The sequence below is a fragment of the Phodopus roborovskii genome, unplaced genomic scaffold (genome assembly GCF_943737965.1).
Source record: "Phodopus roborovskii unplaced genomic scaffold, PHOROB, whole genome shotgun sequence".
NCBI classification, from domain to species: Eukaryota; Metazoa; Chordata; class Mammalia; order Rodentia; family Cricetidae; genus Phodopus; species Phodopus roborovskii.
In genome coordinates, this window is record NW_026126547.1 from 15,487,644 (window position 1) to 15,548,591 (window position 60,948).

At 41.1% G+C, this 60,948-nt stretch overlaps 1 protein-coding gene across 2 annotated transcripts; it reads left to right on the plus strand.

Moving 5' to 3' along the window:
• Positions 1-18,990: 18,990 nt before the first annotated feature.
• Xpo1 (exportin 1) lies at positions 18,991-60,748 on the plus strand. Of its 2 annotated transcripts, XM_051200634.1 has the most exons (25): positions 18,991-19,767; positions 24,645-24,776; positions 30,524-30,625; positions 34,003-34,075; positions 39,621-39,682; positions 40,206-40,250; positions 41,804-41,985; positions 42,210-42,258; positions 42,339-42,458; positions 45,549-45,677; positions 46,451-46,609; positions 47,848-48,045; positions 48,731-48,869; positions 48,967-49,148; positions 49,254-49,410; positions 49,494-49,657; positions 50,226-50,360; positions 51,158-51,341; positions 51,733-51,839; positions 52,631-52,825; positions 54,070-54,238; positions 57,089-57,223; positions 57,308-57,467; positions 57,936-58,032; positions 59,692-60,748. In XM_051200634.1, exons 2-25 carry the CDS (start codon positions 24,651-24,653, stop codon positions 59,836-59,838), a joined length of 3,216 nt encoding a protein of 1,071 aa, XP_051056591.1. In that variant the 5' UTR covers positions 18,991-19,767; positions 24,645-24,650; the 3' UTR covers positions 59,839-60,748. The 2 variants fall into 2 exon arrangements, with proteins under 2 accessions (XP_051056591.1, XP_051056592.1); XM_051200635.1 differs by lacking the exons at positions 18,991-19,767; positions 24,645-24,776 and adding an exon at positions 31,727-31,789.
• The last annotated feature ends 200 nt before the right edge of the window (positions 60,749-60,948 follow it).

The following is a 60,948-nucleotide window of genomic DNA, read 5'->3' on the forward strand; positions in this document are numbered from 1 at the left end:
GGAAGAAGCAGAGGACCAGCCAGGCCTTCAGAGCAAGACTGTTTCAAAAAGCAAAACCCAAGCTGGGTGTAGAAGTACATATCTGTAATCCCAGCGATAGGGAGACAGAGATGAGAGGATCAGCAATTCCTCCTCTGCATCCTGAGTTCAAGGTCATTGAAAGATAAGAGACTGCCTCAAAAAATCAAAATGGAGACCAGGCATGGGAGACACCTTTCTGTAATACCAACAATCCTGAGGCAGATAGATGCCTTATCTACAGGATATTTCTGTGCTGAGTTTCAGGGCAGCCTCGGGCTACATTGAGGCTTTGTCTCAAAACAACAAAAGGCCAACAAGACAACTTGGTGGGTAAAGTCTCTTGAAACAGCCTGAAGATTGGTGGGTCTGATCCTCAGAGCGGATATAAGGTGCAGCTTCCAAAACTGGCCTCTGATCCTGCCATACGTGGGGACAAATTCACCCCAAATGACTAAAAATAAAATAAAACACTAGCAAGCCCAAGAGAGTCAGGAATCAGGGAGAGAGAGGATGGTTACACTGAAAAGCCTAATAGAAAGAGGTTTGCGTGCATGATACTCAGCACAGGTAGGAAAATGGCTCTGGCAGTGGGAGGGTGTTATTCAGAAGCAGGAAGCTAGGGAAGTTTCTTTTAAAGACTTCTGTTTCTCTGATGTTGGAGTGAGGTCATTCCTGGAAGCAGAAGCAGGGGAGTGAGAGGTTCGTGGAGCTCTGAAAGACCTAGCATGGGTCATGGGGAACAAGTGTCCTCACCGCCCCGGGCCTGGAGCAGGTGGCATTACAGCAGGGCAGAGGGCAAAGGCACCAGCAGTCGTCACACTGAGGAGCCAAGAGCACAGGGTACACCAGGAAGAAATGAAGGCAGAAGGACAGTGGTCCTGAGGGAGAAAGAGCAAGAGTAACCAATGAACTCTGTGTCCCGTTCAGAGTTCTGTTGTAAACATGTAACATTTATATTCTCTTCACTGTGTGTACATAACACATATTTATAAAATACATATGTCTCTCAGTCCATATATACTTATGTTTGCATAAAAAATCAAGATAATGCTTAAGTAAAGATGTCTTACTGGGTGTGCTGGCACATGCCTACAACAGAAACTCTCGGGATTTGGAGGCAGGGGGTCGGTCAGGAGTTCAAGGTCATTCTTGGCCAGGCTGGCCAGAGCTCTGGGAGACCTAGTCTCTAAACACAAAGCAAGCGATGACAGTAACAAAAACTCAGGGAACTTTTCAGAAGAGGAATGGAAAGAATGTAAAACCAGCAGGCAGAGAGAAGGGCATCTTCTCAGCAAGACACAGACGTGCAGTTATGAACTAACAGCCAGGTGCCTGCCCTGGTCTGCACACAAATGGACTGGTCAACAGTCAGGAAGGGTGGAGGAGGGCTGGGGGCCCTGCACTCTGTGCTGAACCACATGCATCACACAGATTCTGGGAAAGAAGTCATTATATGCAGCTGTGCGTCCATGGTGACGGCACCAGGCTCCAGTGACCGAATATATGGCCCTGGCCAAACTAAATGGGTCACAAAATCAAAGCCGAAGTCCATGATTCTGGAACAGTACTGGGGGTGTGATTGGTGTGGGGGAAGGGGAGAGAAGAGCAAGGGGGAAGAGAGAAGTCAAAATGTGCTGTGGACATGTATGAAATTGTCAGAGAAATACATGTGTCTCCAGGTGGGATGGCATACACCTATAATTCCACAATGTGTAAGGTTGAAAAGGATTGGAAGTAGGAGGCTGGCCTGGGCTTCTCCAGATAAGAGGGACTGAGGGGGAGGCTGGAAAGAGAGTTCATCTGGGTCACAAGCATGGAAGTATGTACACACGTGCAAACACATGCATAAACACACACACAAATAAATGTTTTAATTCCACTTGCATTGGCGTTTTGCCTGCACATTTGTCTGTATAAGGATTCAGATCCTCTGGAACTAGAGTTATAAACAGTTGTGAGCTGCCATGTGGGTGCTGGGAATTGAACCTGGTTCCTTTGGAAGAGTAGGTAGTGCTCTTAACCACTGAGCCATCTCTTCAGCCCGCCCCGCCCCACAAACAAATGTATAAAACAAAAAAGGTAACAGAAGGTTGAGATATAGGTCAGTGGTAGAGCTTTTGCCTTTCGAAGACCCAGCTTGGGGTGGAGTGTATTCCTTTAATCCTACCACTCAGAGACAAAGGCAGGTGGATCTCTGAGTTCAAGGCCAGCCAGATGGCTAGTGAGAACCTGTTTTGGGGAAAAAAACAAACAAACAAAAAAACACATGCAAAGCCCTGAGATCAATCTCAGAAACACACACATAAGACTTTTGTTTTGTTTTCAGAGACAAGGTTTCTTTGTGTAACAGCTCTGGCTGTCCTGGAACTCACTTTGTAGAGTTAGTTCATTTTAAAGGCCAACAATATTGTTGAGAGAGGGTAAAGGTGGTAGACCACCTAGGACCCACATAGTAGAAGGAGAGACCTCACAGGAGCCTAGCGAGGCCAAAATTCTACCTCAGCCTCTTGACTCGCTGGAATTACAGGCCTACAGCAGCAGCCTCTTAATTTGTATTTTATTTGAAACACGCTGTAATTTTTTGTAGCAAGGACAAAACCCAGAGCCTTTCTCGTGCTAAGCAGGAGTCTGCCACCTTGTGCTAGAGACACAGTGTCAGTAGGGTGGTACTTCAGTCTGGGTTTGTTTTTCTTTTTTAACGTCTTCAATGAACCATGCGTTTATTATTTTTGTTGTTTGTTTTTTGGCTTATTTATTTATTTTAGACAGGGTTTCTCTGTAGCTTTGGAGGCTGTCCTAAAACTCACTCTGTAGACCAGGTTGGCCTCGAATTTACAAGAGGTTTACCTGCCTCTGCTTCCCAAACGCTGGGATTAAAGGGGTGCACCTCTACAGCCTGGCTTTGAGTTTTATACAGTTAACAAATGGTTAAGGCAGATGGCTCAAATTAGGTGTGATGGTACATGTTTGTAATACCAGAAGGAAGAGGCAGGCAAATCCTGTGAGTTCCAGGTAAGCCTTGTCTACATACAAAGTTCTACGACAGCCAAGGCATTGTAATGAGACCTGCCTCAAAACAACAAACACCTGTTGGGCTGCCCAGGCTGCTCAGTTGATCCCAGCAGAGGCAGGCAAATCCTGTGAGTTCCAGGCCAGCCAAGGCAACAACTACCCACTGGTGGTACAATCTAAAATAATAACTATAAAGTCCCATGTGAAATTCTCTTTGTTCATCCCTTCCCCAAACATTATTGAGCACAATTTCTCAAAAGAACATTGGCTGTGACCTTTAATTAGAACTATAAAAGACACTGCTGTAGAGTGGAAAGAGCAAAAAAGAAAACAAGGAATAAGACACTCTGGTGAAACGTGCTCCCTTAGCTCTGCGTAGCCACTGCACTTCCTGATCAGGGCTCAGCTTTCTGCCTCCCTGGGGGGCCCTTCTTGTCTCCCTCTACCCTCTCTCACTGTAGGTCCACAAACTATTTGTATAATACTAGAGCTGCTTTAGAAAGCAAGTATATTTATATTATATCAAAGTAGGGCTTGGTAAGGAACTTTTCATATTCTTGTTTCTTTATCATTTTAAGGATTTTTATCAATTGAGGGCTTGGGACACACCTGTAATCCCACTACTGGGGAGGCTGAGGCAAGAGGATCCTAAGCCTAAAACCCTGCCTAAATAAAATAAATAAAGGGAAGAATATATCAAGTAGAATTTTCAAAAAAAAAAAAAAAAAAAGACACTCTAGTGAGCCCAGGGTGATGGTGCACGCCTTTAATCCCAGCACTTGGGAGGCAAAGGCAGGCAGATCTCTGTGAGTCTGAGGCCAGCCTGGTTAAACAGGACAGTTAAAGCTACACAGAGAAACCCTGTCTTGAAAAAGCAAAAATTAAAAAAAAAAAAAAAAAAAAAAAAAAAAAAAGACACTGGAGAATATAACATAAGTCAGGCGTAGGATGAATGAATGAATGAATGGTAAGGCAAAGCTAAGCCAGTCTGATAGTCAGGAAAGGCTAATGGCAGATGAAGCAGGGATAGCAAGTACCTCAATGTCACAGTGCATGCCCACGTGAAACCCTTGACTTAATCCTCAGTACCCCGCCCCTCGGGGATAAGCCAGCCCCTGCAGGGATAAGCAGGAATAAGGCTTCTGGAATGGCATTCTACTGGGAATAGCCAGAATTGTACAAGCCTGGTCAGTGTTCTAGGATCTAGAACTATAACAGTAAACAAGACAGAAAAGTCCAAGTCCTCCTTGGGGGAGAAGTATTGCATAAGAAGGTCATGAGACGCACGAGAGAGGGTCTAGGGCAGGATTGCTCAGAGACGGCCTCCCTACAGCTGTGGCGTTTGAGTGGAGATTTGACGAAGAACAGGAGGAACCTCCTCGGAATGAGGGACAAGTGCAAGACCTGAGGTTGGCTGTGGGTGGAGAAATGCGTAGATAGACGGAGAACATTCAGCCAGAGATCATACCTGGGAGCTATTTGGGGAGATATCATGGTGAATCTAGCATTTGTCTCAAAGGACTCCGGGGTTATCAAGAAAATGACTCTGAAGTTAGAAAAAAAGATTTAGAACTGAGACATACAGGCTTCATGTGGTCTAGACATGCACTCTTCCAAATGAGCTTCTTCGTTATAGACAATTAACACCACAGGTTCTACAACAAGGTTACCCAGGTTTAAGACAGTCACTTCAGCTGCCTTTAATCCCAGCACCAGGGAGGCAGAGGTAGGCAGATCTCTGTTCGTTCAAGATCAGCCTGGTCTACAAGAGCTAGTTCCAGGATAGTGTCCAAAAGCCACAGGGAACCCTGTCTGGGGGAAAAAAAAATCCTACATGGTGGTGCTCGCCTTTAGTCCCAGCACTCAGAAGGTGGAGGCAGGCAATCTCTGGGAGTTCCAGGCCAACCTGGTCTACATAGCAAGTTCCAAGCCAGCCACTGCAATACTTGTCTCCAAAAGCTGGAAGAGTTGGCAGTATGTGTGTATATTTATAGGAAAGTATATAAATACAAATATATAAAATGTATTTATCTATGTACATAGATAAATACATTTACACACACATATATATGTATATAAATACATTTACACACACACACACACACACACACACATATGACAAATACTGGGAGAAGAGACAGCCAGCTTCCCAGAGCTTGTTAACGATCCAGCTTAGTCAAAAAGTTAAGTTTCAGGACCTCATCTGAGAACCATAAAGACAGATAGGCAGACATACATACCTACAGACAGACAGACAGACACACACACACACACACACACACACACACACACACACAGTGGAGAGCAATAAAGGAACACAATGATTTCTGTAAACACACACTAGACTGGAAACAGAAGGTCAAGGTCACCTTGACTTCATAACAAGTTCAAGTCCTGCCTGTGTTACACAAGTCAGGCATGGTGACCAGTAATCTCACGTCTTTGGAGGCAGAAGCAGGACAGTCACCACAAGTCCAAAATCATCTGGCTTCCTATCAAGTTCTCTTGTAGAGGACAAGTTTGGTCCCAAGCACCAACCCTGAGAGCTTCATAACTCTGTGACCCAAGCTCTAAGAACATTCGAAGCCTCTAGCCTCCTGGGCTTGTGTTCAAGTGTACATACCTATACAAAAACCCACACATACACAGACTTTGAAAAAACACACAAGCCAGGTGGTGGTGGTACACACCTTTAATCGCAGCACTCAGGAAGCAGAGGCAAGTCAATTTCTGGGAGTTCGAGGCCAGCCTGGTCTACAAGAGCTAGACCCAGGTCAGGCTCCAAAGCTACTCAGAGAAACCCTGTCTCGGAAAAAAATAAAAAATAAAAAGAAAGAAAAAAAAAAAAAACAAACTAACAACAACAAAAGCGGAGCTTTCAGGAGGGAGAGGCAGTAGATCTCTGTGAGTTCAAGGCCAACCTGGTCTACTGAGACAGCCAGTGCTACATGGTGAGACCTTGTCTTAATAGTACTACTACTTCAAAAATTAATAATGATGATGATGATGAAAGAAAACCAGGCTGAGGCGTGAGTTCAGAAAGGAGGAAATAAAACCTCAAACTGAAGGCAAAATGCTCCCTTCTAGTGGGAAAAATGTGGTGGTGTTTTTTGTGATTCAGATTGGCAAGTTACTAGCTGCTGAGACACCATAGGGAACAGGTGTTCTCACTTAATGCTGATGGGAATGGAGGTTGACTTACTCCCTGGTAAAATAATTAATGCATATACCCTTCGACCTGACAGTACCATCCTAGAAATTTATTCCTCAGATGTATTTGCACATGTACTAACTGATCTCTGAACAAGGTTAGTCATCATAGCAGTGTTTGAAAAAGCAAAAACCTGGAGCCAATCCAAAGGTTTCAGTAGGAGCTAACAGAACAAATGCTAGTATATCCAATAGATGGACTATTATATCACCAAGAAAAATCAATGCACTATAACAGAGGGAAACAGGGTATCTAAGAGCCTAGCATGATGCAACTCTCTTGTAATCCTGTCACTTGGAAGTCTGTGGCAAGAGGACAACACTGTCCAGGACGCCTGGGCAACCTAGTTCAAAGCCAGCCTGTGACATAGAGCAAGATCTTTCAAAAATCAAACCAATGGGCTGGTGTGATGGCTCAGTGGGGAAACACCCCTGCTTCGCCAAAGCAAACTAACAACCTAAATTCAATCCCTGGGACCCACGTGGTGGAAGGACAAAAACCAATTCCCCGCAGTCATTCTCTGACTTTCACAGGAAAACACACACCACACCACACCCATACAGACAACACACGCACGCACACGCGCGCACGCACACACACATAAATTAGAAATAATAAATAAATGTAGCCAGACTTTCTTTGGACAGCCAGCTCCCAAATAATAACACAGTTCCAATGCTTGAAAATACAGAACCAATCCTATTTCATCCATGAGAAAAATGGGAAGAAATGATCCTGGTCCCAACCTCAGTTTTGATCCCCTAAAGGCAGAGATCAACAGATGAGGCCTAGGAGCTCCCCTGTAGGCAGACAGTTCTTTGGCTTCATAGGAAAGAGCTCATTTGAAGTGTGGGAAGGCTGTGGTGGGCTGAGCAGGTGAGCCTATTGTCTCTTGGCCACAGCTTATACACAAGTGCTCCCAGATGACCCTGGGGAGCTTCTCTGTAACAGAGATGGCAGGAACTGGAAGCCCAACAGCCACAATCCACATTCTCTACCCAGAATCAGGAGCAGGTGAACTTCCATGATAGATGTGGAACTGTTTAAATGCTCAATTGTATATTGCTAAGAAGACTACTGGAGACTTACTTCTGGTAAGGGTTAGATTTGGTATCTTTCGGTAACGTTAGAGTCCCTGCTACTGTGAAGAAAACTGGGTAAATTCTGACACAGCTGAACAGAGATTCCATTGACTGGTTTCTGGGAAACTCAGGCCATTGGGGACAACATAGATTTTGCAAATGCTGGGATAGACGAGGGGCTGGAGAGATAGCTCAGCAGTTAACAGCACTTACTGCTTTTCCAGAGAGCCTGAGTTTGTCACCTAACACCCACATCAGACAACTCACAACAGCCTGTAACTCCAGTTGCAGGGGGTCGGACACCCTTCTTCTGAGAACAGAGAAAGAGAGAGAGAAGAAAGGGAAAGAGAGAGAGAGGGAAAGAGAGAGAGAGGCATTATGTAGGCCCTTGAAGCTTTCTGAGCCCCTGGTCTCATCGGTATAGCATGAGTTCTTGGCCTGTAGACTCCCTCTTTCTTCCCAGGCAGAAGTGAGACCTTTGTATACGGTAGGGAGCTTTACAGTTTGTATCCTGGTGCAATAAGAAAAAGTTTACATTGGTGACAGTGATAACATGGCACTTTAAAAGTTTCTATTGTTTTTATTTAAATATAAAGTTTTATTAATTCTTTGAGAGTTCCTTGTGTACAATTTTTTTGATCATATTCACATTCCACTCCCCCCACCACACACACACACACACACACTAACCACCACTTGTTATTGCTGGGCATGCCTGTCTAAGATGCCAGCTGTTATGAGGCTAATGAAAAAGGGCCATGAGTTCCCAGCCTAGGCCCCTGCTGGAGGCCAGAACTGCTTTCTCACTTTTGTTTTGTTTCTTTTAGTATGGTGGTCTGCAGGCTTGTTTTGTCCCAGCCTAGGTAGCATAGGTCTTGCTCAGCTGTCATGTTATTTATTTAGTTATTAAGAAAAGGTCTCACATATCTCAGGCAGGCCTGCAACTTTCTATGTATCTGAGAAAGACCCTGAATTCTTGATCCCCCTGTCTCTACCTTCCAAATGCTGGGATTACAGGCATGTGCCACTCACCATATCTAGTTTTAATTTTTTTCATAAAATGGACTTTAAAAAGTATCTGTTGTTTCTTTATTAAAGAAAATATAAAATTTAACCTTTATTTTTACTTTATGTGTTTTGGTTGTTGTCATTATGCAGGTGTTGTTGGCAGTCATATTGAGATGTCATGGGTGTAGGGTCCATGTCATGTTGAGAAGATACTATCTAGCAGCAGGTGCCCTTGCCTTCTGGCTTCTACAATCTTTCTGCCTCCTCTTCTGCAATGTTCCAAGAGCTTTAAGTGCAGGGACTGCATTGTAGCTGTATTAAGTGGGCCCAGGCCCCTGTTCTCTGCATTCTGGCCAGCTGTGGGTCTCTGCAGTAGCAGTAGCCCCCTCTGCCTAGAAAGCTTCTTTGAAGATGGGTGGGTACTGCACTGACCTGTGGGTGTAAGGATAGCCATTTAGGACTATATTTATTTAGGAAAATGACAGCAGTATTTTCTGTTCTGGAGTGTATGAGTTCTCTAGCCAGATTGGCTATAGCAGGCATGAATTCCCTCTTATAACAGACCTGACAGCTGTTGGTTAGTCCCAAGGGAAAAGTGCCATGTCACCACTGGGGATGTCTTGTAATGTTGCTCATTGTTGTAGTTCTTAGGCTTAACAACCAGGCAACAGTATTGATTATGTGCACAGCACCTTCTAATACTATGAGAGCCAGTCCTCAGGAAAGAGGTTTCTGGCTGGATTCCTCCAAGTCCTGTGGCAGAAGTGTGTGGTGTCTTCAGGATTAGGGTCTTACCTTTAAGTCCTGGGAGATAACCAAGGGCCATGACAATAACCTATACTGTTTTGAGAATTTGGATTTCCCACCCCCACAAGCAATTTTCTTAGAAACAATAACCACTGTGATGTGATTTCTAGCAAATTATTATTATCATCATCATCATCATCATCATCATTATATGAGACAGGATCTCACACTGTACCTTCAAACTGGAAATTCGCTTAAGTAGCCAAGGATGACCTTGAACCCTCTGATTCTTCTGCCTCTACTTCCAGAGGCTGGGATTTTGGAAGACCTACAGTGCCCATCTTAGTTCAGATTCTACTTTGTTTTGTTCTAGTTTTGAGACAGTGTCTCACTATGTAGACCAGACTGACCTCAAACCCACAGAGATCCAGGGCCTCTGACTTTCCAGTGCTGGGTTTAAAGGTTTGCACCACCAGACTCAATTCAGTTCAAATTCCACCCCAAAAGACACCTCGTTGGCATAATCTGGTCTCTTTACCTCTCTTTTTCTTTTCTTTTTTCTTGTTTTCTAGACAGGGTTTCTCTGTGGGATGGTCCTGGCTATCCTGAAACTAGCTCTGTAGACCAGGCTGGCCTGGAACTCACTGAGATCCGCCCGCCTCTGCCTCTCAAGTTGGGGGTTAAGGCTGTGAACCACCACCACCTGGCTTAATCTAGGTTTCTGCATTGAGAGTATAGAGTCCATGGACTGTCATCAAACACCTGAAAGTTTACTAGAGTACAATTTCAGGCCTGTGCCAGATCTAGATGCATTTCTACAGGCATGCAGGGTGATCCCTGTTTATGGAACGGTTTGAAAAGAATTACTCCAGTGAGCTTCGGCTTCTGCTTTCTCTCCCCTCCCTCTTTCTTCCAGTGGACTGGAAACATTTTAAACATTCTGTGTTTCAATACAGTGCTGCTGTTAACATTTTGGGTTCAATAACATGGATGTGAGTAGTTGTTGAGGTAAGAGTTGATGCTTGTGTTGTTTTGCAGCATCCCTGCCTGGCCTCCAACTATTAGATGCCAGTAGCACCTCCTCTTGGACCAGCTGCAACTCTAAAATGTCTCCAAGTTAGCCATTATTACACTTTTTAAATTTGCTTTTGAAAAAATATTTATTCAATTTATTTTATATGTGCTTTTTCAGCATGTGTATCTATGCATGCATGTGTACTTGTGGAGGTCAGAAGAAGCCACTGGACTCCCCTGGCTCAGGGGTTACCCATCACTGTGAAGCACTGTGAGGGCTCTGGGAAACAGCACCAGGCCCTCTCCAGAGGAGCAAGTACTCTTAACCACTGAGCGTCTTTCTAGCCCCTCATTATTATACTTTTTTTCATTTGGTCTTTTTGAAACAGGGTCTCTCTCCACAGCATTGGCAGTACTGCAACTATTATACTTTTTATTGCTTATCTTCACTTTGACCCAGCTACAATGTGCTCTGACTTTGACACTGGAAGACAATGCTGTGGGCTTTTTTTCTGCTTGGTTTTTGGTTTTAGGGATTGACCTAGGGCACTGTGCATGCTGGGCAGGTGCTCTCCTGCTGAACATAGTCCTTTTTAAAATTAATGAATTAATTAATTAATTCATTCTCTCTCTCTCTCTCTCTCTCTCTCTCTCTCTCTCTCTCTCTCTCTCTCTCTGTGTGTGTGTGTGTGTGTGTGTGTGTGTGTGTGTATTTGGATTTTAGAAATAGGGTTTCATGTAACTCAGGGTAGCCTCTCTTTTGTTTTCTCTTTTTCCAGCTCAAGGCCAATTTTAATGAAATTTAAAAGAAAAGCCCCCAGTGCAGGGAAACTAGTCTCATCAGCTATCCAGGTCCCATCACCAGAGGAGAATGGGGAAGGGAAAGATCCATGAATTAAGCTGGCACAAAGGTCAAGACAGACAGAGGACAAGTGGCCACGTGATGGGGAGCAAGCTCTAGACAGAACAGGGAACCCAAGGGATCAGAGCGAGTATCTCAAGCTCTGGCCAGCATCTCCCAAGAGCTGTGCCTCTCTGAGGCAGGCCTCCAAACAGCCCAGGAAGCCTTATGGGGGCTTAGAGGGACTGCCTCTTTTTATTTTTAATTTTTCTTTTTTGAGGAAGGGTCTTACTATTTTTTCCTGACTGGTCTGAAACTCATTGGGTATATCAGGTTAGTTTTGAACTCACAGAGATTGACCTGCCTCTGCCTCCCTATTAAAGAGTTGCATGACTCTTTCCACAGAGCTGGTTTTGAACTCCTGACCTTCTTGCCTTGATCTCCCATGTACTAGGATTACACTGTCAACACAATGCTGTTTTTTTTTTTTAAATTAAAGATTCGTATTTTGTATCTATCAATCTATCAATACACACCTTGTATATAGCGGTTACAGGACAATTTTTAAAGCTGCTCCTTACTCCAAGCTATACTACAGAGCTATAGTAATGAAAATAACTTGATATTGGCATAAAAAACAGACAGGAGGATCAATGGAATTGAATTGAAGACCTCAATATCAATCCACACACCTATGAACACCTAATTTTTGACAAAGAAGTTAAAAATATAAAATGGAAAAAAGAAAAAATATTCAACAAATGATGCTAGTATAACTGGCTTTCAACATGTAGAATAATGCAAATAGATCCATATCTATCGCCATGCACAAATCTCAAGTCCAAAGAGATCAAAGACCTCAATATAAATTCATCCACATTGAACCTCATAGAAGAAAAAGTGGGAAATACATTTGAACACATAGGCACAGGAGACCACTCCCTAAATAGAATACCAATAACACAGGCTCTGAGAGCAACAATTAATAAATGGGACCTCATGAAACTGAGAAGCTTCTGTAAAGCAAAGAACATGGTCAACAATACAAAACAGCTCCCTATAGAATGTGAAAAGATCTTCACCAACCCCACATCTGACAGAGGACTGATCTCTAAAATATACAAAGAACTCAAGAAATTAGACATTAAACTACGAAATGATCCAATTAAAAAATGGGATACAGATCTAAACAGAGAATTCTAAATAGAACAATCTCAAATGGCAGAAAGACACTTAAGGAAATGCCCAACATCCTTAGTCATCAGGGAAATGCAAATCAAAACTACTCTGAGATACCATCTTACACTTGTTAGAATGGCTAAGATCAAAAACACCAATGACAGCTTATGCTGGAGAGGCTATGGAGAAAGGGGAACACGCCTCCATTGCTGGTGGGAGTGCAAACTTGTACAGCCATTGTGGAAATCAGTATGGCGATTTCTCACAAAATTAGGGATCGACCTACCTCAAGCCCTTGCAATACCACTGTTAGGCATATACCCAAAGGAGGCACATTCACACCACAAGGACATTTGCTCAACTGTGTTCATAGCAACATTATTCATAATAGCCAGATCTTGAAAACAACCTAGATGCTCCTCATTCACGAGTTAAGTTTTTCCTCCCACCACTGGTCTTGTCCCACTGCCGCGCCAGCCCCAATTAACACACTGAGATAATTTGATATAATGCTGTTGGCCAGGTACTAGTTTCTTATGGGCTAGCTCTGCTTTAGTATATATTAACCCATTTCTGTTAATCTAAGTATTTCCACGTGGTTTCATCTTACCAGGGAATGGGGCCAGTGTCTGGTCTCCCCTGTCTCTCCATGCTGAGTCCTCCCTACTACTTCCTGGAATCCTCCTTGTCTCCTAGCCCCGCCTATCTTGCTTTCCTATTGGCCAACAGTGCTTTATTCATTAACCAGTATGAGAAACATATTTACAGAATGACATCTCCCATCACCCCTCAACTGAAGAACAGATAAAGAAAATGCGGTATATTTACACAATGGAGTACTACTCAGTGGTAAGAAACAATGACATCCTAAAATTTGAAGGTAAATGGACAGAACTAGAAAAAAAAAAACTATCCTGAATGAGGTAACCCAGACCCATAAAGACAAATATAAGTGGACACCAGATATAAAGCAAGATACCCAGCCTACAATCCACAATCCCAGAGAAGCTAGATTCCTCTTCCAGAAACAAATGGAAGCAGATGCAGAAATCCACAAATATCCACTGGACCAAGCTCCTGGAGTACAATCAAAGTGAGGGAGGAGCGATAATATGAACAAAGGAGTCAAGACCATGATGGGGAAACCCACAGAATCAGCTGACCTGAGCTAGTGAGAGATCACTGACTCAGGTCTGACAAATGGGGAATCTGCTTAAGACGGAACTAGACTCCCTTAATATAGGTGACAATGGTGTGACTGGGACAATATATGAGACAGTGGGTCCAAGATCTAACACTAATACACAAACTAACTTAGTGGAGCCCATTCTTTATGGAGAGATATCTTGCCCAGCCTAGACACAGGGAGGTGCCTTGCTCCAGCCTCAATGAGATGATGAGACAGACTCCCAGGGGAGGACTTACCCTCTTCAAGGAGCAAATGGGAGGGGGGAGTGGGAGGAGCAGGAAGAGAGAAGGGAGAGGGAAACTGGGATTGGGATGTTAAAAAAAAAATAATGTTTTAAAAAGAGTTGATCCCTTCCATCATGTGGGTCCTATGAATCTAACTCAAGTTGTCAAATATTGTAACAAGCACCTTTACCCACAGAGCCATCTTTCCAATGTAATTTTTGTTTATTTTTGGTTTTTCAAGACAGTGTCTCTGTGTAATCCTGAAAGTCACTCTATAGACCAGGCTGGCCTCAAGCTCAAGCGATCTACCTGCCTCTTCGTCCTGAGTCCTGGGATTAAAGGCACTACCACTCACTGCCCATCTGCCAACATAATTTTTATTTTATTTACTTATTTATTTTTTCTAGACAGGGTTTCTCTGTGGCTTTGGAGGCTGTCCGGGAACTACCTCTTGTAGACCAGCTTGGTCTTGCACTCACAGAGATCTGCCTGCCTCTGCCTCCAGAGTGCTGGGATTAAAGACATGTGCCACCAACACCCCGCTCAATATGATTTTTAGATAGCATTTTAAATTAAGTGTGTGTGTATGGATCTTTCTTTAAACATGTTAGTTCAGGGGTCAAGCTCTGGTCCTCAGGCTTGGTGAAAGGTGCTTTTACTGGCCGAGTCAGCTTGCCAGTCCTTAGTTTTTCATTTTTGAAGTGTGGTAGTCTCCATACTTTGCCCAGTTGGTCTTAAACCTGTGATAACTTCTGCCTCAGCTTCCCATCTACTAAGCTGTATCAATGTAAAAACCTCAGCTCCCATCTTAAAGGGAATGAGAGATGGTTTATTCTGGAGGTGTTTTTTAGATTACCCCAAATTCTATGTTCCAGTGTGGAAGCAGTTTCAGAGTTTTATAGAACAAAGGAAGTCATAAGTCAAGGCAAGTTTAAAATACATTAGCAGGTACAACAGAGAGATGGTTACAGCAAGATGGGGGAAGCTTTTCTAAAGGTCCATGATGCTATCTAAAGACATTCTCAGCATTTTGGATTGATCTAAGTCAGTAGTCTGCTAATAGGTTTTTTGTTTTGTTTTGTTTTTATGAGACAAGGTTTCTCTGTGTAACTGTCCTGTCTGTCCTGGAACTCAGATTGTAGACCAGGCTGGCCTTGAACTCACTGACAATGAGTCCCCTGAAGCTACCCTCAGATCCTCTGGAACTATAATTACAGGCAGGTGATCTGCCTTGACTTGTGTGCTAGGAATCAAACTGACCCTCTAAAAGAGTAACATACCCTCTTGACCATTGAACCATCTCTCCAATCTTTGAACCAGAATCTTGAACATGCTAGGTAAATGCCCTAGCACTGAGCTATGTCCCAAACCCTACACTTTGGTTTTGTTGTTGCTTTGTAACAGGTCTTGCTATGTAGTCCAGGTTGGCCTAGAGCTCACTATAGATTAAACTGACCTCAAACTTATAAGCCTTTTTCATCAGCCTCCCCAGTACTGAGTCCAGGTATATGCCACCATGACTGGCAAGTAAGCTTTTTAGCTCGGGGAACAAATGATTAGGAATTTGAACAAAGGGATGATGACTTGCCCTGACTTGCAGAAGCTTGGGGTAGTGCTACACACCTTTAATCCCAGCACATGGGAGGCAGAAGCAGGTGGATCTCTGTGAGTTCGAAGCCAGCTTGGTCTACAAGAGCTAGTTCCAGGACAGGTTCCATAATCACAGAGAAAAAAAGTCCTGGTTCCACCCCCAACAATACATAATCTGGTACAATAGTGAACACCTGTAATACCAGCATTTGGGAGGCAGAAGATCAGAAATTCAAGGTCATCCTTGGATACATGTAGAATTGGAGGTCAGTTGGGGATAGTGAGACCTTCTTGCAACAAATCAAAACTAAACAAAATGGAGCTGAAGTGTTGGCTTCCCTTTACAAGCACCCACAAGGCAGCTAAGAAATCCCAGGCCAGGTGTCCTCTGTGGGACTGGGCATGAACAAGCTACACAGAACATGCAGGTACATCCATACACATAAAATAACATTTAAGGAAATTTAAAGGTAAGACACAAATGCACATGTACCTACTCCCAAACACCCACATGAACACCCACAAAATGAAATTACCAGGGGCTTCAAATCCCTGTGATCTCACCATTTTGGAAGATGAAATAAGCGATCCTGGCCTACATCATAAATACATAGTGAATTGCAGACCAGCTTGGTCTGTGGAGCAAGACTCTGTTTTAAAAGGGGGTATGTATATGCATGAAAAGGTTAATTCTGCAGTTAAAATGAAAGTATTCTATAACTTTAATCCTATAATTTGTGTATTCCTCAAAAAGCTCAGAGCCAGAAGTTCAAATCAGAATGCTGAGGCATGAATAAAGATAGTGTTTGCCCTTACTTTTATTTCTAACAATACATACATAAATAGCTTGATGTAGTGGCTGCCTGTAATTCCAGTACTGGGAGGATAAGGTAGGAAGATTATAAATTTAAGATTATCCAGAGTTACTGTCTCAAAAATAAATAAATAAAGCTCATTCTATCCCAATTCAGGCAAACACCTTTTAATTGAATCACTCCAGAGGCAGAGGTAGGTAAATCTCTGAGAGCTTGAGACCCTGTCTCTGCTTCTAAAAAAACAAAACAAACAAACAAAAATGCATATGTCATTTCCAGGCATTGGAAGACATTGTGTCAAAACTGATACAATCTTTTAGGGGACACTTTGGCAGTATCTATCAAAACAAATATTCATGGCCTTTGACACCATAATGCCACATTTGGGACTTTAACCTAGAGATAGTCCATATTTGTGCCAGAAGATAAGTATATGGGAGTATTAGCTACAGCCTTGTCTGTCACAGGAAAAACAGGAAATACCTTACTTATCCACTGTGGAGAAATTGTTGAATCATTTATGGCATTGAAAAGATGGGGGAGAGCTGGGATAGAATCCAGCACTAAGGGTGGGGGTAGGAAGATCTACAAGTTCAAGGCCAGCCTCAGTGCCATAGTGTGTTTAAGGCATATCTGGGCTACATGAGATCATCTTACAGGGGTATGTGTGTGCTACAGAGTTCTGTTAACAAGGCTGAAGTGGACTAGACACACAATTGCTTCGGGTAAGAAATGGATGGGAGAAAGGAAGATGTAGGGGAGTTTTACTTTGACTACTTTTCTGCATTGTTAAAATTGTTAGCCATGATCAAATACAGTTTTATTTAATTTTTAAATTTCAGACTAGCTTCAAATTTGTATGACAACCTTCCTGCCTTAGCTTCTTGAGCCTTGGGGTTAAAGGCATGTACCACCTTATTTGGAAAATACTATTTTGTTGTTGTTGTTTTGGTTTTGAGACAGGGTCTCACTGTGTAGCTCTGGCTGGTCTGGGACTGTATGTAGATGAAGCTGGCCTTGAGCTCACAGAGATCTGTCTGCCTCTGCCTCCCCAGGGCTGGCATTAAAGGTTTGTGCCACTACCTCCCCACCCCCCCAGCCACAAAAAAAGGACTATTTTCCCCAAGGGGATATACTTGTAATTACAGAGCCAGCACTAATGACATAAACAGGAAAATCTTGAGTTCAAGGTCAGGCTGTGCAAGGTCAGACCCTGTATGTAACAGAAAGACACTGTTAACTATTTAGCAGTGTATGGTGAACTAGGGAGGCAGAAGCCGAAGAACTACTGCCAGTTCTAGGCCAGCCAGCACTATACATTAATATCCTGTCTCAAAAAAAAAAAAAAAAAAAAAAAATCAACTCAATGAAGTCCTCCAATTCTTTACTTGTACTGTGGCAACTGTCCCCTGATGCAAACAAACAAAAAATCTGGAGTAGGATGAGACTGGGGTGGGGTGGGGATGGGAGTTCCCGCAATAGTTACTCATGGGGTTAGAAAGAATTCAAACACTGCACAAAAGGTCTTCCTTACCTATTGGATAGCAGGTACTCAGTTTATTTCCAAATCCATATCCTTGGGGTAGGAGTGAGTCTAACTGTTGAAGGTAATGAAAACTTAAGAGACAGTGTCAGCTGTGTTCTTAACATTTTTTTTTATATATCGAGATAGCATTTTCTGTCTCCAGTTGACATTGAATTTACCCTGTACCTGAGGATGGCCTTGCATTCCTAATATTCTTGCTGCCTCCTCTCAAGTGCTGGGATTTCAGGCCTGTGTCATCCTGGCAGGATATGTTGTTGAGTTAATATATCATTTATCCTCCTTTGGTGGGCTGCTGGCTCTGTTGTTGTTGTTTTTCTGGAGACAGTTTCTGTGTAGCCCTGGCTGTCCTGGAACTCTTCTGTAGGCCAGGCCGGTCTCCATCTCAGAGATCTGCCTATCTCTGCCTCCCGAGTGCTGGAATTAAAGATGTACACCACCACTGCCAGGCATCTGGCTGTTTTAACTAGGGCTAATCAGTAAAGCTGACCCGGCACTTGGGAGCCATGTGCTGACTTTCATAGACTGTACTGAAGATGAAGTTGCAAGGCGAAACAACCAGAGAAACTATGCGTGGCAGAGTAGAGGCGCCCAACTGAAAGAAACTGGCACGAATTACAGTCTAAATGTGTGGTTAAACTAGTAACAGGAACTTCAGTGTTCCAATTTTTAAAATGGATTTCTTGTTGAAGCTGTCTGGAGAGTTAAATTTTTAAGGCAGCTGACCCAATAACTAGCTAGCCACCGTTTTCAGGGCCCTGAGATCACAACGCGCCAAAACAACACGCCCTACACATACTTCATGGCAAGCTATGGCCCGGTTATCCTTGTCCCCAGCTGCAGTGCCCAAACCCAGGCCTCTATAATGGACCCCAGGCCCAAGTCCTAAGATCAGGCACCTACGCGCTCTTTTCGGTCCGGTCCCTCGCCTCCGCCTATCGTGACCCGAGGGGCCCCAAACTGAGGCCCCTGAAGTTGGCGGGAGCCCGAGGGGGCGGGCCGCCAGAGAACAGGGAAAGACGAGCAAAGAGCGGCACACTTGGCGCTCAAACTCGCGCCGCCTTTAGCTCACGAGCGAGCCCCACCCTCTCCGTCAGCAAAGACGCCCAGCCAATGGGAGAGCCGGACAGGCCGGGCTTGCAAGCGAGGGACCGGGAGGGGGAGCCACGCGAGGGGGAAGGGAAGTCGAAGGCGGGCTGCACTTGACTGACAGCTCAGTCCAGCCAACCCCCGTGCGGTTTCTCCGCTCTCTTCTTTGCTGGGCTCTGTTCTACGTCCCACCTTCTCTTCCTCCACCCCCCACCCCTCCGACTCACTCCTTTGCGTCCCGCCCCGCCTCCCCTCCCCCACTCTGCGGGCAAATCACTGCTGGAAAGAGGCGGGGGCCGCAGCGGCAGGCTCGTGTGGATCCTTGAGGTGGGATTGACGGGCTCTCGGACCAATAAGAGGTAGGCTTGTGGCGCGGCTGTGGCCGGGGCCGACCAATGGGCGCGCGGCCTGGGGGCGGAGGCCCAGGTTCCAAACGCTCCGCGGCGCCATGGGCTGAAAACTCAACCGAGATGGAATCTCCCAGTCTGAACCGGTTTCAACCGGTTCCGAGTTTGAGGCACTAGGAGGAGGGGGAGAAGCGGCTGCAGCGGCCGCGGCAGGAGCAGCGGGAGCTTCAGCATCAGCAAGAGCAACAGTAGCTACAGCCCCGGCGGCCGTGCCTGTTCCAGCCTTTGCTGCAGCAGTCGTGCAACCATCCCGAGGGGGAGGGGGGAGCCACCAGTCGCTGAGGAGCACGCGAAGGGGGGAAAGTTTAGGCGAGCCCGGGTGGGGGGGCCCGGCGCCGGAGCGGCGTGAGCGAGGAAGCCTTGTGTGGTAGGGGGAGCCGGACTGCAACTGGCGGCAGAGCGGCCCCGGCCCTACGGACTCGCGCTGCTGCTCTCGCCGCCGCCGCCTGTAGCTGGAGGGTCCTGGGCTCTGTCTCCGGACTGGCCCGCTCCCCTCCCCCTTTCTTCCCTCCCCAGCCGGGCGGGAACATTTATTCCTCGGATTAATTCCCCTTTTTGGTGGGGCGCGCGTGTGTGTGTGCGTGAGTGTGTGTTGGGTGGAGTTGTCCCTGGAATAGTAAATATTGAGCCTTTTTTTTTTCCTTTTTGGCCCTTCTCCGTTTTTTAATTTCTTTTTTTTTTTTAAGGTGGGAAAACTGTGAAACCCACCTTGATTTCCTCCCCTCTCCCTCCTCCCCACCTTCCCTCGCCCCAAGCCCGGACAAGGAAGCAAGAAGCAGTTGGTTGAATTTCTGGGTAAGTCTGCCGTGTGCTCGGGGCCGAGGGTCGGGCGGCGGCGCGGCCGGCATGAGGCGAGGCGAGCGGGCGGCGGGCGCGGGGCCCTGGTCGGAGCCTGCGATTGAATGGAAGCGCTTCTGTCGCTCGGCGATGGAGGCGGGGAGGTGGCCGCGGGAGGGGAGCGCTTGCTGGGTCATCGGCGTGTGCGGGTGGCGGTGGAGGACGGCGAGGAGCGTGGTGGTGAGGTAGAGCCCCTGCGCGTGGGTTGAAAGTCTTTCCCGGTCCAGAGGGCTGGGGAGAGTTGGGGTGATTTCAGAAACGTCTCTGTAAATTATTAGGAGTGGAAGTTTCCAGAAATATTTAGTGCAGCAGCATTGAAACGTCCGCCTGCATCACGTGGCCCCCTTGGTGGAGAGCTTGGGATGGGGGAGGGAGGGGCTACCGAGTCCCTTCTGGTGGGGAAACTCGAAAGCCTTGTGGGTGGTTTTTTGTTGTTGTTTTGTAGTGGAGCAAGAAGTAGGAAAGGTTAGTTAATTTTTTTCCGAGGATCTGTAATTGGGGCTCCGCGTTGTAGGTTTTTTTTTTTTTTCCGCCCAGGGCTTATGTGTCTTGTTGGTGGAAGCATTTGCTGCTGGTCATGGACAGTGAATGATTCCCTCCCAGATACTCCTTCTAATCTCTTGAGTTTGGGGTGGAGGAGAGGAAGTGGTGGTAGTAGAGGATGCACTAAAACGTCGAGGCGGGACCTCGGATCACTCAGAGGACATGCTGCATGGAGAATGGGCGGTGAACTTAAGGCGCCGGGTCTAAATGCCTCCTCCGAGTATGGGCGGGGTGAGTGCGTGCTCCTGTGAGCTATAGTTAGAAGTGCTGAGAGCGGTTCGGGTGGGAAGCCAGGGAGGGCGGGCCCTTCCGAGTGAGGCGTGTTTCTTACTGAATGAAGCGAAGCCGGCGATTGCCCACACGCCAAAGTAGCAGTCTTTTGTGGCGTCTTGTTTCAGCTAATGTGAAGTTAACTTCAAACAGTGGTTAGGATTTTCTGGGTTTTGGGTGGAAACTGATAGGTAGTGTGTGTCTCTGCTTGGAGTTGCATTGAAGACATATCGGTAATCACTTGTAGAGTCACACCATTGCTGGATGGTTCCCTGCTGTTCGAAATCCAGTGAGTGGAATTTAGGATTAGGGAACACAAACAAAGGGTATTTCTAGTGAACACTCTTCCTCCAAAGCTGTTTACGTAGTGCGTGTTCTTAGGCTGGTAGTGGAAAGAATGTTTTGGAGACTATTTGATTTGAACTAGTAAATGTGCTTAGCATTGACCACAAAACAGCCATTTCTGGGTTACCTATAGTTGAAGGATAGGTAGGTAGGTCGTTTGTAAGGTAGTTCTGACGATGGCCAGCTAAGATTGGACCCCTCCCTCCATGAGACTATCTAGTATACAAACTTATAGATGACCAACTTGAAAATGAAGCTTGAGGGGCAGTTGACTAATCATTATTACATGTAAGTTGTGGTATTGTCCAGAAAAGGTTGATTTCAATTTTAACCATAAAGTTGAAAATTGTGTTTTAAGCTGTAAACGTTATGGCCCTTGGAGGTAGTGGAAATAGCCATTTGTTTATGGAATTTATTTTGTTTCATAAATTAGTACTGAGATCTGTTTTGAGCCTCACTGGGTGCCCCAGGCTGGCCCTGTGCTTTCACCTTTTTGAAGGGATTGCTAGCCCTTTCAACTCTTGCAAGGGTTTGTTTCCTTTGAGCCTCGTGTCAATGAGGCTGCTGGCCTGAGTGTTAATCTCTGCCTTTCACCTTCCAAGAGCTTGAATTGTGATCACGGTGTGATGGCCATTGCTAGGTAGGTCTTTATTTTTACATTAGGGTAGTTTGTTTCTTTACCAACTGGCCAAGCCTAATTAATCCTTTGACTATTGTGACTAATATGTATTTTAATGAAACCTGTGTATTGAAATTGAAGTTGTATCATAAGTACCACAAATAAATGTGCAATTAAATAATACAAATAAACAAAATGCAGAAAATGCCAGCCTTATCTGTGTTTTGAGACACTCTCACTTGTGGCCTTGACAGGGATGAAAGCTGTGGGTGACCACACCTGGCCTTGTTTTTTAGTCAGAACTTCTGCAGTCCAAAATGTTCTGGAATTTACATCTCCACCTTCACCTCCTAGGAGCTGGGGTATAGGACTAAACCACCACAGGTTCCAAACTGCTGTTTAAAAAAAGGGTAGGACTGAGTGGCTCAGCAGTTAAGAATTCCTACTGCTCTTGGTGAGTGCCCAACCCCTACTCAGGGTGGCTTATAATCAATGGCTCCAGCTCAGGTGGTATCAGACATCTCTGGTCTCCTTGGGCACCTGCACTCAGCCATACATTCTCACACAAACACAGAATTAAGAAATATGACCTTAAAATCATAACTTTTTCTTAACCAGTTGTTCAAAAACTGTAATCAGATATGCTATTCATTTTCAGATCCTGGAAGGTTTCTAAACACTGCTCTAAAAAGTGTCATGGAAATACTTATGTTTTCCTCCTTAAATGATGTGCAGAATTTGCTTAAATTTGAGCTAGAAGCTCACACCTGTAGTCAGTGTCTGGAAGTTGAGGCAGGAGAATTGCCTCATAAGTGATGTTCACAGGCTGCTCTATACGTGTAAGAGGATTCTACTGCTGAGGCACTTGTACAAACCAAGCCTGTAATCCTAGGCTGTGCTGGGTTTGTGACAGAAGGATGACAAGTTCAAGGATTTCCTGTGCTAAAGAGTGAGTTCAATGCCAGCTACCAACTTTTACTTATGAAACCCTGTCTGAAAATAAAACCAAGAGGTGGAGAAATAGCTCAGTGATAGTGTGTAGTGTCTGAAAAGGTGGCAGAATAAATATTTGTTCAAGGTAAGAGCTCAGTTTGGTGGGGGTCAGGTCTCCATCATGGAAGGATGATCCTTTGGATTAAACTCTGGTTACTTGGCTGCAAATGCATTAGCCACTGAGTCATTTTGTTAACTCCTGTTGTCCAGGATTATACTTTTTCTGTTGCCTTATTTTTATTTGGGTGCAGCATTTATTATGTGACTCTGGCTGTCCTGGAATTGGCTCTGTAGACCAGGGTTCACAGAGCTTCAACCTGCCTCTGACTCCCTATATCTTTCATTTCACCACCAAGCCCAGCCTTATGGTTTGTTTGTTTGGCTGTTTTTTCAAGACAGGGTTTCTCTGTAGCTCTCTGGCTGTTCTGGAACCAGCTCTTGTAAAGGATGCTGGCCTTGAACTCAGAGATCCACCTGCCTTTGCATCCGGAGTGCATGCACTACACCTGGCTTGACCTAAACCTGATGCTGGGATTAGAGGCATGAGCCACAATGAATGCTCTTTGACACCAGGATAGTTTTTCAAAGCTAATGTTACTCAGGACTGATGGGTTGAATTAATAGTGCTACACATATCTCTCTCTCTCTCCCCCTCTCTCTCTCTTCTCTCTTCTCTCTCTCTCTCTCTCTCTCTCTCTCTCTCTCTCTCTCTCTCTCTCTCTCGGTCAGAGTGCCTTATAATCATCCTCTCTTTTGAGGCAGTGTTACTGTGTAGTCCAGGCTAATTTGGATCCATGGTAGTTATGCTTGGTTCTTACAGTATAATTTTTCCTCTTGGTCGTATATTCAAGGGATGTGTTTGCTTGAAGATTCTGATTACTCTTAGATAAGGCCCAGTGTCCCAGTGTGGCATGGCATTTGTCAGATGTATAGCCCAGGTTGGTTTCAAATTAGAGATCTTGTCTCAACCTTCCAAGTGCTTGGATTATATGCATATGATCCTATACTCTTGGTGTGGATGGTATTTTAGTGCTCAAACATAGTTGAGGATGGAAAGTAATGTTGTGTGGTTTGATTGTAGAGTATATGTAGAAAATAAATTCTGTAGGGGTTAAGGGTATTGGGTTCTAAAATGTTAGATGGTTCTACAATTACAGTACAAAGTAAATGTTTTCACACTGTCCTGTCTGTGACATGTTTATACTATGCTAGTCAAAAGATTTGCTTAGGATCATTTTTTTTTTTAAATCCCTGAAGTCACATGTAAAAATTTGAAATAAGAACTTGTAAAGAGGGCTGGGCATAAAGGTGGTGAGTGTTTGCCTAGCATGCCATCCCCAGCACTTTGAAAACTGGACATGATACACAGAACTGGAGAAGACAGAACAGGAGGGTCAGAAGTTCAAGGTTGGTTGGGAGGTGGTGGTACACACCTTTTGTCTCAGCACTTGGGAGGCAGAGGCAGGCAGATCTGTGAGTTCCCGACCAGCATGGTCTAGAAAGCAAGTTCTAGGACAGAAACCCTGTCTCTCCCCCCCCCCCCCCCCCCCCCCCCCCACACACAGTTAAGTTCAAGGTCATTCTTAGCAATAAGGAGTTTCGGGTAAGCCAGGGCTAGGGACCAAGACACACAAACTGAAAGTCAGACAAGCAAGAGCCTATAGGAAGCTTGGTCACAGTCACACACTCCTGTAGTTCCCACCCTTGGGAAGCTGGTGGCTTACATAGTGAAACCCTCTCCCTGTCACCACACTCACACCCTTATAACTCAAAAGAAACAACCTTTAGGGCTATGGAATTATAATGGATTCACTTGAAAATTAAATTGGTGTATTTTATAAATGTAAGTGGGGTAGTTTACTAGGAAAGTTGAGTGAGCCTATTAGCTAATGCAGTTATAGCTTATTAATAATTTTTGTTGCTCTTAATGGTTTCATAATAATTAGGTAAAAATTTCTGTATTCTAAGTGTTTGTATGAATAATGCTAAAGTAGAATTACTCAGAAAGTGTTAGTTGTTGTTCAAACTTCAGTAATGTGACCTTTTTTTTTCTTTCTTTTTTCAGTAATCTATGCCAGCAATTATGACAATGTTAGCAGACCATGCAGCTCGTCAGCTGCTTGATTTCAGCCAAAAACTGGATATCAACCTCTTAGACAATGTTGTGAATTGCTTATACCATGGAGAAGGAGCCCAGGTAAAGTAGATGACTAAAACTTTTATGAAGTTTTTAAAATTAACAAAGCAGTTGAGACTTTTTCTCCTTTTTATAAAATATGTTCTATAGTTTATATGAATTTGGAGTTGTTTACAATTTGAATTTTCTGGGAAAAGGATCAGTGTTGAATGTGGTCAAGGGGGAAACTTAGATATACACTTGGTCTGGGCCCCTCCCCCCCTTTGAGACAGTCTCAATTGTAGACCATGCTGGCCCCCAACTCATGAAGATCTGCTCATATCTGGGTGTGAGGGTTAAAGGCATTTGCCACTGATACTGGCCTTTTCAATGTGTATTTTGGTGTGCATGGTGGGGCTAGGAGGCTGCTATTAGAGGCCAGATGTCCCGAAACTGAAGTTATGGGCAATTGTGAACCACCCAATTGTAGATGCTAGAAACTGGACTCTGACCTGCTGAAACATCTCAGCCACTTGTCAATTCTTAACTCCAAACAATAAAGAACCCACCATGGTGGCACACTCCTTTAGTGCCAACACTTGGGAGTCAGGCAGGACTATCTGAGTTCAGGACAGCCAGGGATACACAGAAAAGCCCTGTCTTGAAAAACAAAAAATGAGTAAAGAGAATTAGAACCCATTGTAAATTCTTTGCTAGTTATTAGTTTATTTGTGCTTGGTAGTGATGCATACTTGTAAGCCAATACAAAAATGCTTATTTGTACCTTTATATGTCTTTTACTTTAATTGATATGGGTGTTTTACCTGTGTGTCTGAACCATTTTGTGCCTCATACTCATGGTGGCCAGAAGATTGTGTCAGATTCCCCTGGACCAGAGTTACAGAAATTGAGCCACCATATGGTGCTGGTAATCATACAAGAACCTCTTGGAAGGCAGCCAGTGATTAACACCTGAGTCGTCTCTGCCATCGCCCAGTGTTCTTTTTTGGGGGGGTTGAGATAGTGGGGTTTCTTAGTGGCTTTAGAAGCTGTCCTGGGACTAACTAGCTCTTGTAGACCAGGCTGGCCTCGAATTCACAGAGAGAGAGAGATACCTGCCTCTGCCTCCCAAGTGCTGGGACTAAAGGTGTGCACCAACACGGCCCAGCCCTTATTTGGAATTTTTGTTTGTTTTCTGAGACAGGGTTTCTCTGTATTGCTTTGGAGCCTGTCCTGGAACTTGTTCTGTAGACCAGGCTGGCTTCAGACACAGATATCCACCCCCTTCCAACCCCCCCCCCCCAAGCCTCTGCCTCCTGAGTACTGGGACTAAAGTCTTGCACCACCAATGTATGGCTTCTACTTCCAATTTTTAAACATTGAAATTGCAGAAATCTTTCAGATGTTTATCTAAAAATTCAGTATGAGCTAGACGTGGTGTACTCTTTAATTCCTGCACTCTGAGAGGCAGAGGCAAGAATATCTATTGAGTTTGAGATGGGCCTAGTCTACAGAGTGAGTTCCAGGCTAGGCCGGTGCTATCATAAAGTTTATAAACCTGAACCATGGGTATGGTGGTATTGTTTATACATTATTAAAAGTGAGGGATAAACTATGTAGATATTTTTCATTTATTTATGAAATTATTCATTTAATAAGTTTCTAAAAATATTTATAAAAAGCAATATGAATTTTTGATCATTACTTGAATTTTGTGCTCTTGTAAAAGAAGTCATGTTAGTGACTTACCTTACAATAAGCTATGTTTTGGTGATATAACACCTAATACATTATAATTTTGTATTTGTGGTCCTAGCACTTGTGTAGCAGAGGCAGGAAGATCCTGGGTTTGAGATGAGCTTGGGGTGCATAGCAGGTTTCAGGCCAGCCTTAGCTATAAAGAAAAACTGACAATGGAAAAGGTATGAGGCGGTGTGTGTAGATGATTAAACCATGTAAAAACTGTAACATTTGTGGGACAGAATAGTTTTGAGTAAAGTTCTGTGCAATTGGCCTGGTGATGTGTAAACAACCCTAATTTGAGTTAGCCCCTGGAACCTGCCTGGTAGAAGGAGAGAATTCACTTTGGAAACTTCTGAGTTGAGATTTAAACATTGGCCATGGTGGAACATGCTTTTCTTTTCTTCTTTGAATCTCAGCACTAGGGAGAGACAGCACGATGAGCAATTAAAAGATTAGCATCTTCTGCTTGCCATGGTCAGAGTCAGTCTTAAGTGCTCTCTTTTGACTGCTAAGTCTTGTAACAGGACAACATTTAACAGTGCAGGTATTATTGCTAACATTAGATTCCTTGGACAACTGTCTGCTGAAAGTTAATTTTGTTTGAGGTATTTTCTTAATGGAGTGGTAAGGCTGAGACTGGGTCTCACTGTGTAGCCCTAGTTGTCCTGGAACTCACTGTATAGACCAGGCTGTCCTGAAACTCAGATATGCTTGCCTTTGCCTCCCAAGGTATTCTGCAAGTCTGGCTTGTTAAAGTATTTTTGTTTGACTTTGGGTGCTATCATAAAGTTTATAAACCTGAACCATGGGTATGGTGGTATTGTTTATACATTATTAAAAGTGAGGGATAAACTATGTAGATATTTTTCATTTATTTATGAAATTATTTAATAAGTTTCTAAAAAATATTTATAATGTATACAGTGTTCTGCCCCCATGTATGCCTGCATTTCAGAAGAGGGCACCAGGTCTCATATGGTTGTGAGCTGCTATGTGGTTGCTGGGAATTGAACTCAGGGCCTCTGGGAGAACAGTGGGTACTCTTAACCTCTGAGCCATTTCTCTAGCTCCCAGTTTATGGAATTCTTTGATGCTGGTTTCACTATGTAAAGAGAGCTTAAGGGCTGGAGAGTTGGCTCAGCAGTTAAGGGTGCTTGTTACTTTTGCAGAGGACCTGAGTTTGGTACCCATTGCTGACATGTGACTCATAACAACCATAAACCCTAGTTCTAGGGTGTCTGAGGCCTTCTTTTGGAGGGCACAACACATAAACATGTCAAAATAGTCATGCACATAAAATTTAAAACTAAAACATCTTAAGAGTTAAAAACAAATGAGAAGAGAGGGGAAAAGTACTATAGACTGACTTACTATTTTTAAGATTTATCTGTATGTTTTTGCCTGTGTACATGTATGTGTACCATGTGTGCCACTAGAACTGACTGAGGTTACAATGGTTATAAACACCATGTGGTTGCTAGAAGTAGAACCCAGGTCTTCTACAACAGCAAAAAGTACTAAGCTGGCCTGGACTTCTGTGTAACCGAGACTGGCTTCATCTTTCCAAGTACCGAGATTTTAAAAAGTACAGTAAAGGTAGAAGCAGCCAAGTCATGGTGCACACCTCTAATTCCAGAATGGGGTTAGATCTCTGACTTTGATGCTAACCTGGTCTACAGAATGAGTTTCAGGGTGGCCAGGGCAACAGAGAAACCCTGTTTTGGGGTAGGGCAGGATGGGAGAGGTAGAAGCAAGGGCAGGAGAGCTTAAGGCTTGCCTGAATTGTTTGACAACATAACCATAACAAAATTGTTTATGATTTCTCTGTGTGACAGCCCTGGCTATCCTGAAATTCGCTCTGTAGACCAGGCTAGCCTTGAACTCAGAGATTCCCCCTGCCTCTGCCTCTTGAGTATTGGCATTAAAGGCTTCAGCCATCACTACACCAAGCATAAGCATTTTTGTTTATGAGAGCTAAATAAGACTTTGTTTCCAGTAACAGTCTGACAGATCAGATGTAGAAATTGTATTGTATCACAGATGTAACTGTTGGTTGACCCGGGTTCTCATACCATAGGGTAAGTTCCCAGTGTAGCTCAGGGTGATCCTGAACTTGGCCAGGCTGGCCTTGAACTCACAGAGATCTGCCTGCCTTTGCCTCCTAAGCACTGGGACTAAAGGCGTATGCCACCACCACCCAACATTTTCTTTGCTTTTAAAGATAGGATGAGAGCCAGAGATGGCTCAGTGGTTAAGAACACTTGTTCTTCCAGAGAACCCAGGTTCAATTTCCAGCACCCACATGGTGGCTTCCAACTAGTCCTAGGGATCCAAAGTATTCTTCTGATTTTCACAGGTACTACATGTACATTGGTGCACAGGTAGAATGATTTCATGTAGCTGAAGCTGGCCTGGGTTCCTGATCTTACTATTTTATATACCTTCCAGTTTCTGGGATTACAGTTGTGTACATTTTGCCTGGTTCTAAAAGTAATATATAGTGGTTAATAAGATCATAATGAATATGATATTTGCTTACTTCAAAATAAACTTCTCCCCCATTCCCTTTCTTGAAACAAAGTTTCTGTGTCCTTATGTGGTCCAGGCTGACAGTTATTTTCTGCTGTAGCCTTTTTTGTTTTTTAGATTTTTACTTTTATTTGCCTTTTGAATGCTATGATTACAGGTGTGTACCACTGTGCCTAATTCATGCTTATAAATTTGTGGGAACAGAGAAAGGATCCAGTTTAGCTACAGAATAACAAAAGTAAAAAAGATGTGAATGTGAAAAGATTAAGTGGTTAAGAAAAGAATGTCAAGGCCAGGTGGTGGCACAGGCCTTTAATCCTAGCACTTGGGAGACAGGTGGATCTGAGTTCAGGGCCAGCCTGATCTACAGAGCTATTTCCAGGACATCTAGGGCCACACAGAGAAATCCTGTCTCAATAAGCCAAAAACTTGGAAGAAGAAAAACCAAGAAAAGAATCAGTAGACTAAAAACTTTGGTGAAATGTGTTATGAAAATCTTATGGTTAAATCAAAGAAGCTAGAATAGTAATGTTAACATGGCTAAATATTTAAAACCATATTAAATGCAAAAGACAAATTGCTAAAGAAGATATATTGTGCGTTCATGTGTGTGTATTTTCCCTTTGTAGCTCTGGCTGTCCTGGAAATTTATAGAGAACCCTGTCCTCTGTCTGCCTCCTGAGTCTGGGATTAAAAGCATGTGGCACCACACCCTGTCTGTCATATTCTTTTATTTCAATTTTGAGATTAAGTAGCTTGCTGGCCTTGAACTCTTGAGATCCAGCTCCTAGTGCTGGGATTATTAAAGGCATGTGCCAAAATACTTGGCTAAGTATATATTCTATTTGAACCACGTTCCTGGCTGGCCTGTAACTCGGAACTTATAGATCACATGTCCTCCAGCAATTCCTGCCTTCCTTCCTTTTTTGATATTAAACACTGAACCTGGGGCTTTGCTTCTAAGTTTGTGTTTTGCCACTGAGTTCTTAACAAACCCTTGATTGAATACAAGTTCAATGTAATGAACCAGATTTGTGGGGGAAAGGCTGGTATAATTCAAAGAAATAAAATCTTTCCAGTTATTCTCTCCTCTTTTCTAAAATCTCTCATTTCTCCCTTTCCCTTGGCGTCTAAATTCAGTAGCCTGGTATCTCAGTATTAGAGTTAGGCTCACAGAGAAGCACCATGGTTTTAAAAACAGTATGTCTGCATCTGTGTGAATTTGAAGGTCAGAGGACAACCTGCAGGAGCTGATTCACTGTACATATAGGTTCTGGGGATGGAATATGTGATGTCAGGCTTGGTGGTCTCACTAATTGAGAGTGGTTTGAGCTGGGTAGCTAGAGAGCTAGGGAATCTTACTTTACTCCACCTCCCATGGGATCATAGCCTGTACCCCAAGTCTGAGCTTCTACTTCTGGAAGAGTTTATCTCTCAAATGTTTCTAGAAGGTAGAAGTACCATTGTGTTGTTAGGTTTGTGCCTTTCTCCATACTTTACATTTTAATGAATTCTAAAGAACACATTAACTTAATTCTTTCTGTATACTTTTTCAGCAAAGAATGGCTCAAGAAGTACTGACACATTTAAAGGAACATCCTGATGCTTGGACACGCGTCGACACAATATTGGAGTTTTCACAGAACATGAACACGAAAGTAAGCAAGTGGTGGTTTTTAAAAATTTGTTATTCTTTTCTTCCAGTCTTAAACTTTGAGGAAGGTATCTCATTTTTAGTATTAGCGTTTGTTACCAAAGCATTTTATATTGCTAATTTATTTCAAAATTATTCTAGAGCTAGAATTAGTTCTTGCAAATAGTCCTATGAATTATGAATGAAGTTTTTATAATTGGACTAGTGTGCAAGGTTTTTCTTTTTTCCTTTTTGGGGGTGGGAGTTTTTTCCTTTTAGAATATGTATATAAGTCTTAGTAGCTTAAGTTTTAAAAGTTACTCAGAGATGAGACTTGACAAATTATTTGGGGCAAGTAATCAATATAATATAGGCTAGACACCATCAACACCTAATAGTGTGGACAGCTCAACCCTACTCCATTGTACCAGTGTTTTTAATGATACAGCACTCTGCTCTTATTTGCAATTGAAAATGTTACTCAGGGCTTTTTTTTTTTTTTTTTTTTTTTCTTCTTGAGTTTGAACAGAAGGGTTGATCAAAATGTGTTTTGACTGTTTAATGCTTGATGATTCACGCTTCTCTTTAAACGTCTTAAAGTATAAAATACCATGGCATTCTGTTTAATACACAAAAGGTTTCTGCTTGATATACATTGTGTTAAAACAGAAAATAGCCATGTGCACATCTGTTTATGAAATCGGAGTGTGTTAGTTAACAGTTTAAAAATATTAATTAGTTTTGACATCTTGGTAATTTTTAAGGCAAAAATATAGCCCAGAACTTCCTCAAAGTGCTAACCTTAAGTAACATAACAGTGTTTGCCTGTTTGCTTGCCTGGTAAATTTTGCTTTTTATACTGACAGACATTACTAATGTTTAAGTTGATTTATCAACAGTATTTTTAAAAACTCAAATTTGTCTTGTGAAAAATGAGATGATTAGAGGAACAGAAAGAAAGCAACAGGTAAAGAATTCTTCAATTTACATAAATTACAAATGATTTGGTGCTAAATTTATGCACTATGACATTTGGCTTTTATGCAATCATTTTTTTTTTCTTTAAAGATGTTAACACTACCTGATATTAATCATAATGTTCCATTATGTTGATTGCTTGTAATAGGAAGAAAAGGGGTGTCTTCCTGTGCAACTACACAGCTAGGCTTTGACGGCAGGCCTCCACAAGGTCTACCCTTTTGATTCCCTTTAACTGAATTCTGTTCATCAATTGTTTTTGTTTCATGGGTGGTGGGAGGGGAAGGGGGACTCAATGCATAAAATAAGTATTTCTAAGGGCTCAGAAATTTCTGCCATAGGGATCATTTCATGCGTTTGTTTTTTCATGTAGTCTTTGCTGTTACCTGTCCCTCATCTTCATAGCTCAGCAGTGGATAACTCAAGTTCTGAGACTAACGTAGAAGCAGGTTTTTACTTTTTTGTTTGTTAGTTGTTTTTAAAAGATTGGTTGTCACTTCACATTTATGAAGAAAATTATTTTTCCAAAGGAATGAGAATTATCTTTCCAAGTTTTGTATCCAGAGTTGTTTCTGATGAGGAGAGGTTAGGGCTTAGATTGCAGGATGGATACACTTGTGTGCACCTTTGACCATGTGTGCTGGATGCTTTTATTGGGCTCCCTCCCTCAACCTCGGTTAGAAAGTTTTAAAATATGAATTGTGTGTTCAGCAAGCTAATCCTACTTTTGTAATTGTAGCAAGAGCTGGAGTTAGTAAATCATCACTACGTAACTAGAGTATTAGTAAAGGATAAGTAAATTAATGAATATGATAGTAATAGAAGGGGGTATTTTCAATTGAGAAACAAAAATTAGGTCGTTTCATAGCCACCTTATAAGCTTTTTTTTTTTTTTTTTTAAGTCTGACGTGTTTGTGGTGGTTAGTTTCTTGATACTCCATGGGTCTTTTTAATTGGGTATTAGCAAGAGGACATTCTGTAACACAATGTGGTGTTCTGCTTTGTTTTTTCCTTCAGGATCTTTATTTAGGTAGTATTGAAAAATGTTAGGGCAGTAGGTTTTACGCTTAGAGCAGCTTTTGTCTTTGTATGCTTCTGAACACCAGCTCTGCAGGGCTACTGACCAGGGTAGTAAGCTTCACTTCTGCTGATTGGGAAATCATGTCATTTGATTCCTTAATATCAGACTTTGTTTTGGCCTTGTTTTTATTTTAGAAGACTTTAAAGAATGTTCTACAAATGTAGAGTTTGAGTGGAGATTGTAAATACATTATTTTTGTAAGGAATAAAATATTAAAGTGAAAGAAAACAGCAAAAACATTTGAGTACAGTGTAGCTTGGGACAGTCTGTATTGTGCTTTGGCTAAAATGAGCATTTATATGATCCCTTTGGTTGAAATACTAATGCTCCTATCTTATTGTGTAAATGACTAACAATTTTAAAGATGAACTCTTATTCTCAGCCAAAACTTGCAATCTGAGGCTATGTCTGTGTGAATGAGTTTACCTTTCAGGTATTATGGCCTGTTTTTAGAATCCTAATTCTTGAGGTGAGACAAAATGCATTTTGGTTCCTTTTCTTCCTCCTGCCTATTTACACTAATTGGTCATCATAATAGTGATCAATAATAATTTAGGTTGCAAATCCTGGAGCATTATAAAGTCTTAAATGCTGACTATTTAGAGTGCATAAGCAGCAGAAGGGATAAAATGGATTCAAAGTGGTATCTGTTACTTTTTTGCATATGTAGTTATAGCTTACATGTTTATAAAGGGATACCTGAAAGGTAGACACAGATTGCAACATGCATTTGTATTTTATTTTGACTGTGCACAAAAGTTTATCTTTAAATTAGTAGAAATAGAAATGGCATAAGGGTGGGGCTAGAATTGAAAATGAACTTATGGGGTTTGTCTTGCTGCTCCTTAAGTAACACACCAGAGACGCTTACACTTGTAGAAAGTATATGTAGCAACACTTGATGTTTGCCTGCAAGCTTGTAGCTCCTAGAGGAGGATGGGAAGCTTGACAGCATCCAAGCAACTAAATTTAGGAGCCTGGTTGTGTTAATAATGTATGCGAGCCTATGAGCAGTCTTACACTGTGAATCCCTATCTGGCTGTTACTTTTCCTTCTACAGATAAGCCCATTTGGCTGCTAAAGGGCTTTTTTATTTGGTTCTTCCTCCTGGTGTGAGCATGTATAAACAGCAGGACGTTACATAGAGTAGTAAACAGTAAAATGAGGAAAATGCATGAAATTTCAGCTTATGGGTGAATAGATCCTTGTTTAATATGTAATTAAACTTGATAGCATAATGTTTTTGAAATGTTAGCTATAATGTGTGTCTGTCCATTTGTGAATCCTGAAAGGTCCTAGTCCTATGACAAAATACTCACATAATTCTATTCTCCAATTTTCAGTATTACGGACTACAAATTTTGGAAAATGTGATAAAAACAAGGTGGAAGATTCTTCCAAGGAACCAATGTGACGGTAGGAAAATATCTTAGGGGTAACAATTCAATTTTGGGTTCTAATAGATACTCTTATTACAGTTGAGTTTATTAGTGTTGCATGGCATGGCAGGCTCTTTATTTGTATAGGGAAGAAGTAGGTTACCCTTTAAGAGGAAGAGGCAACCATCATTTTGAGCATGTGGTGACACATCCCTTTAGTCCCAGCACTCAGGAAGCAGAGGCAGGTGGAGCTCTGAGTTTGAGGTCAACCTGGTCTATGGAGTGAGTTCTAGGACAGCCAGGGCTATGTAGAGAGACTCTGTCAAGAAGGAAGGAAGGAACAAACCTATCCAGCTGAGAATGAAGATCTGGGGTAGAGTGCTGGCTGAGCATTTGGGTCACCCTCAGCTTGACGTGCATACCAGATGAACACCACTTGAGCTACTTTGAGGCATGGCTGGAGATGAAACCAGCAATACTGTTTATGCATAGCAGCTTGATTGAACTAAGGGGAAAGTATCAAATCAAGACTTTTTACCATTGTCTTTCTTGAGGTTGCTGTGTGAGGGATTATTTTTAAATCTACAGTGATGAAACATCAGAAAAGTGTAATGATGGCTAGAATTAATTTTAAATATTCCTCCCTACTGTATTGGGAAAGGCGTGGTGGTTCCCACTTTTTAACCCCAGCACTCACAAGGTGGTAGAGGCAGAAGGATTGGGAGTTCAAGTCCTGGGCTATATGAGATCCAGCTCCACACCTATGTACACATACACCTACATACACAAAACAGGTAGATGTCAAGGTTTTAACAAAAAGGACATAATGTTTGGTACTAATTAGAAAATTAGAGCCAGGTCTACACCCTGGTAGTAGGGGACTTGCTAACCCTACCCAGCCTTTGAATTTTGCTGGTTTGTTTTATACATATGGATGTTTTCTCTGCATAGACATGTGTGCCTGATACCTGGGACAGTCTGAATGGGGTGTTGAATGCTCTGGAGCTGTAGTTATGGGTGGCAATGAGCTAATATATTAGTTCACCAGTTGTGAACTGATTGTGTGTGTTCTGGGAATCAAACTTGGATTCTTGGTAAGAGTGGTAAATGATTCTTTTTTTTTTTAAGGTGTCTGTGCACATGTCCAAACCATTTGTCCCCATCAGTTTGTGCCCTTCCATCTGTGAAGGCCAGAAGGAGGTGACAGATATTTTGGTGCTGGAGTTAAAAGTGATTATGAAACTTCCTGAGGTGGTGGTGGGAACTGAGCGCAGGTCCTCTGGAAAAGCAATAAGTGTTCTTAACACTGGCCTGTTCCTTTCTGAGTACAGTTTTTTTGTTTTTTATTTAGATGATGTCCTGTGCAGTTCAGGTTTTGTGCATGGCATTGGGCTTTTGGTTCCCTGAAGCTGGGAATACAGGCTTAAGCTCCCATAGCTTTTGTGCTGATCAAAACTAGGACTTTTGTTTTGCTTTGTTTTTAGAGAGAGGGTTTCCCTGTGGCTTTGGAGGCTGATATGGAACTAGCTAGCTTTTATAGACTAGGCTGGTCTTGGCAACTCCAAACCTAGGACTTTAAAGATAATAGACGAGCATCCTACCAGCTGAACTGCAGTCTTAGTTAAGTTCCATTGAGAATGACCAGGTTGGCAGCTGTGAATCTTATACTTGGCTGGAGTTTAAGTTTTAAAGGAGATATTTCTTACTTTTTAAAATACTAATTTACTGTTAGGCACTTAAAGTTTATATACACAATTTTTATTGTATGTGCAGGGGTAATATTCTTAACATGTAGGGAACTTAGAAAATTAATGGTAAAATTACTAGAAACTTAGAGAACAATGAGTATAATATGAACAAGTCAAGTATGGTAGTGTACAGCTTTAATCTAAGCATTAAGGAGGCAGAGCAGGTGGATCTCAGTTAGACACCAGCCTGGACTACATAATAGGTACCAGGCTGGCCAGGACTACAAAGTAAGACCTTATATTAGTGATAGAAATGATAATTTAGATCTGAAGCACTGGTTCAGCAATTTTGAGCACTTTTCTGCTTTTTGCCAAAGACCTGTTTGTCTTTTAGTACGCCAAGTGGGTGACTTAGGCCTTTGGTTCCAGATCCAGGTGACCCAGTACCCTCTTCTGGCCTCTGAGGGCACTTGGGACTCACACGCGCACACACACGCAAACACACATAACCCTAACAGTCAGAAAAGGGCATTGGAGTCTATGAGTTGCCAAACTTGGGTCCCCTGAAAGAGGAGCAAGCACTCCTAACTGCTGATCCATCTTGCCAACCCTCTTAGAGGTAATGCAAAATATGAAATAGAAACTTGAATTTGTTATAATTTTTTTCTGGGCCACAAAATAACATGTTTTGTGGTTTTATGTATTAATGGCTATTAAATTAGTGATTTGCTAGTAATGACTGAATTAGTATTTTTCAGGTTAGAAGGGTCTTCTTAATTCATTTCTTTTGTTTGTTTTGTTTTTTGAGACAGGGTTTCTCTGTGGTTTTGGAGACTGTCCTGGAACTAGCTCTTACAGACCAGGCTGATCTTGAACTCAGAGGTCTGCCTGCCTCTACCTCCCAAGTGCTGGGATTGAAGGAGTGTGCCACCACTGATAGACAATTCTTCTCTTTATATTAACTGCCATATGGGTTCTAATACTTTTGGTTTTGTGTGTATGTGTTGTGATCTTTGACATTTTACTTTTAATTTGGCGTTTTGTTTGCTTTTGCTGTTTGAAGATATGATAGCCCAAGGAGACCAAGAAGTCTTTATGCTCTCATCTCCCTCCACCTCAGCAACCATCTCCTTCCTTTTTTCACATTGATACCATTTTGTTTGTGATTCACTGAGCTAAACCGGGGCTATACAATGAACATGGGGGGAACTGTCATTGCAGCCTCATGGCCTCAACCAACGGCAGTCAGTGACCAGTATCTTTTTGCTTAATTGGTTTTTATACATACAAGTGAAGGTTAAAACAACAAAAGCTCCCATAAAACTAGATCTATTTAGCCCGACAGTGGTGGCACACACCCTTAATTCCAGTATTCCGGAGGCAGAGGCAGTCGAATCTCTTGAGTTCGAGACCAGCCTGGTCTACAAGAGCTAGTTCCAGGACAGCCTCCAAAACCACAGAGAAACCCTGTCTCAAAGAAACAAACAAACAAAAAAGCTAGATCTAGCTGTATTCGGAATGCTTTGGGGGGGGGGGTGGCAGTCTGGTTTTATTTCTTAAGATTCTAATCCCAGTTTCCCCTCCCTCCTTTCCTCCTGTTACTCACACAAACCTCCCATCTGCTCCTCAGAGAGGGTAAGGCCTCCCCTAGGAAGTCTACTAAGTCTGTCTCATCATCTCATTGAGATAGGATTAAGGCACCTCCCCACCCCCACACCCTTGTGTCTAGGCTAAGCAAGGTATCTCTCCATATAGAATGGGCTCCACTATTCAGTTTGTTAGGTCTTGGACCCACTGCCAGTGACCTCATATATTGTCCCAGTCACACCATTGTCATATATGTGTGTGTATATATATATATATCTTAAGGGATCCCTTGTCTAGTTCATTCTTACACAGGTTGACCACTTGTCAGACCTGAGTCAGTGATCTCTCACTAGCTTTTGTCAGCTGATTCTGTGGTTTCCCCATCGTGGTCTTGACTCCTTTATTCATATTATGGCTCCTCCCTCACTTCGATTGTACTCCAGGAGCTTTATAATTATTATACTGTAGTTTTAGCTGGGTGTGATACACACTTGATCCCTGCTGCTCCAGGACAGCCAGGACTATACACCGAGACCCTATCTCAGGAAAAAAAGGAAAAACAAAAACATCTTATTTTTAAATTAAATTTTGTTTTGTTTTCAATTCTCCAGTACCACCACAGGGTCTCTACGTGTCCTGGGTGTTCTGTAGCAGTAGACCAAACTGGCCTTACCTAACTCCTGGCCTCAGGAGGACAGGACTAAAGGGGTGTGCTTCACCATACCCATCTTTAATCAAGTCAGTCCCATAGCACAAGACCATGGAGACCCTATCTCAGAAACTAGAGAAAAAAGATGAACGGAAGTAAGGGTGACTATTATTCCAGCACTTGTGAAACAGATTTGGAAAGATCACAGTGTTTCAGGATAATTAGAAACTGTCAGTGATAATGTTGGAGATAGAAACAGATCCAGACTAGACTACAAGAGACACTGTCATTCTCTTACTAGGCAGAGGCCAAAATTTACTTCCCCCCCACCCCAAAAAGAAAAGAAAAGAAAAAGACAATGCTAAAAACAGTAAGTTTTAAATGATACATAATTTCTTCACAAGAAATATCCTGGATTGGAGATGGCTTAGCTTGTTGAACTTGCAGAGGTCCTAAATTAAGTTCCCAGCACCCATGTTACCTATAATGTAACTCTGCTCATCTGATCTCCCTGGGTACTTGCACACAGGTGATATACAACCACACACACACACACACACACACACACACACACACACACACACACGTGAATAACAATTTAGGCATGGTTTCACTCCTGAATAATCTTAGCACTTTGGGGGCTGGACCAAAAGTTCGAGCATGTTCAGTATTTATGTAGTATGTTGCCCTGTTGCCTAAGTTGTCCTCATGTTTAGCCAGGCTGGCTGAACTTCAGACAAACTCTCCTGCTTTAGCCTCCCCAGTGCTGAGGACTGAGGTCAGCTATTAAACCAGAGAAAATGTATCTGTTCAATCAAAGAATACATATCACTTGGTATGTTTTCCTATAAAAATTGTTGTGATGTTAGAGGACCACAGAAGTATAATCTTATTATATAATATAATTTCACACTATAATTTTATCAACACAAGAATAAAGGGGATGGCTGGTTGTGGTGGCGCATGCCGGTAGTATTTGCTGAAGGAGGCAGAGGCAGGAGGATCACAAGTTCGAGGCCAACCTGGGCTAAAAAGAATAAAAGGGATGTAAGAGTAAGATGCTTAGCTAGTGTGTAGTTAACCTATGACTACAGGGGTCCTGATTCCCCTCCCCGCTCCCCGCCCCTTTTTTGTTTTGTTTTGTTTTCAAGACAGGATTTCCTGTGTGTCCTTGCTTATTCTGGAACTCAACTCTGTAGACAAGGTTGCTCTAACTCAAAGAGATCCACCTGCCTCTGCCTCCTGAGTGTTGTGATTAAAGGTATGGACCATCACTGCCTAGTTTGGTCCTGAGTTTCAAAGCTTAAAAGACTCAGAAGTATGGAAAACATCCTTTAACTTAATTTGAGGTGTTTACCATCAAATCCAGGGGAATGTGTGTTGGGCAAGTATGCTACATCCAAAGTTCTGATTGATAGTCTTTGCAGTTGCTGACATTGGTGTAGAATTTGGAATTTGAAACTGATTACTCTGCCCTCTTCTAGGTCCTGAATATTTGTTAGCATGGTGTAAAAGTGTGATTCTATCCCAAGTTGTTGTGACAGTTCCTTTGCCCTCAGAACTGTAGAGTGCTGGGATTACAGGCACAAACCGCCATGCCTATCTTACAAAGAAGTTTTACATTTTTAAAAAACATGTTATGTATAATCTTTTAATAGGAATAAAAAAATACGTTGTTGGCCTCATTATCAAGACATCTTCTGATCCAGCATGTGTAGAGGTAAGAAAATTTTTTTGAATTAATAATTTTCAGATTTTATTTTCCTTGTGTGCATACACAAGTGCCACAGTTGGGTGTGGTGGTCAGGACAACTGGGGAGAGAAGTCAGTGCTCGCCTCTTCCTTCTGTACTGTGGATCTGGAGAAGGAAGCTCATGTGTTTACAGTGCAAAGCATCTCAGGAAGTCAGAGATTTAAGTTTATCTATTGTTTGTGAAGTGTATAAACAAGTAGGTGCCTTTTGATGTTAGAGGGAAACTTTTGGAAGTTGTTCCTCTTCCCATACTTTATAGGTCCAAAGAATTGGAACTCAGTTTGTCAGTCTTGGTGGCAGTTGGCGTTTAATGCTGAGCCTCAATGGTCCCCAAAGAATGTGTTTGGGAAAGCAAACATTTAAATAAATGTTAGCATACTTTTAATAGTCATGAAAACATGCATATCTGTAGTAGACCCATAGTTATTTCTTATGCTTATGCTATATTCTTTCTCACTTGTTTAATGTGACCCTCTTTCCCCCTTCCTAGAAAGAAAAGGTGTATATTGGGAAGTTAAACATGATTCTTGTTCAGGTAAGCTTTGTTAGTCATCTTCCTCAGAAAAATTAAATGATTGTTATATTGTTAAATGTTGGTCTTTATAAAAAGTATTTGTATTTCTAATTGTATGTGTGTGTGTGTGTCTGTCTGTGTATATGTGTCTTTGTGTGTGTATCTTCTGGTGGATATGTGCATGTGAGTGGAGGTACCCACAAACCACAAAGGCCAGAGGCATTTGAAACCCCTTGGCCCTGGAATTACAGATGGTTGTGACTGACATGTTCCTGACATGGGCCCTGGGAACTGAGCTCAGATCTTTTTCTTTTTCCTTCTCTTCCCTAAGACCGTGATTTTCTGTGTAGCCTTGGCTGTTCTGGAACTTAGTTTCTAGACCAGACTGGCCTTGAACTCACAGAGTTCAAGGCCTGTCTATGCCTCCTAAGTGCTACCACACCCGACCAGAGTTCGGGTCTTTAGTTAACATTTGTTATAATGAGCCTGTGGTGATAAGAATCAACATTTATTTTAAGACTTCGGGTATATGGCTTCAGTGTAAATTGTATTGCATATTGGAATTTGACGTTTTCAGTGTGACTGTTGGATTCTTAGACTGATATTGTGTGTTTTCCCTACATGTGGCTAGTCCCGTTCTAGTTTATATATCCTTACCTGGAATTTGGCCTCCTACTTAGTCTCTATACAGTCTTTCCTAACTACTTAGGTAGTCTTAAGTTTAGAATGTTTATAATGACCTGTTTTCTTTACTGACCCCCAATAGGTCATCCTTTTGTAGAATGTTTGGAATATTATTGGCTATGACATTATCCAGATTTCAAAATTCTAATGTATTTAATTGGGAATTTAGTATAAAATTCATTCCCTGCTTGTGCTGTCTACTTAAAGCTTATAAAATGTTCACACCCTACTTTAATTCAAGAACCAGGGCCTGGCTGCATCAATTTTGCTGCCTTAGCAAATTTAAAATAATGTAAGGACTAGATTATGTCCAACAGAAAATGTCTTTTGTTGGTTTTGGAGTAGCAGGGATTGATCTCAGAGGCTGATAGTCTAGATGAGCATAAATAAGTCTTCTTAACGTGTCACCCTTTATCATTTGAGTAGATCTCAGATGTTTTGAGATAGGTTGTACATACCTTTCAGGCAAATATTATCTATCATAACACCAGAACCATATGTAACTACCAGGGTAACTGAGTGGGGTCTGTGAATATTGCAAACATTATGTATTGTGTTTTTGTGTGATATAGAGAGTAACACAGTTCCTTCCTTTATTAAAAAATGGATAGAGCTGGGCGTTAGTAGTGCATGCCTTTCTTTAATCCAGCACTCGGGATGCAGAGGCAGGTGGATCTCTCTAAATTCGAGGCCAGCCTGGTCTACAGAACAAGTTCCAGGACTGGCTCCAAAACAATACAGAAAAAACCATGTCCCAAAAAAACAAGAATGAATGAATGAATGAATGAATGAATGAATGAATGGGATAGAGTGAGTGATATTTACTCTGGCTTAAAATTGTTTTGTCCTAGTCAAATTAAGTGAAATGTATATTTCATCTTTAATTTTAGATACTTAAGCAAGAGTGGCCTAAGCATTGGCCAACTTTTATTGGTGATATTGTTGGAGCAAGTAGGACCAGTGAAAGTCTATGTCAAAATAATATGGTGATTCTTAAACTCTTGAGTGAAGAAGTATTTGATTTCTCTAGTGGACAGATAACCCAAGTGAAGGCAAAGCATTTAAAAGACAGGCAAGTAATTATGTTTTAGATTTTCTTATGCTAAGTGGAGCTCTAAGTGTAAAAGATTTTTTTTGTTGTTGTTTTTTGGGGGGAGGGTTTGGGGTTTTTTTTGGTTATTACTAGGGATAGGGGAGTTTGTACACAGGAGATGTCAGTGTCCTCCCTGTTATACTCTCCATGGGATTTGTATTTTCCCACTTTGCTAAATCTTTTTTTTTTTTTTTCCTCCTTAGCATGTGCAATGAGTTCTCACAAATATTTCAACTTTGCCAGTTTGTGATGGTAAGTGCTTTTAAATTTTTCTTCTTTTTGAAACATGCGCAGAGTAGAATATGTTTATGATGCGATGCTTGCATTTGCAGGAAGGTTCCCAAAATGCTCCTCTTGTACATGCAACCTTAGAGACACTGCTGAGATTTCTGAACTGGATTCCACTGGGATACATCTTTGAGACCAAGTTAATCAGCACATTAATTTACAAGGTAAAGCCAGTATACTTCAATTCTGTCTCTGGATGGGCACAAATGATTTTTCTTAACTGACATTCTTAGTGGCTATCTTTGTTTATGAAATGAAGGACCTGCCCTCAAGGTTTTTACATTTGATATGATTATTTAAATCCTTTTTTAAAAACTCGGGCATAGTGGTGTTTGTGATTCCAATACTACAGAGTCAGAAGTAGGAGGTCTTTTATTTTTATTACATCTATTTGTTCATTTTGTGTTAATGTATGTGGGCATGGATATGTCTAGAGGTTAAATGACAACTTGGTTGAGAGCTTTTCATTCCACAATAAGGGTTAAAAGGATTGAAGGCCATGTGCTTCTTTACCTGCTGAGCCACCTCAAAGGCCCCAGGTACAGGGTCTTCAAGTTGGATGGTGGCCTAAATTACTTCCCTATTCAGGTCTGTCCTAAGAAACCAGCTAACTAGGTCATTTGTTCAAGAATCCTGCATGGTGCTGGAGAGGTAGATGGCTCAGAGGTTAAGAGTACTTACTGCTCTTCCAGAGGTTCTGAGTTTAGCTCCCAGCAACTGTATGGTGGCTTACATACAACTAGATATCATAGATAGCAGGCAATTCAGGCAGAACACTGTATATATAATAAATTGCAAATAAATAAATAGAGCTTAAAAAAAAAAGAATCAGGCATGATTGCAATTTAAGGCCTATGTGAAAGTTTTCTCTTGGTCAGGGGTAGTCAGAGACAGGGTTTCTCTGTGTGACAACTTTGGCTGTCCTGGAACTTGCTTTGTAGACCAGGCTGTTTGAGACCACTTAGCCCAAGACTTCCTGGACTACCCAGTCTCAGGAGGTCAAGATAAAACGTAAAGTGAAGGCTAGAGTATAGCTGAGATTGGTGCTGTCAAAAACAAGATTTCTATATTGGGTATAATTAGTGTATTGCTTTCTTTCACTTGAGTCACAGTGAAGTAATTCAGGTGATAATCCTATAAAGTAAAATTGAAATTTGTGGGGTTTTTGTTTTGTTTTTGTTGTGTTTTTTGTTTGTTTGAGACAGGGTTTCTCTTGCTTAGGAGTCTGTCCAGGAACTCCGTCTTTGCACCAGACTGGCCTCGAACTCACAGAGATCTCCCTACCTCTGCCTCCTGAATGCTGGGATTAAAGGCCTGGGCCACCAACAGTGAAATTTTGTTTACATGTATATATTTTGTATGTAATCCTCAGGATTAGACTCAGATCATCAGGCTTAATGGCAAATGTTTCAATACTGAGACCATGAAATCTATTTTACCTGAAAATTTTGAATACCATACACTTCCTGTTGTTACTCATAGATAATTACTGTTAACTACAGTTGGAATGTTTCTCTCCAGACTGCCTGTTCCCAAATAACCAGTTGCTGCTTCCCAAAAACTTGACTCTGAGACTTGAATTGTAATTTCTTGGCTGATAGCTCAGGCTTGTTACTAGCTAATTTACATTTACATTAACCCACGTTACTGTTTATGCTTTCCCACATGTTTCATGGCTTGTTACCTCATTTTTCTACATGCCTGCTTCCTGGGCAGCTAGCTGGCATCTCTTGACTCTTTCTCCATCTCATCATTCTCAATTTGGCTTTCCTGCCCAGCTTGTTTATTAAACCAGTCATAGCAACATATACTCACATGGTATACAGAAGGGTTATTCTATAGTAGTTACCAGTTCATTGTATTATCTTGACAAATGTTACAGGGTTGTTTATTGAACCTTAGTAAAGATTATTGTAACAGATGAACTTTGTTGATCAGCTATTAGTATTTCCCAAATCAACCACCAAAGGTATAAGGAATATATTATGTCCTAAAGGCCTATTTTGGGGGTTGTGAAGATTGACAAGGTTATTATGGTTTAAATTCACCTCAAATTCAATATAGGTGATGTGTAAGTTGACATTGCCTTTTTTTTTTTTTTTTAAATAACTATTGTCCATTCTCATTACTCAGAGTAGTTTTTGTTGTTGTTGTTGTTTTAACTATTATTAAGATGGGGTCCTCAAATCAATGAAACACACAGTAATTTAGGTCCTGTGAAAAGTTACCAAACAAGTTTTTTGTTATTGTTTTTTTTTTTTGAACTTCTAATGTATGAGGGTTGTAGTTCCCATTTGCTTAGTGTGCACTGTAACAGGAAAAATAAAAACCTAGAGCTAGATAACTGTGGTTCAAGCTGGAGATCAGAAAAGCAAAGCAGCCAGCCACCAGCTGTCACCTCTACCCCAGGCTGAGGGCTGTCCTGTCCTCAGCATGGCTGGAGAATAATTTTCATATGAGACTCTTTGCTTCTTCTTTTTATACCTCTCAAATCCTGGGATTAAAAGTGTGGGAGCTTCTCTTTTGGACTGGATCAGTCTAGTACCTTAGTGTGACCTTGAACTAACAGATTAGTCAACCTCTGGGTCCTGGGATTAATGGTGTGTATCACCACCACCTAGCTTCTATAGCTAACTGGTGTGGCTGGCTTTGCATTCTGATACTTCAGGCAGTCTTAATTAAATCATAAATAAATTTATCACCACAGTGCACAAAACATTAGTTTAATCCCCAGTATCCCTGTACTATATTATATACCTGTGAAGCAAGTAGAAAATTCAGAAGTCTAAGGTCATCCTCAACTTTGTAGTAGTTTTGGCCTTTATCTGGGCCTCATGAGATACACTCTCAAAAGAAAAGCAAGCATATGTGCTCCCCAAACATTTCGGTACTTAAGAGTATATGGTTTTTCTTCAAAATGTATATGCCAAAAGAAAAATTTGTTACCCACCATTTTTAGACTGTATCCTTGAGTTTGTGATTGTTTTATTTTGTGGAATGAGTTTTGACTGTATGCATGCGTGATGAGTATCTGATGCTCTTGGGTGTGTCAGATGGAATAGATATAAGAAGAGGGTGTTGAATTCCTTGGACTGCTACTTATGAGCTTCCAGTGAGTGTTGCTGGGCATTAGAGCCTGGGTCCTTTTCAAAAGCTTTTAGCCACAACCAAGTTTCCATACTTTACTCTCCTTTGTCATTTTCAAAATAAAATGTTTCTTGAGTTTAATTTTGCTTTCTTTTTTAATAAAATAGTTCCTGAATGTTCCAATGTTTCGAAATGTGTCTCTAAAGTGCCTCACTGAGATTGCTGGTGTAAGTGTAAGCCAATATGAGGAACAATTCGAAACTCTGTTCACCCTTACAATGATGCAGCTAAAGCAGGTAATATACCACTATGTTGAAAACTGAATGTTTTTAATGAATTAGAAATGCATTAAATGCCAAATTGACAATAAAAATATTAAACTATAGAACAGTTAATATAGATCAGTTTTAGTGTGTTAATATGTACATTATATAAAATCTAGGTAGGTTTGTTTGGTTTTTGTTTTCCTTGAAATATTAAGGTTTTGCTCTTTCCCCTCTGAAGGGGCAGAAAGGACTTTGCCTGTCACCTCCTTCCTCTCTGTCTCTTTACCTCTTTTCTCTTTCCTTCTCTTTTCTTGCCTTCCTCTCAATAAAACTCACTATGAAGAAAGAAAAAGAAACATTAAGGTTTTAGGAGTTCCCATGATAACTAGAAAATTGAAGGTTGAATGTTCTAACGATATGATGACACGTTGGGAAATTGAGAATCTGATAGGACCATTCTTCCCCTCCTTAGTCCTTAACATTGCTTGTCCAAACTGGAAAGCCTTCTCTAGACAAAGATCTGTTGATTATGTAGAAAGTTAAACTTGATGTTATCACTGTTTGCCGTTTGAATGCACCTTTATATTTTTTCTGTGTCTTGAGAAAACTCTGATAGAAAAATTGAAAGAAAATAGCAGGCAGTTAACTTTACTATGTATCTTTTTATAGAAAGTAAAATCAGTCTAGATTAGCCAGAAACAAAGTGGAGATTTGTGTTAGCAAATGGGGTTGTCATTTTAGAGTTCAGGCTGTTTTCTTGGGGTTTTGTAACTTGTAGATTGATAATGGTTTTCAATTTCCAGATGCTTCCTTTAAATACTAATATTCGAGTTGCATACTCAAATGGAAAAGATGATGAACAGAACTTTATTCAAAATCTCAGTCTATTTCTCTGCACATTTCTAAAAGAACATGGTCAACTTTTAGAAAAAAGACTGAATCTCAGGGAAGCACTCCTGGAGGTAGGTTTGGCTCCTGATAATCGTCTCTGAAAAGGAAAAAAAGCTCTTAAATATGTGCCTCCTCTGTATGTGGATTTTGAGACATCTTGTTTGTTCTCTGCCCATGTGTTTTTTGTGGTTTTGTTTTGAGATAGGGTCCGTGTCTGTCCTTGAACTCCGTGTAGAGCACAATAACCTCTGCCTCTGCCTCCCTAATGCTTGGATTAGATTAAAAACGTGCCCAGCTGCTTTTATGCTATCTCCTAGGTAGATTCAGGACTCTGTATGGCAGTCTGATGTTGATCTTTCAGTGAATCTGCATTCTTTAGTTTTCTCGGTGCTGATTGAGGTTATAGGCGTGCCTTGTTTCTAAAACAGATTCCTGCTTTGTTATTTGGGTCTCTGTAGTTTTGGAAGACTTGGCTGATCTTGAACATATAGATAGACACCCATCTGCCTCTGCCTCCCAAGAACTGGGATTAAAGATTTGTACAACAATGCCTGACTTTTTAAACTTTTTAATTGGAAAACTGTTAATATCCAAATCAGAGAGTAAAGCCAGACATGTCAATACTGTACATAGGAACACTTACAATGTAAATATCATAGTGGGACAGCCTATAGGAATCTAATTTTGAAATGTGCTCATGCCAGTAATCTCAGCACCTGAGAAGCCAAGGAGTGAAGATTTCCAGAAGTTCCACACCAGCCTAGGAAATGGTTTTACTGTTTGACTATGTGTCTGAGCAATATAACCAATAGTAGTCTGGTTTCCAAACATTTCATCATCTCCACAGCAAATTGTGTACCCATGTTTTGTTTGAGACCAAGTCCTCTAGTCCTGGTTTGCACTAAACTCACCCCAGACTTGTGAGGATCTTGTCTTTGCCACCGAGAGTGCTACTGTTGTGTGCTTTACCATTATCTGACACCAAAGGGCCCATTAATGATGTGGACTTTCTGACTCACCTCAAACTGATTACCTGAAGGTGATCCTCATGCCTTCCTAAGTGCTAGTACTAAAACTGTGTGACCTGCTCTCCTGTTTTTAAAGCCTGTTTAAATAGCTTGGTTGTAACTTAAGTTATGTGTACTGGAAACTAAAATTAGAGGACATGTCTGAAGAAATATTGGCTTCCAGAGCTTTTTGTTTGACAAATGAAAATCCAGAATATTAATTTTTAATCCTGGTTTAAGTGCTGGGAAGCAACTAGGAGATTTGGTTGTAGTATTTTAATTCTGTTGGTCTTAATGTGTAGGCTCTTCATTATATGTTGTTGGTGTCTGAAGTAGAAGAAACTGAAATTTTTAAAATCTGTCTTGAGTACTGGAATCATCTGGCTGCTGAGCTCTACAGAGAGAGTCCATTTTCTACATCTGCTTCTCCATTGTTATCTGGAAGTCAGCATTTTGATATTCCTCCTAGGAGACAGCTATACCTGACTGTGTTATCAAAGGTAATGTTAAGGGTGTTGGTGAATGTTCTGTTTCTTACTGTAATGTTTATGGCTACTAGGTATTGGTAGAAGAATATAAAATGTTTTCTAGCTGCAATTTTTAGAAGTATTGTTCTTTAACTAGCTACCTTGCATTATCTGAACTTATTGGTGTGTGCATTTATTAGTCACCCCCAATCTGTTCATTCAGTGAGAAATGTGAAATCTGTAAGTTTTATTGATACTGTCTTTAAAAAAAAATACAGATCAAATAGGGTTCTGAAATACAGTGTTGCATTTTAGAAATTTCTATTCTTTTGGAGACAAGATCTTAATAAGTATCCTTAGCTAATGTGTCATCATTGTACCTTTTTTAAAAATTAGAAACATTTGATAGGTAGGTAGGTGCATGGGTGGCGGTGAGTCTTAAGTAGTCGAGACTAGCCTTGATCTCTTGGGCTTCAAGTGTTGGGATTACAAATATGTATGGCTGCCTTATTTGAAAGTTCTTTGTTGGGTTCGTAGCCACTAACTGGGGATCACTTAGTCTTGAGAGCACTGAGACTACAGGAGTGCTCCATCATCCATTAAAAAAAAAAAAAAAAAAAAAAAAAAGTATATAACTTTAAATGTCTTCCATCAATTTTAGAATGGGCGTGGGTATCAAATGTCTTAACAGTTTGTTTATTGGTTTATTGATATGTAGGTCCGTTTATTGATGGTTAGTCGCATGGCTAAACCAGAGGAAGTACTGGTGGTAGAAAATGATCAGGGAGAAGTTGTAAGAGAGTTCATGAAGGATACCGATTCCATAAATTTGTATAAGAATATGAGAGAAACATTAGGTGAGTTAACTATATACTTAGTGATGTTGTTACTCCTTAACAAAAAAATCTTATTCAAGTTTTGGGTGTCAAACATCTAATTTTTTTTTCTTTGCAGTTTATCTTACTCATCTGGATTATGTAGATACAGAAATAATAATGACTAAGAAACTTCAAAATCAAGTGAATGGCACAGAATGGTCATGGAAAAATCTGAATACATTGTGTTGGGCAATAGGGTCCATTAGTGGTGCGATGCATGAAGAAGATGAGAAGCGGTTCCTTGTTACCGTTATTAAGGTATGCAGGCAGTTGACAGGGTGAGGTAGAACCTACATGAGTTTTATGTTAACCATATTTAACCATAAAACATACTTAACCATAATTGTTTGTCTTATTTTACAGGATCTTTTAGGATTATGTGAGCAGAAAAGAGGCAAAGATAATAAAGCCATTATTGCATCAAATATCATGTACATAGTAGGTCAATATCCAAGGTTTTTGAGAGCACACTGGAAATTTTTGAAGACAGTAGTAAACAAGCTGTTTGAATTCATGCATGGTAAATCTTATTTACTCATTATACTTAATTTTACTGTCATTGTTTTGTTGAACAAAAATAAGTAAAAGTTTTTATCTTGTTAGAGACCCATGATGGAGTCCAGGATATGGCTTGTGACACCTTTATTAAAATAGCTCAAAAATGCCGTAGACACTTTGTTCAGGTTCAGGTTGGAGAAGTGATGCCATTTATTGATGAGATTTTAAACAACATAAATACTATCATTTGTGATCTTCAGCCTCAGCAGGTATGTAAGCCACTGTGCTTAACTATTTGATGTGCATGGGGTTCTTGCTTACATGTATGTGTGTCTGTACCACCTGTTTCCCTGGTTCCTGCAGAAGCCAGAAAGGGAGTGGGTATCAGATATTGTGGTGCTAGAGGTAGAGACGGTTGAGCCATCATGTGGGTGGTGTGCTAGAACCTGATTCTCTGGAAGAATAGCCTGCCATCTTAACCGTGAGTCACCTCACCAGTTCTAAATGGTATATAAAATTGATATGCACAGGGGATGGAGAAATAGCTCAGTGGTTCAGAGTGATACTGCTTTTGCAGAGGATTGTAGCTGAGTTACCAGCACCCATATTGAATGCTAATTACTGCCTGTAACTATAGTTCTAGGGTTATCCATCCTTATCTTCTGAACTCCTCAGGTACCTACACTTACATCCCTTCATATTTAAAGCCACATGAGCAATTTAAAAATGGGAATGAGCATTAATCAATAAAATTTAAGTATATTTGTAATTTGCTTGCATGAATTATCCATTATATGTGAGAGTATGAAAATAAAAAATGTTTGCTTTTTAAAACAGGTGCATACATTTTACGAAGCTGTGGGATATATGATTGGTGCACAGACAGACCAGACAGTTCAAGAACATTTGATAGAAAAATACATGCTACTTCCTAATCAAGTATGGGACAGTATAATCCAGCAGGCAACCAAAGTAAGTTCTTTTGCTTTTGGTTATTTTGTTTGTTGTTGTCTTTGAGCTCTAATAAGATTTATAGTTCTCTCAATCTCAGCACTTTGAAGGCAGAAGGCAGCTTCTGGTGTTGGTTCTTCCTTTCCACATTGTTTGAACATAGGATCTCATCACCATTACCTACCTCAGATTATTTAGCTTGTGCTAAGCCCAGCTTTACTATTACTCCTGGGGATCTAAGCCCTCAGGTGTTATGTGGCAAACAAGCACTTGACCCATACAGCCATTTTCCTTAATCTGTGAGGGCTTTAATGTGAGTTTGGACAACTCAAAAACTATGGAAGCCAGGCATGGTATTATCATTCGAGTATAATCCTAACAGTTATTGCAGGATTAGAAGTTAAAGTCATCCTTGGCAGCATAGCAAGTGTGAGGTCAGCTGAGACCTAGAAGCCCCTCTCACAAGACCAAAAACAAACAAACAAACAAAACAAAAAAAAAAAAAAGGGAGAAGAATCTTTTTTTGTAGGGTGTTGGCCTGTTTTGAGACTATTTACTTGTGGAGCTCTAGCTGTCCTGAACTAAAGAGATCTGCCTGGCTATGCTTCAAGTACTGGGATTAAAGATCTGGGCCACCACAACTGTCTTTATAATATCTTCTGTTTTGATCTTTTGGTGTATTTCACTATTTTTAAATGTGAGTTTTAGATAAGGGCTTCATGTTTGCAAAACTACTACCTAGTTCCAGTATTTGTCTTATAGATTGCAAATATGATGTCGTTTTCAGTGCATGATATTTTTTATCATGGTAATTGCAGAATGTGGATATCCTGAAAGATCCTGAAACAGTCAAGCAGCTGGGTAGCATATTAAAAACAAATGTGAGAGCCTGCAAAGCTGTTGGTCATCCTTTTGTAATTCAGCTTGGGAGAATTTATTTGGACATGCTCAATGTATATAAGTGCCTCAGTGAAAATATTTCTGCAGCTATTCAAGCTAATGGTAAGTGGTTCTTGGGGAGTGATAGAAATCATCCTGCTTTTACTGTCTTTGGTATGTTTTCTGCATTTCTCAATTTGTGTCAGTCTGGGTATCTGGGGTATCAAAGTCCAAGACCCTTTCTCAACAACTGTTTGCCCTTTGCCCAATTAACTTTATTCTTGCCTACAAGTAGAGTTTATTGACAGGGTGACCGCTTTTCAAAATACACAAAGCAGTTGGGTTTCTTGCTGTTCCCATTTGATAATTCTGTGGCCCTTTCTGTCATAAATTCTTGTGGGTTTAGGTTTTTTAAATGGTCAGCGGAATAATAGCATCTGAAGTAGACTTAAGTATACTGGTGTATAATGTCAAGTTAGCTTATATTTCGTTTTTTGTTTTTTTTTTTTAATAGGAGAAATGGTTACAAAGCAACCATTGATTAGAAGTATGCGGACGGTAAAAAGGGAAACTTTGAAGTTAATATCTGGTTGGGTGAGCCGTTCCAATGATCCTCAGATGGTAAGATTTTCTATTTTTCTTTTGGTGTCATTCTCAAATTTGCAATGTCTACACATATTTTTACTTAATTAAAAGATAACTAGTCATGTGCTGGTTACTTGTGTCTTTAGCCCCATCCCAGCATCTGGAGGCAGAGGCAGCTGGATCTCTGAATTTGGGGCCAGCCTGGTCTACAAAGTCAGTTCCGGAACAGCTAGGGCTACACAGGGAAGCCCTATCTTGAAAACAAAAAACTTAGGTCACAAAAGGTCAATTGAATTCATGTAGTATTGGTCACAAGGAAATCCAGGCATATGGTTCACAAGTATGTAGGTACTGTGGTGGCTTTAAGGTAGGAAGATAAAAGATTGCAAGTTTTTGAGCCATCTCAATAGCCCCCATCTTTGACTTTGAGATTTAATGGTGATCAAAGTAAGAAAATGTCATTACTTCCAATGTAAAAGTAGATGAACAACAGATACATCAGTAAATCAGAGTTGGCTAGAACCAAAATACTACAAGACCAGATATCTTGGTGTATTGTAGATGGTGGAATTGAGGACTCTGAAGCTGATTGGCACATACTTATTAGTTGCTACAGCCCCTGGGACCTGTGGCAGGAGTTGGGGTCCAAGCTGGCTACATGATGAGATTCAAGAGTATATTTATATTATCCCATATGAGCTATTTGAGTATGTTGAGTTACTTAACTGGTTGCTAAATGTTTCTGCATATCTCAGCAGATAATCTGAAATCTTAGAGACAGAAGTGACCCATAGCTTACAATGTACGGACTTTTCCCCCCCAAACAGGTAGCTGAAAACTTTGTTCCGCCTCTTTTGGATGCAGTTCTCATTGATTACCAGAGAAATGTCCCAGCTGCTAGAGAACCAGAAGTGCTTAGTACTATGGCCATTATTGTCAACAAATTAGGTGGACATATAACAGCTGAAATACCTCAGATATTCGATGCAGTTTTTGAGTGTACATTGAATATGATAAATAAGGTAGGTGATTTGTGTTTTCTTGTATAGTGGAAGTTTTTGTAGTATGTTTGCCACTCTTAAATATGGGAATGACAATTTTTAGGAAAAATTTCAAGCCTTAGAATTAGGAATTAATTGTCATCTTAATAAAATCTTGGCATCAAAATAAAATGGGGGACTGGAGAGATGGCTCAGGTTAAGAGCACAGGCTGCTCTTTCAGAGGTCCTGGGTTCAATTCTCAGCAACCACATGGTGGCTCACAACCATCTGTAATGAGATCTGGTGCCCTTTTCTGGCTTGCAGACATACATGCAGGCAGAACACCATATAATAATAAAAGAGTTAAGACTGGTCATGGGAACACACTTTTAATTACTCAGTGTTCAAGAAGCAGATATGAGTGGATCTAGATCTCTAAATTCAAGGCCAGCTTTGTCTACATAGCCAGGGTTACACAGTGAGTGAGACCCTGTCGTTAAAAAGTAAGTGGGTGGGGTGACGTGGACATTAAAGCTGGGCTGACACTCAGTATGGCATAGATATTCTATTGGTTGGTTTCATTGGTTTCAAGGTTTAGTAGCACATAATTTGATAGTAATGATGTTTTCCAAACTTGTTCTTTTCTATAGATTATAATACACACACCAAGGTATTTGGGATAATAGCATTTTGTTAAAAAGCACAGACTGGCCTCAGACTGGCACCTTCCTTGGGCTCCTGAGTCCAGATTGTTGACATTCACCAACCAACCTGTCTTTGTTTTATAATTTGTCATTATTTGCAGATCATGATACTTAAACCTTTAAAATACAAATCCTAAAATGTGTGTGTATTAGTAATTTTTTGCCACTCTGTAAATAATTACATGCAGACTTACTATTATGAAAACTTCACCTTAGTCTAGGCTTTGTCTCTACTAGCTTTTGTAACTTAATCTGTCTACATTCTACTTCATGGCTTGGTTATCTTCCTGTACTGTATTTCTAATTTCTTCAGTGTCTTTTTCCCAGAGTCCTCTCTCCCCCTAGAATTCCCACCTTTATTCACCTGCCTAGCTATTGGCCATTCAGCTCTTTATTAAACCAATCAGAAGGTGCCTTAGGCAGAGACACATGTTTACAGTATACAAAAAGATTATCCTACAGCGTGGATTTTTCTTTGGGGGCAATATAACTTACAGGACCTATTGATAACATTATGCGTGCAAGTACAGGCTTGTTACTTCCCTAACTTAATAATGTTATTTTGTTCTCATTTCTTTTAGGATTTTGAAGAATATCCAGAACACAGAACAAACTTCTTCTTATTACTTCAGGCTGTCAATTCTCATTGTTTCCCAGCATTCCTAGCTATTCCACCTGCACAGTTTAAGCTTGTTTTGGATTCTATTATTTGGGCTTTTAAACATACTATGAGGAATGTTGCAGATACAGGTAAGTACATAGAAAAATAGTTTAATCCATTTGCCCAATGACCCAGAAGTATATACTAATTCCCATTTAATACCTTTTTTAATTTCTGAAGTTTAAGTTACCAGATGTTAACCAAATTTCTAAAATGTTGAATAAATTTCAGAAATGAAAATGGATTACTCTTAATTCTGGCCCTCTGGCACCATTGTGAAAATTTGTTGTTTGGGGCATGTTTCATCATGTTTTGTATGTTCAGTTTCCATTAACTCTTAGTGACAGTTTATAAAACTTAGCTCCTGATTATGATTGTTTTTTTGGGATATGGATGCTCTTTGTTGTTGCTGTTGTTTCTTTTTTTTGTTCGATAGGGTTTCTCTGTAACCTTGGCTGTCCTAGAACTTAGAGATTTATTTGTGTGCCTCCCAAGAATCAGGATTAAAGACATGTGCCATTATGTCCTTTGTTCTTTTTTGTTTCTGTTTTGTTTTTCGAGACAGGGTTTCTCTGTGTAGGTTTGGAGCCTGTCCTGGCGCTCTTGTAGACCTGGCTGGTCTTGAACTCACAGAGATCTCTGCCTCCTGAGTACTGGGATCAAAAATGTGTGTGTTTGTGCCACCACCGCCCAGTTTCCGTTGATTTTTCTTTTTAGACAGAGTTTCTCTGTATTGCTTTGGAGCCTGTCCTGGAACTCTGGACCAGGCTGGAGCCTCAAACTCACAGAGATCTGTCTGCCTCTGCTTCCTGAGTGCTGGGATGAAAGACACACACCACCAACATGCCCAGTCCCATTGATTTTTCTTAATGTGCCTTTTTGATCATTTGTTTCTATTTAGTTTTCCACTCCCCACCTCATCTCTGTGCCTATGAATGCAGATGTGTGTGTGTCATGGATTGTATGTACAAGTCCTCACCTTCTACCATGATTAAGACAAGATCTTGGGGCCCAAAGAGCTGGCCCACAAGTGTGTCTCTTGCTGTTCCTGAGAACCTGGATTTGATTTCCAGCATCTATACAACTCCCCATAACACTGGTTCCTGAGCATCTGATATCCTCTAATAGGCATAAGGCACAGAAGTGCTACATATACATACATGCAATGCAAATACCCATCACGCAAAAACTTAAAGGCCAGATCTTTTACTGTTTACCAGGCACACTCACTCCATGGTACAGAGAGGACCAGATGTTTTCTAGGCTTTATCTTGTCAAAACTTTGGCACTCTTCCTCTAGAAGCCTGTAATAAATACCCTTCTGTTGTAAGAGTCTCTTCTACTGACTGGGTACTTAGGAGTAGTTACATTGTTGTAAGGTTGGTTTTTAGGCTGTTTACATTTCTAAGTGTGTAAAGCAAAGTTATAAGTGGCCTCAAATTAAAGTTTGGGGAACATCACTTAAGAGAAGCAATTCCATAGCTATTTTGTCTTATTTAGGTTAATTTGTTATGTGTTTGAACAGTGGTTCTCAACCTTCCTAATGCTGAGACCCTTTATTTAATTCTGCATGTTGTGACCAACAAGCATAAAATTATTTTTGTTGGTACTTCCTATCTGTAGTTTTACAGATATTAATTAATCAAAATGTAAATATCTGTTTTCTGTCACTCTTAGGCAAGCCCTGTGAAAGGATCATTTTTGACCCTCCAAAGGGGTGTCCTAAGTGAGTGGTTAGCCTTTGTGTATGTCATTTTTTTTTTTTTAATCTCAAATGTATGCCTGGTGCTTGTGGAGGCTGGAAGATAGTATTGGATGCCATTGAATCAGAGTTATGGATAATTGTAAGCCATGATGTATGTGGGTGCTGGAAATTGGTATTCTGCCTGAGCCATCTCTCCAGCACCCATATATTTTTCAACATAGTGTCTCATGTATCCCTGGCCCAATTTAACAATCATTCTATAGCTGTCTCCTAAATGCTGGGTATGCTTGCAGTGTACACCTGAGCTATGTCCTAGCCTTTGTTTTTACATAAAACAAAGGTGTTTTATCTGCCTGTTTATCTGTGTACTACTCATATGCCTGCTGTCTGCAGAGGCCAGAAAAGAGTGGTGGACCAAACACAACTGGATTTGGTTGTGTATGCCTTTAATCCCAATGCTGGAGAGGTTGAGATGAGATGATTTTGGTTTAAGACAATTTTAGTTTACATAATAATAAGACCCCATCTTAGTAAATAAAACATGTATAATCAGTTTACATATGTGATTGAGTAAATTTTTAGATTAGTGAGAGGGAGGGGGAGTGATATTTGTTCCATATTTTGGAGTCTGTGAGCTCCCTTAAGGTCCCAAAATATAAATAGATGTAAAAAATAATTTTGAGGGGCCAGAGCACTTAGCTGGACATGGTGGTACACACCTTTAATATCAGCACTGAGGAGATAGAGGCAGGCAGATCTCAGCTTGAGGCCAACCTGGTCTACAAAGAGAAACCCTGCAGGGGGAGGGGGATGAAATTAAGTTTTCAGTAAAGTGATTGACATTATAATATGTAACCTGTGGTGATGGCCAACCCTTCAGTCAAGAAAGGAATTGCTATGTGAGAAACCCCATATTTATAATATATATTAGTATATATTTATTAATTTGTAATAAAGGAGAATGGGCTTTAATCATGTAAGTTATTAGCTGGAGACATGGCTCAGTAATAGTTCAGATCCTGCACCTATGTTGAGCACATCACAAATACCCAGCAGCAGGACTCTTCACACTACTTTAATCCCAGCACAGAGCCAGGCAGATCTGAATTCGAGGCCAGCCTCATCTACAGAGTGAGTTCTAGGACAGCCTTTAAAGCTATAGAAAAACCCTGTCTCAACCCCCAACCTCCCACCCCCCAAGTTACAGTCTGTAATGATGTTCTATTGACTTTAGGCTTACAGATACTTTTTACACTTTTACAAAATGTTGCACAAGAGGAAGCTGCAGCGCAGAGTTTTTATCAGACTTATTTTTGTGATATTCTTCAACATATCTTTTCTGTTGTGACGGACACCTCACATACTGCAGGTAAGGACTGAAACCACTAAGCTACTGAAGTGTTCTGGTTGTTAATTTTCATCATTGAGTTAATAAGTTGCTTCTATTCAACAGGCTTAACAATGCATGCATCAATTCTTGCATATATGTTTAATTTGGTTGAAGAAGGAAAAATAAGTACACCGTTAAATCCCGGAAATCCAGTTAACAACCAAGTGTTTATTCAAGAATACGTGGCTAATCTCCTTAAGTCTGCATTCCCTCATCTACAAGAGTAAATAATTATATTACTATTGTTACTATACGAGAAAAGGGGAGGGTATGTCCATGTGAGTGCAGATTTATGTTAACATCAGAGGCATCCATCCCCCTGGAGCTGGACTTAATAGGTAGTTGGGAGTTACCTAACATGGGCACTGGGTTTTGTTTTGTTTTACTCTTAATTTTGTGTATGGATGCAAATGGGTGTGCACCTTTGTACATGTGTATAGGTCAGAGGGCAACATGGGAGTTAGTTGTTTTCCTCTACTATGTGGTTTCCAATAATTGGTCCCAGACTGCCAGATTTTATTGAAAACACCTTCCTTATCCCCTGAACCAGCCCTCTTACCTCGAGTTCTGTATTATTTAAATCTTCTAAGTGTTGAGATTTGGCACATGTGTTTGATAAACAAGTGGTTTTAAGGACGGTGCCTTAAATATGTAATTTTTAAAAATGGTTACTGTTTGGTTTGATTTTCAGTGCTCAAGTGAAGCTCTTTGTAACAGGACTTTTCAGCTTAAATCAGGATATTCCTGCTTTCAAGGAACATCTAAGGGACTTCTTAGTACAAATAAAGGTATGTGTTTCTTAAACCTCAGATTTTTATTTATTTTTGCTTTTTGTGAGAGGGTTCTTGTGTAGATGAGGTTGGCCTTGAACACACAGAGTTTCACTTGTCTCTTAAGTGTTCATGCATCTGCACTTGTACATGCGCTTGTGAAGGATAGGTCATTCTCAGAAATGCTATTTGCTTCCAGGACTCTTTGAATCAGTTTACCATTTAAGGCAGAATAACTACCCAGCAAGGTCTTGGGATGTGTCTGTCCCCAACATTCTGTGTGTGCACATAATTTTCTAATACTTAAATTTGTTTTTCAGTATTGTGATTAAAATATTTAGATTATATTTTCTGTACGTACCAAGCAAGCATTCTACTGAGCTACATTCCTCCACCACTACCCCTAGCCCTGGCTATCCTGGAACTGAGTCTGTATACCAGGCTGGCCTTTAACTCAGAGCATTCAGGGGACTTTGCCTCCTGGCTGCTGGGACTAAAGTTTTGCACCACTACTAACCCATGGTTTTTGAGCCATTTTATCTGCTACCTTTGCAGTCCTCTAGTGTTAAAGAATTGAAGTGCAACTTGCAGATCTCACATTTTCTTGAGGTTGTTTTTTTTATTTTTTTAAAGGAACAGGGGAAAGTAGTCTGATTTGGGTTATGAGGTCCAGGAGCCACCTCACCTCAGCCATTGAGCTCTCTCTGTGTTGGCGGTGAGTCTGTTCCAAACTTTGGCAAGGGAGACATCCACCCACTAGGGTCCTCTCCTGCCCACTTATGGAGCCCTGCTCTCTGAGAACTCACCTCCCTACTCAGGGAGGGCCCAGTTAGTGCCACGGGAGGCCCCAGTCTCATACCTTCGCAGGGCCGAGGAGTGACAGGCACTCTTCACTTGGCCCCGCTGATGAGCTTCCTCTGCCCTGGTTTGGTTTTGTTTTTGAAGTAGGGTCCGGTCTCACACTGAATAGTTCTGACTGTCCTGGTACTTACCTGTGTAGACAGGTTGGCCCTGCCTCTGCCTTCCAAGTGCTGGGATTTAAGGCATATGACACTACACCTGGGCCAGACCTTCTTTTTTGAGACATGATCTTGATGTGTTGCCTATGCTTGGTACAAACCTGTGAGATTAAGCAGTTCACCTGTGGCATTCTAGTCATGTAATTCAGATAATGCTTGAGGTGCTGATGAACAAGCCCAGGGCTTTGCTGTTTATACACAGACAAATCGTCCTTGAGTTGACCTACTCAAGGCTATTTAATAGAATCAATGTCAGATGATCATATACAAAAAATCATTTAGTTCTGAATGCAAAGAATGAGAATGCTTTGAAGACCATGACAGGTCAGGGGTGATGGGGCATGCCTTATCCCAGCACTTAGGAAGCAGAAGCAGGGGGATCTCTTGAGTTTGAGACTAGCTTGGTTTAAGAGTTCCAGGATAGCCAAAACTGAGATCCTGTCTCAAAAAAAAAAAAGAATATTTAATAGCGTTATAGCACTAACACCCCCCAAGTTAAGATTCTACTAATATACTTCAATTATAAATCCAAGTGACAGATAACTTATTTTCCTATTACAAATAGCAAAATGGTTGCATAAATGTCTGCCATCCAGTCCTGGAGGCAACTTTTAAGTTTTATTATTATATTTGACCTTTCAGTTGTCTTTGTTCACAGGAGTTTGCAGGTGAAGATACCTCTGATTTATTTTTGGAAGAAAGAGAAACAGCGCTTCGACAGGCTCAGGAGGAGAAGCATAAACTTCAAATGTCCGTACCTGGGATTCTTAATCCACATGAAATTCCAGAAGAAATGTGTGATTAAAATCTGAAGTCATATTCGGTTTTTTTCTCTCTGCAACATTTGTTCACAGAAGAAAACAGCATATGGATTATTTGTCGACCAAAATGATGCCAATTTGTAAATTAAAATGTCACCTAGTGGCCCTTTTTCTTATGTGTTTTTTGTATAAGAAATTTTCTGTGAAATAGCCTTCCATTGTTTAAGCTTTTGTTTTGGTCATCTTTAGTTTGCATGAAGTTGAAAATTAAGGCATTTTTAAAAAACTTTTACTTCATGCCTATTTTGTGGCAAGGCTGGGGGTGGGAGGAAGTAAATTTGATTTGAACATATACTTGTAAATTCTAATGCAAAATTAATTATAAAATTTTTTCTTGTAAACAATACCAATTTTAATTAGGGAGCATTTTCTTTCTAGCCTGTATCTCAGTCTAGAAGAAAAGTAATGAGTAAAAACCATTGCGTTCAGAGAGTTGTTAGAGCTGCACTGTCTGGAGTTGGCACCTCGAGCTGAATTGTCTGTCTCTAGACTACATGTATTAAAGTCTGTGTGTAGAGTTTGCAGCAAGATCATGTGCATATCATCCCATTGTAAAGCAACTTTAAATATATGGGAACAGTTAGTTATTTTTACACAGTTCTTTTTGTTTTTGTGTGTGTGTGCTGTCGCTTGTCGACAACAGCTTTTTGTTTTCCTCAATGAGGAGTGTTGCTCATTTGTGAGCCTTCATTAACTCAAAGTGAAATGGTTAAAAATATTTATCCTGTTAGAATAGGCTGCATCTTTTTAACAACTCATTTAAAAAAAAAAAAAAAAGAAACAACAAAGAAAACTCTGGCTTTTGAGATGACTTATACTAACTTACATTGTTTACCAAGCTGTAGTGCTTTAAGAACACTACTTAAAAAGCAAAATAAACTTGGTTTACATTTATTTTTCCCTTCACTGGCTTAAAATTATTCCTACATTATTGAAGGTAATTTTAACGATTGTAATATTTTTATTTGAAATTTGGTTGTTGTCTTTCAAATAATACTCCTACCTGGGTGGTGGCGGCGCCAACCTTTAATTGCAGCACTCGGCATGGAGTCTGGGTAGATCTCTTGAGCTGGGGGCTAGCCTGGTATACAAAG

Coding starts and splice junctions, on each gene's coding strand:
- Xpo1 (XM_051200634.1), top strand. CDS start 24,651: ATGCCAGCAATTATGACAATGTTAGCAGACCATGCAGCTCGTCAGCTG. Junction 42,259..42,338: donor AACTTTGCCAGTTTGTGATG/GTAAGTGCTTTT, acceptor TTGCATTTGCAG/GAAGGTTCCCAAAATGCTCC. Junction 46,610..47,847: donor TCAGGGAAGCACTCCTGGAG/GTAGGTTTGGCT, acceptor CTTAATGTGTAG/GCTCTTCATTATATGTTGTT.